At 34.9% G+C, this 54,485-nt stretch overlaps 3 protein-coding genes across 4 annotated transcripts; 1 reads left to right on the forward strand and 2 right to left on the reverse strand.

Moving 5' to 3' along the window:
* Positions 1-6,795: 6,795 nt before the first annotated feature.
* Positions 6,796-7,653, reverse strand: LOC145594287 (uncharacterized). The gene has a single exon (XM_081650621.1). It carries the CDS (start codon positions 7,651-7,653, stop codon positions 6,796-6,798), a length of 858 nt encoding a protein of 285 aa, XP_081506747.1.
* A 25,807-nt stretch (positions 7,654-33,460) lies between these two features.
* Positions 33,461-45,357, forward strand: LOC145593597 (DNA (cytosine-5)-methyltransferase DRM2-like). 2 transcript variants are annotated; one of them, XM_081649870.1, is made up of 10 exons: positions 33,461-33,589; positions 34,183-34,220; positions 34,340-34,471; positions 35,261-35,357; positions 35,444-35,490; positions 39,163-39,330; positions 42,583-42,682; positions 42,899-42,999; positions 43,786-44,499; positions 44,593-45,357. In XM_081649870.1, exons 2-10 carry the CDS (start codon positions 34,218-34,220, stop codon positions 45,025-45,027), a joined length of 1,797 nt encoding a protein of 598 aa, XP_081505996.1. In that variant the 5' UTR covers positions 33,461-33,589; positions 34,183-34,217; the 3' UTR covers positions 45,028-45,357. The 2 variants fall into 2 exon arrangements, with proteins under 2 accessions (XP_081505996.1, XP_081505997.1); XM_081649871.1 differs by having other exon boundaries at positions 33,512-33,589; positions 34,198-34,220.
* A 1,560-nt stretch (positions 45,358-46,917) lies between these two features.
* On the reverse strand, positions 46,918-52,555 carry LOC145593598 (ureide permease 2-like). Its single transcript, XM_081649873.1, has 8 exons — positions 52,106-52,555; positions 50,926-51,210; positions 49,665-49,803; positions 49,365-49,539; positions 49,218-49,261; positions 49,041-49,144; positions 48,201-48,575; positions 46,918-47,799 (listed from the first exon to the last, which is right to left on the reverse strand). Exons 2-8 carry the CDS (start codon positions 51,160-51,162, stop codon positions 47,557-47,559), a joined length of 1,317 nt encoding a protein of 438 aa, XP_081505999.1. The 5' UTR covers positions 51,163-51,210; positions 52,106-52,555; the 3' UTR covers positions 46,918-47,556.
* Positions 52,556-54,485: the final 1,930 nt, after the last annotated feature.

Genomic DNA, 54,485 nt, shown 5'->3' on the forward strand with positions numbered 1-54,485 from the left:
GTTGTAATCCCCCGTATTTTTAAATAATTTATAAATGAAATTTAATTTTATTTATAATATTTATTTGTATTTTTTCAGAATTTATTCTACAAGTTTCAAATTATATTTGGATTGATTTTAAAAAAGGGCCTTGTATGGTTCCAATTTGTAAACTTTGACTTATTCGTTTTCTAAACTATGTTATTTTAAAGACTTAAGTTTGATTTTCCGCTGTGATACTTTGATAAGGCCTTAACGTTTGAACACGTGGTGGTAGCATGTCAGTAATTCTCTTGGATTTTGTTCAGGGTACTCACAGGTTTGAAGAAAGAATTATTGGGGCGTTACACAAACATATTAGTTAGCATAATAATAATTTATATTAATAAGAATCAAGGAAATTAAGAAAAGTATAAGGATAATGCCTTGAGATAGATGTAGCTATTTTTTGGATAACCCTTTTTGCTTATCAATGATGATAACTCCTTAATTAAAGTGAAATAAGAGAGATTAAGTGAAATTTTTTTGACTTTTTGAGATATTAAAACAAATTAGTGCAAAAAAAAGCTAATGAACCTTTTTTTTGACTTTTGATTAAGGAAAATAAACTTGAAAAATAAAACTAAATCTTGAGAGGTAAATTTTTTTTTTTTGGCTTTATATAGACTAGGAATACTTAAGCAATTAAACTAAAATTTTTTAACAAGGATATTAAAGAAAAATAATACTTGAACTTGAAATTAATTTTTGTGGTTTTTTTATAGGAATTAAAGATAATTTTTTAGAGAGAATTTTTAGAGAGAGAATTAGTAGAAATTTTGGTGTGTTGAATGAGAAAATTAGGGGGTATTTCTAGGAATATAAAGGGGTTAATTTGTAAATAAAATATAATTCAAGGATTTAAATGGTAAATATCAAGATTTTGGTAATACTGAGAATATTGATATTAAATTCTTTTGTTTTATGTGTAACAAACTACTTTATCTATTTTGCAATACTTAAACTGATAAAATAAAGAAAACTGTAACTAAAGTAGGACTCTAATATTCATACAATAAAAAGGTTCTAAAATGCGATGGTATTACAAAAAGAAAATATTTAACTAAGTCATGTCAAAACTCAAAAATACTCACGTGATATACGTATAAAGACAAAGTACCTAAATCAACTAAGTGATCATTCATGAATCTCTCAATTCATTATACTCACCAAGATACTAAAACAATACTTATAAAATAATTATCTCCCCAAAATGTCAACTCTGAAAGTTACACAAAGACATTAGGTTACAATACCTGTAGGGTCAGACAAAATATTTTCAGACCTTATATATAAAAATAAAAATTAGTCTATGCCCTTATAGACAGTACATATAAATTTACCAAAGAACATCTAACCATACGACAAAATCTTATACGCGCGAGCATTACAAACAATGACCCTAACAAAAAAAAAAGTAAAGTTAAATAAATCATATAAAGTCATACAACATAAAAAATGACGTGGTCAAAGTAAAATTATACTATGTAAAATCATATAATAAAAAAGTTGACATGGTTAAAAGTAATAATTATTAAGTTATTAAGTCATACAACATAAAGTTAACGTGGTCAAGAGTAAAATATATTCTCATAACCGAACGACTTTTTAAAAGAAACGTGAACTCTAATCCTGTCTTACTCTATTAAAACATAAATTTATATTTATTACAGTCGTGTTATTTCACCATTTACACGCAATGACAAGAGATACAAAATTAGATCAAAACAAATTGAAGAAACGAAAAAAAAAAAATCCCACCAAGGGGACATGATCCATGAAAGGGGATTCACCATCATGAAGTGCTTGCAACTGTTTGTTATAAACTCAAATTACTACTGTAGCTCCATGCATTCATATCCCCACAATCTGAATGATCACCGTTGCTCCATGCGTTCATATCCCTTACAATCTGCATTATATTCTATTTTGGGGTTTTTGTACGTACCCGAGTGGAGGGCGCGTACATCCCGCGGGAGACAGATCTGCAATGCAACACACCCTCGACCGGCTTGGTCATCTGCAAAACAACGGACCCCGGGGGGGCCGGAGGTGCGCCTCTGACGATCAAGTTAGTGACCGAAATGTATTTTAGAGAGAGAAAGTAGAGAGAAGGGAGAGTAATTGTGGGGGGCATTGCCTTGGAGGATGAATTGGATCCCTTGAAACTGATGTAAAGATCAGTATTTATAGAGCATTGGGGCATGTGCCTTTTAGGTTATTTAACCTAAGTAGATTGACTTCCCACCATTTTACGTTTTCTAGGGTTGTGGGCTTAGAGCCCATTTTCACCCTTTTATCATTGAGTGACACGTGTCATGCTCTAATTGGCTCGTTGAGCGATGAGCTTACGGACACGTGTCGTGGTGGCATTGGTCCACATATAGAGGGTATTTTTACCCTAAACAAATTCTAAAAGCTAATGAAAATATAATGTGCTTCTTTATATATTTCGGCCATTATCAGCCTGTTTTACTCCTATCCACATACGCGCTTCTTATCAATAGATGATCATTGATTCAATCGATCCGAATTGATGTTTATCGGATCCAATAGCAGGATAAAAAAAGACAGTATTATTTTAGTTTACGGTAAAAATATTATATCAAAGGAGGTCCCTTGTGTAGTACTTTTTTGGTGTGGTAAACTTTATTGCAGGAAAGGGAATATATGTCATTTCCCTACCTTGGTTGGGCATGAGTCTTTGGAGTAGTGGACTTTATAGGTAAGCTGGCTAAATAATAAAATATTGCACAAATCGTAAAAATCACTATATAAAATAAAAAAGTACTCTAACACTCTAGATGAACATACATACCAATATACTCAATATACTTTAAAGGATTAAACAATAACATGTTCCCCTGGTGAGGCAAAAAAATATTGTACTTTTATACTATATGATAGTTATACGTATACAAAAAAATACGGTATCAAATACCCACTTTTTACTATAAAAAGAAAATTACCCTTATCCAAATCTCCACTCATCACTTATTTCTTATCTCCTTTTATCTCCCTCCTTACTGGCAAAAACCAAGCAAAGACCACCATTAATTTCGGCCACCATGTTTCAAGGCAACCAAGAAGATCAACCTGTCTTCACCTTTGAAGAAGACATGAAGATGATACGGGTGTACTTCATGTACATTGTGGGGTTAGTGGTCCTAATGGCTGCATTAATATACTTGCTAATTAGCAAGTGAAGCTCAAAGTTACTTCGGTGGAGCAGGGTAAAAGTACATGTGGTGTTAGCTGTACTTCAATATTTTTGTAATTTAGTAGTTTAGAAGTACAAATTGTAACATGCATTTTGGAAATTATGAATAAAAATCATTATTATTAGTCGTTTTCTTCATTTTAAATAGTTTAAAAAATGTCATTAAGTTCATAAAAAATTTTAGCAAAATAATAATAATTATTGCAAAAATAATAACTATAATGATAAAAATAATAAAATGGATAATTTCAATAGTGGGATCAAATTTTGGTGTCTACAAGTACCACTTAACGAAGTCCGTCCAAAAATCCGTTAGTTGAGGTCTATAGTGACACATGTCGCCATGCTATTGGTTTAAAAAAAGGAAATAAAATTTTTAAAAAATTTCCTAAAACTACCCCAACCCCACCATTATCACCTTTTTTCTCCACCCCAAACCAGCGCGACCGCCATACCTTGCCCACCGCCGACACACCCCCTCCCCTAACCTAACCTTACCCCCACCGGAGCCCACCATCTCCCTTTCTAGCAGCCCTAAACTTCCCCAAAAACCCCCAAACGTAAGCCCCCTCTCCAAAAAACAACCACGAATTCGGCCACCAATCGCCGAATTCGTGGCTAAGTTTTAGGGAATAAGGCTACTGTTTGGCGGTGGTGTAGCGATTTAGGGTTGCAGAAAGGGAGGGTATGGGTTCCAGTGGGGTGGGGTTAGACTGGGGGATGGGGTGTGCCGGCAATAGGGTAGGGGGCAACAACTGCTATCTGAGAGAGGAAAAGAGGGTGGCCGGTGGGGGGGGGGTCCGAGGTGGCTGGGTAGTTTAAGGTTTTTATACTATTCTTTTTTTTTTGCCACTAACAAAGAGACACGTGTCAATGTAGACTCCATTTTACGAATTTTTGGACGGAATCCGTTAAGTAGTGGTAATCCAATATTCTAAATTTTTTGTGGTGTTAAAATAAAATAAAAAAAAAAAAAATTGGCCGTTAAAAGCCATTTTCAGAATTTTTTTTTTTTTTTGTTAAAAATTAAAATTTCCTATGATAAAAAGTTACTCCCTCCGTCCCTTTATTACATGCCTGTATTCCTTTTGGGGGTGATCAAAACTAAGTGCCTATTGCTGGAATCTTTCCTTATTTGGTATGTGTTTTTTTACACAAATACCCTCATTGTCCTAATTTAATTCCCATAGTGTCCTCATGTTTATTCCACCTGTCAACTCTCTTTCTTATTTTTTGTGTTGACTCCTTTTGGCATTTACTCACACCGACATATTCTTTCTCTCTCCTTAATTTTCCACAAGCTTCTGGGTTCTTCGTTCCTCTGTTTCTCTCTCTAAACTCATCTTCAACCTCTTTTATTCTTCAATTAGTTGCACAAATTGATTAATTTCCAGAAAAAAGTCCTAATTTCGCATAAAATAGTCCCAATAATACCATCCCCTTTTAATTTAGACCCAAACAACGCTTGTATGGAGTAGATCTGGAGTTTTTGGTACTACTGTCCATTTTATCTTTTCTCAAAAATTAGATTTTGTTGCTATTGTGTGAGTTCTTAGTTTGATTTGTGCATTTCTTCATATTTTAAAGATAATTCCGTTAAATTTCGCACTTCTTGTTGAGAAATGTCCCAAAAAAATTCTTGTGGTGGTAATGGTTGTTGTGGTTACGGGGGTGGTGGTAACGGTTATTGTGGTAAGGGTGGGTGTGGTCACGGTGGAGGTGGTAACGGTGGGGGTTGTGGTGGTCACGCTGGAGGTCAAGGGGCTGGTGGTTGTGGTGGTCACGCTGGACAGGAGGGTGGAGGTTCTAGTGGTCACGGTGCTGGTGGTTCTGGTGGTTACGGTGGTGGTCACGGGGGAGGTGGTTCTGGTGGTTGTGGGCACGGTGGTGGTAACGGTGGTGGTTATTACCTTGGTAATGATGAGGAGAAGTTGAAGTTTGCAGATAACCATAAGTTTCCACCTTCCTCTGTTTATTACCTTGATCTTGATGAAGTTTTTGGTGGGTCTATGGAGGATGATATGAATGGTGATGATGAACCATATGAGTGTAGCGATCGTGATTGTCATCTTACTTCTTCTTGTCGTGGTGAACATTCTTATAGTTTGAATGTTTGGAGGGATCGTTTTGGTCGGTATCTTGATCCTAGGGAGAGTAGTAGTCGTTATGGAGGTGGTGGGTGTGGTGATGGAACCGTATATGGTGAGGAGGTTCAATCTTTGGCCAAGCAACCAACTGAGCCCCCTATTGACCCTATTGGTTATGCTCCTGATTCATATGATTCTGAAAATTGTCCCATTGATCGTTATGGACCCGGTACCGCCTTTGGATACGTTAGTGATTCTTGTGAATCAAGGTCCCCTCAAGTTGATAGTGTTGCCTCTGGATATGCAAGTGATTCTTGTGAATCACATAGCTAAGTTCCCTGATCTCTATTTACTTATTTATTTAATTAAGTCATCTTAATATTGTTTAGGCTATTTGGATTGTAAAACTTGGTTGGATGATTAGTGTTGTTAGTGTTAGTTGTTGGAGTTTTAGCATGAGTATGGCTAGCTATTATTGTTAATCTCAGTATGCTTTTGGTGTTTAATATGAGTATGATTATGGTTAATCTAGAATGATAATTTACTTGATGCATGGTTGCCTTGTTGATGATATTATGTATTTGATGATATGATGCATTATTTACTTGATGCTTATTTTGGTTTTGAAGTATGATTAGTATCTCAGATGCATGAATATGATTGTTATTTTGAACAATTGCTCTGTCCTATTTTTTTCCCTTTATTCTTATGAATGGTCTATGATGATAGTCACTCTAATGAGACCCTTTAATTTTCCAATAGCATTTTCCGTTGAATAACATCATTCAATACAGAGTATGTTTGTGTTGATGGATGAACATTCTTTAGGCAGAGCTATTGTGAATTTGTTGTTAATGGTCAATGATTGGTATGGGACATCTGAGACCTTTATTTTCATTTTCTTATAATCAATGATGACACTCCAGTATATGAGGTTATTATCCCATTTTATACTCAACGCACTTTGCCATTAGCTTCCAACCATATACACTTGGTTGTTGAGACTTTTAGGATTTTGTGTTGAATAAGTTATTGGGTGATGATCAGTGATAGATGGGGGATTCTGAGATGATTATATTGTTTTGCATGTTTATGTTGTCATAAGTGTGTGGACAATAAAGAAAATGAAATGCACAAGTACCTTCACCTAAGTTTTTCCATTATAAATTTGAAATAGATCATACAATTTCAAATCCGTACAAACAAAGTTTTTAACTTTGCTACCCCCCAAAAAAGATAACACAAAATAAGAGAAATAGATCTTATTCTTTCATTTACTTCTAGAAATTGTAGTGATGTGCCCAAAAAGTTGTTAACTCTACATTAGTTTGGATATGTACTTCTCTTCTTCTGTTTGGATGATGAAGCTTCATGGTCATTAGCACATGCTTTTGTCCCATACTTTGATATATAATGTGCTTCATCCCATAATGCTTCCTCATTTATTTGTGATGCCCAGTAGGCTAACTCTTAATTCATGACATCCGGGTATGCTTCAGTGTATTCCATGTTGTCTTTTTCTTCAATTATGATCCCTTCATTGACATGTGCCTGCATATTTTCAATATCATTTGGTGTAACATGTTGCTGCCTTTGTGTTGAATTCACACCTTCATCTTCTGTCAAATCGATTGGTGGTTCACCTATGTCCCCATAACATGCTTCCCATGCTTTTAGCACAGCCCAATTTGGTGCATGCATCCTTTCTTCTAATTTTCCTTCCCTGAGTAATTTCTCCTTGTTCATATGTGGGTTAGTGTAGTCATTGCCTCCTTTCACCTTCAACACCTCATTCATTATTGCTTGTAGTGTAACCCACACAAAACACAATGTTTGAGGCTTTAACTCATAATATGCTTGATTAACTGCTGCTAGTAACTCATTAACATTCTTTGGCATCTTTTTATGTTGAAGTGTCTGTATGGAATTGAAAAAACCTAAGCCCAAGATGTTTAAATCTGGACTATTAGGTGGCTGCTGCACTAATATGAAAGTGAATTCCCCTTGTTGATAAACTTGTTGCCACTCAGGATCATCTTGTAAAATATGTGTTCTGCAGTTATCTTGTTGTATGTAGATTGTCTTTGAAGTGCCATTATTTGGCCATTTGGCTTTGATTGCTGGAACAATTTTGTCAATTAGCATCCTTCTCATTGTTTCCTTTGTGATTGATTCCACAACTTTGGTGACCATAGTGCCTTTTTCTCTGTACTTTGAATTCCTTTTGGCTGGCTCTTGAAAAGTGAATGGGAATATCTCAAATCTCCCATCAAAGTAACAGCTTCCATCCTCTCTGAACCTTGGTCTAGCTGTTGCTGATAAAAACATAGCCTTTGGTATTTTTGTGCTTGATTGCCCTGTTCTGTGTGTACCTTTCTCTGATCTTACTAAATAATATCTCTGGCTTTTTTTGGTTAAATAAAACCATTCATCAATGTGGACAAAGTCATACATTGGATAATATCTGGTTTTTGTCCATGGTGTTGATCACATCAACAATCCAAGGATCCACTTTAGTCTTGTTATCTTGTTTGCTTCACTCATCTTTGGCTTTAGTGGATTAGTGTGCGGTTTTAGATCACCTCTCTAAATCATCCTAAGAATAATACTTCTTGAAATTTGTAGTGTTTCTACAAGATCTCTAATGCAAGTCCTCTGCCCAATGCTCAATTTACTGATTGCATCTTCTAGGATTTGCACCCTTTTCCCTCCCGCAAGATGATATTTTGTGCATGGATTGTACGTGTTGGTTTCAGCCTTTTGCTTTTTTGCATCATGCCACAATTTACTTACTGTCCTTCTACAAGAATTGAATTGTTGCATCTTGTTTAATTGCTCCATTGTTTAAATTGTCCCCATCAGAATTCTTCAAGAGGAATATGAGGAGATTGAACCTCTGTTCAGTGTTGAGCCTGTTCTTCCGCTTATGATGAGTTGGTGGCCTGCCATTGTTTGGTTGATGCTGACCTTGCTGACCATTTTGATGGTGATGAGTGTTGCTGTGATGTTGTTGATCAATCCTCTAAATCTTCATCCTCATCAGGATGCCTATTCAAATCAATGCCAAGTCCCCCATTGGTTTCCATTTCATCATCATCACTACTGTGTAGGAGTTTATAGGTACTACGCAGCGGAAATAATATATATGAATCATATTCAAAAGAGTACCTAATCCAAGGATCGCATGCATAACACACAAGACACATAATCATACCTTTGAAGCGTGAATTCCACGAAGCTATTCGACAGGCAAATCAGGGAGAGAATAGAGCCCCAAGTGTTGCTCCTCTACTTAGTCCACGAGATTCGAACGAGCCGTCCACCAATACTAGATTGGTCGAGTGATTGAGGAAAACCGCGATCACCACCTTTTCGGACAACCGACCACCGCACGAACCACCACCACCACGAGACACCACCGGCGCCTAGGAGGAGGAGATTGACGTGAGAGAGGGAGTATGAGAGGGGGTTGGTTTCGTGTTTGCTAATTAGGGTTTGATCTAAATGATCAGTTAATTCCTTACATGCAAACCTAGGCACCTAGTCTATTTATAATCTCATTATAATTAGACTAGGGCACGAAGCCCAATAGCCTCTTAAAGCCCCATATGGCCGGCCACCTAGAGTGATGAGGCCCATGATGGGCCTCGTCCTCTAATGCTCGATCTAGCCCCTTTGTGTGACTTTATAGGATCTGTCCAATTGGGCTTTGGCCTATTTTACTAGTCCAAAGATCGTAAGTACCTCTAGCTATGGCAAAACGACGACCCAAATGTCCGGACTTAATTATCTCCATAATTTGATCCAATTATATATCTAGTAATTGCACACGACGAAGACATAACTCCTTCAATCTCCCACTTGTCTGAGACAAGGGTGCAATATTCAAATTCCTTAAGTCAATATATATGTCGATTTGATAATATGATTGCATCACATGTCGAGATCATTGAATTACAAAACCAAATGATTACTGAGTAATGCATTTGAACGCGGCCACGTATTTTCTGAATTCTCCCTCATCAAGCGGCCATGACACATTTCCTAATTTAATAGGTAGACTCTATCCAATCTTGTAGCAATAAGCCTCCCACTCAACTTCTGAAATGACCGGGAAACACCCTTTATAATCTCCAGTTACGGGCAGACGTTTGAGTGTACCACAGCCATAACATCCATTGAATGAAATCAATGTTCCACTCATGTCAAAGGAATCCACTAATATATACGGAAGCTCTATACTTGAACTTCAAAGTAGGTCAATAGTTCGATCATGCATCATTCATGCATATCCAAGTGATTGACCGAGCATCACTATGCCCCTATAGCCCATGAAACTGCGCTATCCAGTCAATCTTACATGCTAGTCCATTTATTGAAATCATTTATGCCCACTTTAATGATTTCGAACTAGGAACTTAAATAATATATGAATTTTGTTCACCTGTGGGGTTTCATTCAAAAGGTCATCAACCTAGTGAGCCCATCAATTCATAATTATTTTGGACATTTTATTTAATTTCAAAACCATAATTAAATAAGAGAAATAATAATTTCTATTTTAAACATAATTCTGCAAATTGATGTATTTTCTTATGTAATATGTTTTCACAAACATACACAACTTAAATTTACATAATTTGCTTCAATCCAAGACTTTAATATGACTTTCATACCTTAGTCTAAGGAAGGGGTTTTAGTGATTTCTCACTCATAATAAAACTTTGCAGAACGTGACCTTCCGCTGGTCAATGATCTCATATCTGAGGCGATATCTCATATTCATTTGTTTGGATTTGTGATGTGACCCTAGCTCCTTTGTTCTTGGGCAAAGGTGACCCTTTAGTCATATGACATTTTAATCCGAACATCCTCTAAAACTATCCGACTATAGCTTAATATACATATTCTGACATTGAGCATGCAATAGTGCTCTGCTTTGAACTTTTCAAGCTCACTATACTTCTCCATACTGACAAAATTGTGCCTCTAGATCAAAATCTAGAGTCATCTTGCCTGTTTGGAAAAACTTGCATTCGTAAAACTTTTTGACAACTTGTTTACCTTTAACACCATAAACTAGAAAAATTCCTTTAGCGCTTCTCAAGTACTCAAGGATTTGTTCTTGGTAACTTTCCGTATGCTTATTCTGTATTTGCTTGAAACTTGCTACATATGCACAAGTCATATGTAACAACTTGCTTTGTACATTTCATGGCACATGTAATGGACCCTTTTGCAAAAGCATAAGGTACAGTACCTTTACAACTCAACTCTACTAACTTTTAAAGGCATAGAGTTTTACTGAGTGTAAAACCATGAGGCATGGAAAAAAAATCCTCTCTTAGAGTCTTGCATCTTGAACTTGTCAAGAATCTTATCAACATAAGTCTCTTGATTAGGTCCAGTCATCCTTCAAGATTCACTTTGTGGATTTTGATTCCCAATATGTACACAACATCTCCTAAGTCTCCCATATAGAAAAACAATCTTTCTAACCACTGCTTGACTCATTCAAGCATTGATATATCATTTCATATGAAATGTATGTTAACTACATACTAGACTAAGAAGACCAATTGCTCCCACTAAACTTCTTGTCTGTACAAGATTTCTTTTCATTCTTCCAAGGTAATCAAACTGTTTGATTTCCTAATGAATATTCCAACTCCCTAATGCTTACTTCAATCCATAAATGAATTTCTGAAGTTTGCAAAACTTTCTAGGAATTTCTGGAATTCAAAATCTTAGGTTGTATCATATACATCCCATCCATCAAGAACATTTCATGAAGGTGATTTTGATTTCCAAAACTAGAAATAATCCGAATAGGCTTACATAACTAATAGGTTTGACCCCATTTGCAAGACTATCATGGATTAGCACATCTTTACAGACATGGAGTCCATTCTGGATTTCTTGGCTTTAAGCCATTTCCTGAGTTGGCACTTGTCCAAAGCTTGCTTGTAGGTATGGATTCCAACCATTTCAATAGGAAAATTTTAGAATCCACCTTTTACTAGAATTCCAACAAACTGTTTGTTTTAATCCTAAGTAACCTACGATAGGTATGAGCGACAATAGAATTATTCTCTTCAACTCTTTGAAGCCTTTCATTCTAGTAGGACGATAGAAGTCTCGCTAGTTGAATTAGCTTGCTTCGACACATGTTTTATCAAATTAGCTGATTTCATGCGCCTTCGTCTCTGATGTAGTGTTATCCACATCCCTTTGTTGCTCGTCTCGAATCTCATCAAGATTTAACTTTACTCCCACTTGGCTTTGTAGGAAGACATTTCTTTCTATAAAGACACTATCGCGAGCAACAAACATTTTGTTTCTACGCGATTGTAGGAATAATACCTCTGATTTTAGAGTTTATTATGTTATCTTTGTAAACATTTTACATAGATTTCATACTCCCTCAATCCTGTTTAGAAAAGATTACTTTGGAACATTTCCATCCTTTCTACTACTTTGGTGAAGTTTCTGTTTAGTATATTTGCAATTGTTGTTGTTCTAATGCATATCCTCAAAACGATATTTGTAAATCATTAAATCTTGGATCGAACCATGGCAAGCAAAGTTTGATTCCTACTTTATACATACATTTTAATTGTAATGTTCTTGGATTGTGAACAAATTCAACAATTCCTTTAGATGATCATTTGTTTTGAGTTAAATATTTATCACAACAATCATATTGTGGTGCTAAATTGTTTATCTCAAACTTGAATTTACATTTCATTTTGGAATTTTGAACATTTCAATGATTCCAACTTTTATTTCATTAAGTAATTATCGACATATTTACTTAAATCGTTAATAAGAGTAATGAAATAGTTAAATCTTTTGCTAATTTGAATTTATGGTACACTCACATCACATGTTTGTGTTCCAAAAGGTCATTTTTAGCTCTTTCACCCTTTCAACTAAAAGGTAACTTGGTCATTTTACCTTATCAAGCATAACTTCTAATTCTCAAGTGATTCATAATCATATAAGAGTAAGAGTCCATCCATAACTTTGGATGTGCAAATGGTTTATGTGACCTAACCTTACTAAGTAAGTTTGCTTTGAATCATCTAAATTTACTTTTGTGATCTACTTATATCAATGTCATTAACTCATATCTAGCAAAATGAAAACAATTTATTACCTTGGTCATGGATCAACATTTGTCCAAGCCAAGTAAAACCAAATCAATATTCAAAACAAGAAAACCGAAATATTGTCTCATCAAAAACTGGAAATAGTTCTAAATGTCATGATAAACTAATCAGAAAATAAAACTATGAAGCTATTTCTGGCCACTCAAATACTTCTAGTGCACCTTCAAGCTCCATCTCCATGCTAGTTTCACTTGTTTGCAGTTCCTGCGCAACATCACAATGTTAAGCTTTGCAACTTGGTATCACATACCTTAGTGAAAGTTAAAATGTTTATAACATAATACCTGAGGTTGATGCTCCATTCTTTTTCTTGAGGAAATCAAGGTATTTCTGGCAATTGCGTTTCCAATGCCCCTTCTTCTTGCAGTAAAAGCATTCACTCTCACTTGCAGCTTTGGGTTTTGGGTTCGCCTTAGGCTTTTCAGGAGCCTTGGAAACTTGCTTGCCTTTGCTCTTGGCACTAGCCTTTTGCCCCTTCTTCTTGAACCCCTTTCCCTTTTGAATCATAAGAACTTCCTTCTTAGGTTCCTTAGGGATTTGTTTCTCAGCACTAACCAGCATTGCATGCAATTGATTCATAGTCTTTGCATTCGCAGTCATGTTAAAGTTCATGATAAACTGGTTGAAACTTTCTGGAAGTGAGTGGAGAATGATGTCCGTTGCCAAATCATCACTAATTGGTACCCCAGTTTCTCCATACTTTGAATTAGGCCGATCATTTTGAAAACATGATCATGAACTGTGGCACCCTTCTCCATCCTACAATCCAGAATCTCACGATGAAGCTCATACCTTTCAACTCTAGCTTGTTTCTTAAACAAAGCTTTGAGCTCTTCCATGATTGAGTAGGCATCCTGGTCCTTAAAACGCTTTTGAAGACTAGGTTCCATGGTAGCAATCATTAAGCAAGTGATAGGCATAGCTCTATCATGAGCTTCCTTGTGCTTCTTGATATCTGCCGCAGTTGGATTTTCTGGCAGAGGTCCTGGTAATGGGGTATCAATGACATCCTCCTTTCCTTCAGATTTCAGAACAAGCCTTAGCATTCTTTCCCAGTTGGAAAAGTTTTCCCCTGTCAACCTATCCTTCTCAAGGAATGGTCGCAAATTGTAAACGTTGTTGTCATTGTTATTACGGCTACCCATCTATGTCAAAATAAGGCAAAGTTTAAAATTATGTTTAATTAAAATTAAAGTACCATAAAAGGCATTTATTTGGTAACTTTAAAACACTTTATTCAATAATTAAATGATCCCAATTGAATTTTAAGTGATTCCAAGATCCTTTATTTGTGCAATAATTAACCAGAGTGAGGCCCTGCAATCAACCATTACATTTTCAAGGTGAGTAAACTCTTTACTGATTACAACTCTTGTAACTCTTGGTTGAATAATTAACCATCGCATGTTTAATTATTACTCTTAGCTTCAAAGTTCTAAACGGTTTAGGTAACCTTGTTGAATATAACCAATTAAAAGTGTAGATATGCGGTCCTACCCCCACTTCCCCAAGATATATTATGATGCTCTGCTGAGGGCTGACCAATCATAAACGATCAAGGTTTTCGTCGGGTTTTCAATTGGAAAAGCTGCATCAATATTACTGGGATCTAGATTCATTACGTTGTGATTATTTAGTGAACTCTAGCGCATCATCAAACAACATAAATAAACCTAAACATGCATAATCTACTAATGCAATAATAATACGATTATTTGATGTCCACGTTAATTTTATAATCAATTAAGAGGGAGAAATTAATTCAATTATGGTTCGATTATTATATTTAATGTGATTAAACTTTTGGAATAGATTAAATGCGGTTTAATTATGCTCAAATAGCCATGAAGAGGACCGAATTTATGCCCTAATATGTTCGAATTTTTCGAACCCCTAACCCGAATTTTCGAATTATTCGAAAATCCTAGCCCTAAAATATGATTTTGTGCTTGTTTTTGATTTAATTCGATTTATTTTATGTTTCATAATTTTAATTAAATTGATTCATGCATAAAAATGTTTTATGAATGATCATAGATTTAATTTTAAAAGTTAGAATTAAATTGGGATTAATTTTATGATGAACCCTATTTTTTAAAATTGAATGTGATTTAATTTTAATCTTATGGACTAATTTAATTTAATTAGGATAAATGTTATTTTAATTAAATTGAAAACACAAAAAAAAAAAAATTATTTAAGGTCGGCAACCACGGCTGGGTGGCGCAGCCACGGCGGCTACCGACCAGGCGGTGGTCCAAGAGGGAGGGGAAGGGAGGGCGGCGGTCTTGGTGGCTGGGGCAACAGCTGTGCAAGCGTTGCACGCTGCTGCCGTGGCTGCCTCTGCTGCTGGTTGCTGCTGCCTTGCGGCAGTGGCTGCTGTGAAGCGGCCAGCCACCGTGGCTAGCTCCGGCTAGCCAACCACGGTGGCCAGCAACCGTGCAGTCACGGTTTTTCAAAAAAAAAAAAAAATCTGTTTTGAAAATTATTTCAGGATAATTACGAATTATTTTGGGATAAAATTGGTTTTATTTTGGATAAGTTCAAATATTTTCAAAATATGATCTTTTAGTTTAAAAGATAAAGTTGATTTTATTTGGATAAAATCTTATATTTTAGGATAAAATCAAATATTCAAAAGTTGTTATATTTGATATTATCCATATTTAGTTTGTTATTTTGATAATTATCCTAAATTAAAGTGGTTAATTATGGATAAGATTGATGAGGATATTCTGAGCATATTCCAAAAGGATAATAATTGATTTAAATAATGTGATTATCCCATAATTAGATTAGGATGTAATTGATTTTAAAATTATTTGATTGGCTAGTAATTAGGATAGAATCTCCTAAATTAGTTAGGATAATCATGGAAGATTAAATATGATTTATCTTTCTAGATTAAAATATGATTTGATTCTATCTCATGACTAAATTAAATATATGATATTTTATCAACCGTCATGAATAATATATGATATTATCTAATTATGATTAAAATATAAGATATTTTAGGAAATGCGTTGACTTTATTATGAACATTCGATGTTGTAGTTTAGACAAGCATGTTGAGTGATTTATTATATGGCACCTTTCTAATATATGATATTATATTGCCATATATAGACTAGTATGGCCCATAGATTCTTAAATACGATCTGCGCATCGTTATGTATTTTTGTAATCTAAATACGGTCTGCGTACCGTTGAGTATTTTTATAACTTTTATTTAATGTAAATAGAATAGTTATTTAAATGGTGTTAGCCCAAAAGAAGCCCATGAAGTGAAGGCCCAAAAGGAGCAAGGTGGATGAAGATCCATGATGATTCAAGTGGGAGCATTTTTCATTTCTAGTTTTCTTAGGACTAAGGGGCCATACTATGTCATATTTTATTGCTGTAGGAGTTTATAGGTACTACGCGGCGGAAATAATATATATGAATCATATTCAAAAGAGTACCTAATCCAAGGATCGCATGCATAACACACAAGACACATAATCATACCTTTGAAGCGTGAATTCCACGAAGCTATTCGACAGGCAAATCAGGGAGAGAATAGAGCCCCAAGTGTTGCTCCTCTACTTAGTCCATGAGATTCGAACGAGCCGTCCACCAATACTAGATTGGTCGAGTGATAGAGGAAAACCGCGATCACCACCTTTTCGGACAACCGACCACCGCACGAACCACCACCACCACGAGACACCACCGGCGCCTAGGAGGAGGAGAGTGACGTGAGAGAGGGAGTATGAGAGGGGGTTGGTTTCGTGTTTGCTAATTAGGGTTTGATCTAAATGATCAGTTAATTCCTTACATGCAAACCTAGGCACCTAGTCTATTTATAATCTCACTATAATTAGACTAGGGCACGAAGCCCAATAGCCTCTTAAAGCCCCATATGGCCGGCCACCTAGAGTGATGAGGCCCATGATGGGCCTCGTCCTCTAATGCTCGATCTAGCCCCTTTGTGTGACCTTATAGGATCCGTCCAATTGGGCTTTGGCCTATTTTACTAGTCCAAAGATCGTAAGTACCTCTAGCTATGGCAAAACGACGACCCAAATGTCCGGACTTAATTATCTCCATAATTTGATCCAATTATATATCTAGTAATTGCACACGACGAAGAAAAAACTCCTTCATACTGTCCCTGTCGTCATCAACACTAATCTCTACAACATCATCTGGAGGCTAATTTAAATCCAAACCTAAAGCCATGGAAGAACAAGGCAATGATGCCAAATAATTTTTTTTTCTTTTTTGAATTTTTCAAAAGTGATAAAGAGATATGGAAATTGTATTCAAAAGTGGAGGATGTTTATATATTTCCCCTGTTGCATGTGGCGGGATTATGAAAATTTCACCAAATAAATTTTTGGGGTGAATCCATGTGCATGCAAAACTTTAATGTGATTGTTCAATTTTTGTCCTATGCATTGAATGTGATTGGATTATTTTGTTTGGTATGGATTGCTGACATGTACAGCTATATATTTAAAGGTTTTATCTGTAACTCATTTGATGTTGTCATTGTACTTTTGTCTTCCCACTGATTTTGTTTAAGGAATCTTTACATACCTTAGTTCCCGTGCCAAAGTAGCAAATAGGCATGTAATAAAGGGACGGAAGGAGTAATTGTTTAATATTCCATCATTATTGACATTTTTAAGGTAAATCAAAAATAAATTTATAATTCCTTTAAAAAAAACTGTAAACTTATAAGTATATACTAAAGATTAGGTATAATCTGGTGGGTATATTTTAATTAATTTGCTATTTTAGAGAGCTACAAGGGCGGAGTGAAAACCAAGGAGGGGAGCTCTAACCAACTGAGCTATCCCTCACTCTCTATATGTTTACTATACATGTGAATGAATTAGGAGTGGAAAATAGATAGCCAAATTTTGAGATATCCAAAACTATGGAATTTCCTATATCATATATATTTAAAAGCAAAATAATGGTTTAGACAATTAAATTTTTTTTACTAGTAATAGACTTCAAAATATTTACATCATGTAGGGAATTTTTAACTCCGCCCTACTGTGGGTCATGTTTTTAAGCATGGTGGTGTTCAAGGAAAAGAAGATAGAGAAAAAGAGTCGCCAACAAGTTTTAGGAACTTGTAACCCGTTCACGGGCGTGAAAATTACATTCAATTCACAATCACAAAGATCGCTAACTCCATAGTGGTCTAAAACCATGACTGGATGTTCGGGGATGATGGTACAAATCCAACCTAAAAGAGATTGAACCCGTCCTAGATATGCATGCCTTTACTTAATTCTTTAGATACTTATCCGTGATTTTCGATCAACGTACATACATCACATTAATCCTAAATTTGTTTAATCTACATTGGTTGATTATCAATGCACAATGAAATCTATTATTGTTGATCATAGAGCTGGCAAAAGCTGACACGACACGATAACACGACACGAACCGGACACGAAAAAAGCGGGTTAGTGTTGAGGGTTTTCGACCCGTTTAGTTAAACGGGTCGACACGACACGACACGAATACTTAAATGGGTCGGGTTAGTGTTGAAAGTTGTAACACGACCCAACCCGCTTAATAAACAGGTCATGTTCGTGTTTACCCGTTTACCCGTTTACCTGTTTATATATAAAAAAAACGGATATAATAACATGGCCCAAAAACATAAAATGGCCCAACAAATGAAATAAACCTAACTTCATTTCTCCTTACAATCGTCATATATAAATGAAATTAACCTAACTATTTTCACATTTCACTCTCTGGTCTCTCTCTCTTCTCAGCCGTCACACTCACACTCTCTCAACTTCTCAAGGTAAATTCCTCACTTCATCTCCTCATGAGTTCATCATCATTTCATCACCTTCAATTCATTTATTTTTATTTTTGTTCTTCATTTGAGACATTTCATTGTTTATATATTTAATACTATTGTATTATTTTTTTGCTTTTTCATCTAATTTATTTTAATATTTGTTTTGTAGATCATTCGGATAATCTGTCATACTTCATATTCTTAAGGTAATTTCTCATTTTCTAGTATGATTTTCAATTTATTTTGTGTTTATTTGTTTCATTATGCATGTAGATCTATATAATTTAACTTTTTAGTTTTATGTTCATGTATTAGTTTCTACATCTTTTCCTAATTAGCTTCCTTAATTCGTGTTTAGTAGATGGATTCTGCACCAAAATCCACTCAAATTGATGGGGAAGAAGGTGACCCAGAGCTTGAATTTGTTAAGGAAACACGGGGTAAATCGGTTAAACAACAAAAGGGAAAGAAAATCGGCCACACTTACAAGCCTGGTAAGAATTTTAAGTGATGTAGAAAGCTTACCTCTGGTGTGTGGGTGAATTTTACCATTTTAGAACCTGACCCTGATGGTAATTTGTGGTGTAAGTGTAAGAAATGTGGCCAAATTTATAGTGCTGATAGTAAGTATGGTACTGGTACTTTGCTTCGACATTCTACTAGTTGTAAGAAGAAACATAGTAGAGAAATTGGTCAAATGCTTTTGCGATCTAGTGTTGATGGTTTGAAAACTAGAAATCCTACCTTTAATACTGAAGTTTTTCGTGATTTGCTTGCTGTTGCTATTGTTAAGCATGGGTTGCCCTTTCAGTTTGCTGAATATGAAGGGATTAGGAATGTATTCTCTTACTTGCAACCTGATGTGAAATTGTTTTCTAGAAACACCACAAAAAATGATATAATTAAACTTTACAATATGGAGAAAGTAAGACTTGCTGCTGCCTTGCATGAAGTTTATGGGAGAATTTCTTTAACATCTGATTGTTGGTCATCTCTTACCACTGATGGATATATATCACTTACTGCACACTATATTGATGAGTCTTGGACTTTACATAAAAGGATTTTAAACTTCTCTTTAATGCCCCCACCCCATACTAGTGTTGCTATGTCTGAAAAAATTTACACATTGCTAAAAGAGTGGAGAATTGAGAAAAAAATAATGTCAATGACTTTGGATAATGCTTCTGCAAATGATGTGTTTGTTGATTGTTTGAAAGGAAATCTTGATTTGTTGTGTGATGGGACATATTTTCATATTCGTTGTTGCTGTTATATTCTAAATTTGGTAGTCCAAGAGGGACTTAAGGAGGTTGATAAGGCTGTTTGTAAGGTTAGAAAAACTGTGAAATATTGCAAGGGTTCACAGTCTAGGAAACAAAGATTTCTTGATTGTGTTGCTTATGTTTCATTGTGTTCATCTAAGGGGTTGAGGCAAGATGTGCCAGCTCGATGGAACTCTACTTATATGATGTTAGAGAGTGCTATATTTTACAGAAAGGCTTTTGTTCATCTTCAGAAAACTGATACTAACTATGTGCATTGTCCAACAAATGAGGAGTGGTCTAGGCTTGAGAAAATTTTCAAGTTTTTGAAAGTTTTTTATGATGTTACTTGTGCTTTTTCTGGTTCAAAATACCCTACTGCAAATCTCTACTTTCCTAATGTTATGAAGGTAAGATTGTTGTTGAAAGATGAAATGGAAAGGGTTGATTCTTTTGTTAGAAAGATGGCATTGAGAATGTGGGGTAAGTTTGAGAAATATTGGTCTGATTTCTCTCCCATTATGGCTATTGCTGCGGTTATGGATCCTCGATACAAATTTCAGTTGGTGAGTTTTGTGTATGCCAAAGTATATGATTCAAATGCCTCTTTTGAGGTGTCATGCTTAAAAGACAAGTTATTTGAGTTGTTTAATTCATATGTTACTTCTTCAACTCAATCAAATGGTGGATCATCCACACCTTCTAAAGCTAATCATGGTGGTGTGAACTTTGTTCCTGCTGATGGCTTCATGAAGGTATATTGTCTATTTACTTTTTTGTTTATTATTAATTATTATTACTATGATTATTATTTATTAGAATTATTTTTTACTTGTCCTAAATATGATTAATTAAGACTTTGATGATTTCTCTGGAGGGGAATTTGCTAGTACTCCAAAATCTGAACTTGAAGTATTCTTGGAGGAGCCTTTAATTCCTCGTGTCAATGACTTGGACATCCTTGATTTTTGGAAATCAAGTCAATTTCGCTTCCCCATTCTTTCTCTTATGGCTAGAGATATCCTTTGTATGCCTATTTCAAATGTTGCTTCAGAATCTGCGTTTAGTATTGGTGGGAGGGTTTTAGACCCTGTTAGGAGCTCTTTAAAGCCATCTGTTGTGGAAGCATTGATATGTCTAAGAGATTGGTTGATGGGCAGGAAGGTGATTTCTTTAACTTGTTATTTATTTGTAAATAAATTTATTACAGTATTAGTTATGATTTCAATAGCCTTATTCTTGTTTATTCTTCTATTTAGCTGATGAGATTGTTGGGGTGGAGGATATATGTGACAACATCATGAATTTAAAGCTTGATATTGATGACACTTCATGTCCAAGCACTACACCAAGTCCTGTTTCGGCTAGTGGAAGTGGGAGCACTCCTTGTTCAACTTCCAAACCTGTTGTTAATGTTCTTGATTAGGTGATAAATCTCATACCTTTTTTTTTGTTATTATTTATAAATCATGTTCATTACTTGCTGTTTTTTCATTCTTTATTTATTATTATTTAACTTGTAATTTTGTTTTGTTAGGTACCCTTGCAAGAGGAGGTGGCTTGAATTGGTGGCATATGAAATTTGGAATTCAAGTGGAAGTTGTCAATCTTGTCGTCACAAATCAGATTATGGAATGAACATTTTAGGTTTTTTTGAACAATTAAGTGACATGTAATATTTTGAACAATTAATATTTTGGGCACTTTAATTTTTGGTTTGTAATATTTTGGCCTTTTGGGCAAACATGGCTACTATGGTTGGTTTAGTAATTGTAGACACCTAAAAATGTCTCCCCAAAACCAAACCCGATGATGAACAACCTTTCACTGCCACTATTGGTCAGGTTCAGTATTTAATCCCGAGAGTGCTTAAAAAAATCATATTTAGTTAAATTCATTTTTTGAATAGTCCATGGATCAGTCTTGATGTTTGGTCAAAACATAGTTTTAATTTTAGCCCAAACCTCTTTTTTATTTTATTGTTTTATTGTTTATTTTTTGCCCAAACCTTTTATTTATTTCTTTTTACTTATTTTCTTATCTTAGCCCAAATAATATTAAATCAGGAAAAGGCCCGAAATTATCAATCAGCACTTAAAATGCTGAACGAAATTAGGGTTAAAAAATGAATTTAGACGGAAAAACGGACAAAAAATCTCCCGCGTCACGGCAACAGTTCACCGTGACACGGGAAAATCTCCCATTTGACGGTGATATTTCCTGTGTCACGGGATACCTGCTGTGACACGGGAGCATTACGTGTCCTTTCCGCGTAAACCCTAACGCGTTTTCTTCCCCGTTTGCTAAAAATATCCCGCGTCACTGAAAATCTGCACCGTGTCATGGGAATAGTTCCCGTCTGACGGTAAAATTTCCCGTGTCACGGTACAGTTTGCCGTGTCACGGGATATGTTTTTAGGGTTCCATGTGTTCCCTCAACACATTTTTTCTATAAATACCCCCTCATTTCTGATGTACGGGGCATGAATCAGCTCTCTCATTTTCTCTTCTATGCTCTAGCCTAAATACTAGCCTACCCTTCTCTCTCAAAATACCTTCTTTAAGCACTCCAAGGAGTCCGTACTTTACCCAAGGTTCTATCCTTAAACCACGCGTGAAAGGTAGAACTGTTTGAGGGTTTGGCCCCAAATCAATTATATTCTGTTTTAATTTAATTTAATTCCATTTTAGTTATTGTTTTATTAATTTTCCTTCAAGTTACTAACGCGTTTATTGTTTTTATAGTAGCAAGCAAACAAAATCAAAGTAAGAAATCATGTTCCTTTTATTTCTATTATTTTTCTAACGATTTTATATTGTTAGATTTATTGCTATATTGCTTCCAATATGAATGTTTATTCTATTATTATTTATGATCACCATATTGCATGTTTAAAGGGAATATGTAATTGAAAATCACGACTAATAAGATAATTTGGACAACCGGTTTAGGTTCCTTTAATCTTGTTATTTAATCAAGTGGTCACAAATATTTTAGAATTATATGTTGCATTAATATTCAACCAATTCAGCATAAATAATAGTTTGAGCGAATTGAATCTTTGTTTGCATGCCTTTGAGATCACAGGAATACTTTTCATAATAAGAATCGAGTAGAGGCCAATACAGGCGAATGTGACTCCATGACTCACTTCGTAGCATCATCCCCGATCCTCCTTTCGTGGTTCCGAACCATATGGAGTTAGTAATCTCATGGATTATGAATGGGGTGTAACCTTCACGGGTTAATCGTTGTTGCCTTCGTTGTCCCTTAATCGTGGTTGCCTTAAATGATCCGTGAACGGTTTACAAGTTCCTTAAAAACTTGTTGGCGGCTCCCTACTTTCCTTGTCCCTAATCGTATATGTCAATTCCCACTTCCTATGAGTGCCAAGCATATTCACACCATGCTTAACGTAGGCGCACTTCGAGCGACGCCTACAGTAATGTTGAAAATATTTGGGCCAAGTGAGCCTATTTTTGTGGGTTAATTGAGATAATCAGGTTTATTTTTTATAATCAGGTTATATTTACTTAACAAGTCATTTATTATACAGGTTAAAATTTTTAACACGAACACGACCCGTTTATCTAAACGGGTTACACGTGTTAAATTCGTGTTACCCGTTTAATAAACAGGTCGTGTTCGTGTCTAGCCTCCATGACCCGTTTAGTAAACAGGTCGTGTCAGAGTTTGGGGTTCTTCAACCCGTTTATGATGGACCCGAACACGAACACGACACGACACGACCCGTTTGCCAGGTCTAGGTGATCACTTGAATTAAAATCATATTAAGCCTAAATCAAGTTATCTATTATATTATTAAACTCCAAGGCAAGGAGTGGCATTTTGCTACGTGTCATTTTTTAGATTACATTGGTTGATTTGTTTGTCATTTTTTAGTTTTGTCATTTCGCCACATCACTTTTAAGTTTTTGTCACATCACTTTTGCAATTGTATTAAAATGTGCTTGATTTACGCCTTAGAATAATGATTAATTGTATAATGAATTAATTAATTTAATTTAGCTGTTTAAAAAAATTAAAATCAGCTTTTATTACCCAAATTAAGTTTTCAGCTGATAGTACGTGTTTGATGATGAGTGTCATTTATGGTACTCATTTGATCCTCTTTAGGGTAAATTTCATTCTATTTTATGGCTCTTTTCATTCATTTTTCCTTAGTTTTACTCTTTATTTTTTTAGTTTGCATTTTCTTAGTTTATTTTGCTATTTTCCCTTTTATTTGCTTGTTTTCGTTTATTTTCCAGGTTAGGATCGTTATCCAAGAATTTCCGAGTCTCCTTTCCAAGTCTTGCATTGATTAGGATGCCTAGTGCCTCCCATTTGAAGCTCAAGAATGTAGATATGCAAGTTCCAAGTTTATCTAGTTCGTGCATTCAAGTCGTGGGGGCACCATTCTTGGTGTTGAACCCACCATGGCGACTTCTTGGAGTCTGCCATGTTCCGTGTTTATCAAGCACACCAAGTGGAGCGCACGAGGAGCGTTACATGAGAGTGAAGGGGGGGCTGCCCTGTTCCCAGGCACGGGCGCGCGCGACTCCTGCATGGCCGCACAACCTGGTGGCGTGGGCGCGCCTAGCCATGGCGCGGGCGCGCGCCTCGGGGTCCCTGTTCCGTACCCTCCTTTGCGCGGCCGCACATTCCTGTGAAGATAACCACACTTGTACGGTCTTCTTTGGACGATTTAACTAACTTCTCTTTGTTAGTTTTATTATATATAGATATTTCTTCTATTTTTAGGGAGAGAAGTTTTAGAATTAGAATAAGGTTAGATTTTCTTAGAGAGAGAAACTATAGTTCTTAGTTTTGTAGGGAGAGAAACTTGAAGATTGATGGTTGATGATTGATGAATGTTGCAATTGGTTTGATTTCAAGCACCTTTCCTTTGATTTGATCGAGTTTGTAAGAATCTTCTTTACTAATTTATTTCAACCTCTAGCTTTTGATTTCATTAATTTTGTTGATTGTTCAAATTAATTGAATGTTTGATTGGATTGGTTTGATTAAATGATGATGATGAATTTGATGAATTGTGTAGCTTTGTTCTTGATTGCTTTAATGGATTGTGAGTAGTTTGCTTGTTAGGGATGTGGTGAAGCATGTATAGGTGATGGATTATAACTAATTGGGGGGTTTTGATTGATTTAGCATTGGTTGATTGAATTTGTGCATGTATATGGATTGTAAGGAGTGATCAACCTTGTTCTTCATGCTAGATTGCATTGTGTGCTCACATTGATACAGACAATTGATTTGTGACTCGCATTTGTCGATTGAGCTGTTTAGTGAAGTTCCTAGTTAGATTCTTTCATAGTTGGCGCTAGTTAAACCTCTAGGAGATAGCTATTTTAGCTCTTTTGATTGCATAATCATTCTTCCTTCGCATCGCTCGAATCAATCATCACCTATCTCGATTAGTGTGTGTTCATTACATTTGCATGTGGATCCTAAATCCCTAGTGCCTAGATATATTGATTTCACCTTGTTTGTTTGGTCGAATTGGTTACCCTACACTTCACTATAACCTTCGAAGTAGGCTAACTTTAGCAATAGCATTCATCTCCCATTCCTAGTAGTTCGACCCTTGACTTACCTCTATACTTGTATTTAGGTGTGTTGAGTGATATAAATTTTGTTTGATCGGACAGATTTTAATTTCAACGACCTAGAATTACCCTCCGTCATTTAAGCACAATTGAAGTTTTTTTTTGTTTTTTTTTTTTTGTTTTTTTTTTGTTTTTTTAACACAATTGAATTAATTGATTTCAACTTTAAAGATAGAGAGGTGTTACTTGCAAACCAATACACTAGCCATTAATAGTATTTATTTTGGTCACAATTGAAAAGTTGAATAATTACATGTTTTTAAAATTCTTTGACCCATTTAATTTGTAAAATTTTCATCGATATGTATACAATATATTTATCCCTATAAATTAACTACCCAAGGAAATGATACATACACTAAACGGTCTAAACCTCTTGGAGAAACATTTTACTGGTGAGTATTGTGTTAGGTGATGCAGTGGATAGATTTTGCATGCTTAACTCAACCTATACTATAGGTCAATAAGCTGTGTCTGGTTCTAGGTTCAAAAACACGAGAAAGTTTATGACATTTTTATTAATGCAGGCATATATTGTGCTGGTATGAAGTGAGATAATTACGTCTCCCAATCACCGGCCTTCTTCGACCGTCCTCGAAAGAAGTGTAGTGTTTGTAATTGTTTATTGTGTAATCATGTATGACAATGTCGTCGTAGTAATGAGTTTGTAGTCACTAGGGAAGGCCAGACAACCTTTCTAGCTTTGTTTGTTGTTTCTTATTGTAACCATTGTCTAAAAAAAAAAAACTCATATTTTTACACTTTTAATAAATCACCACAAATTAATTATGGCCTATATATGTTTTAAGCTACTAGCGCGGTTCTCCAAGTAATCAATGTATATTCTCAATTGATTTTATTATCGGTGTTGTTTCTCAAGATTTTTTGGACATTTAATCATCCACCAAGATTTGTGCTTCCCCAAGTTATCAATGTATTTTCTCGACTATTTTTTGTTATTTCGAGTGATTTTTTTTTTTTTAACTTTTTACCATCTATCAAGATTTGGGTTCACCTTGTTGGGGCTCACCAACTTACCATGAAGCCAAAAAATGTGTTCATGGGTTCAAGTTAATGGATGATTAACCAATGTAAGCTAATTTTCTCCCAAAAAGAAAAAGTATAACTTTCACGTTCAATGCAGATTTTTACTTTCTCTAAGTTATTAATGTTTATTCTCGACTGATTTTGTTATCGGTATTGCTTTCCTAAGTTTTTTACTGCACTGAACGTCTATAAACAGAAAGAGCTTTAACAAACTTGTAATACTATTAACAGTGAGTAAAAAAACATCATTCTATTTCTCTATCATTGAGTCAAGTTTCGAAAAATCTAGGTGAATTACAGAATTAAAGTTTTAAAATAATGAGTCATTTCTTTAACATAAGCAACAACAAACACATTGTATATACTACATTAATTAAATCAATATCACAGTTAAATAAACTGACACAATCAAGCTAAGTACTTATGTTGAACCCCTTCTACCGCATTGTTCCATTTACTCTTGCACTCTTCTTTGCCTAATGGCTCCCAACAATCTGCCAACAAACGCAAAGAAATAAAAATTGCACCATGATACGAAAAAATTAGAATAGCAACATGATACGAGGAAAGAATTCATAATCAAATACTTTTTATTTAAAATTTCAATCAATATATACTAACCTTCCACACCTCATCTATGGGATTTTGTTGTCGTATAAGACTACAACTAAAGTCTAATAAATATTAGTTTAGGATGCAGGCTTGGGCCACCACATCAGCATGATAACTTGAATGCTTCAGCACTACTATCCTTGCATAGATCCCAATCAAGAATGAAAGTGGAAATAAAACCCGAGACTGAACAAACTCTTCCCAGGATAATCAAACCAACACATCCAAGCACAACTTTCAAGAATAGACACACAATTACTTCTGCATGCAGCGAAAACTTGACAAGTGACCAAATAATTGTGTGCACCTTCCAAATATTTGTGTGCACCTTCCAAGGGACCATATATAATACTACTCAGTTTGGTTTGACAGCTCGAAGCCTCATTTGCAATTCACATTCAGATAATTGATTACCACTCATTCCTACTCACTCGTCTAAAAATATGTTAATTAGCGGTTGGTAAGAGACTACAGGAAAGAACAAATTGTACTCTTCAAATTGTACTACAATATGAGAATATAATAGATGATAAAAAGTTCTATCTAGCAATTTTAAAACCCAGCCGTGTTTGATAATTCGGCAATACAAAATTTTAAATAACATATATTTCAGGTTTGACTACCTTGTGCACAATCCAATGTCTAATTCATACTCAATACTTTTTCTTTTGAAAAAATTTATTTTCATATTTGTAATTACTCTGTAATGCAGAAAATCGAAGCCAAGGAGATAAAACATTTGAGGGGAGTCCTCACCAATTTTACAGCTTAGTCCTCTATTCTTGTAAAAACAACTTGTAATCTAAAGCTTAAAAATATTAATCACAAAACAACAGCTTTACTCCTACCATAAGACAACAGCTTTACTCTTGCACTTAGATACAACAGCACCCGAAACAAATCTGCACCATATAACCTAGTGTAGGAGTGACATAAAAATTTCTTCTGTAAGTTTGGATTGATTTTAACTTCTAAGAGCTTCATGAACTAACTGAGTTGCATGGCTTTTTGAAAGTATGGTTTTGATTTGTAGTATGCCACTATTGGATAAATATTTATATGACACAAAAAAAAACTAATGGGTAACTCTATAATATATATAGAAAATAGAACCATCATTTTTATTAAACTAAAGAAAATCAATACCAAAACTGGAAAACAAAAAAAAAAAAAAAAAAAAAAAACAGGGGAAACTTAGAAAGAGTACAATGTAACAGCATACCTCCCAAAACAACGCTTATTCCCACTTCTTTCTTATCGTTCAGCATTACAAATCAGCAATTCAAGATTTAATTCAATCCTTCGTAATTTCATTTGGCTAAATATATTCAAACTTTACTTTGAATGTTCCTTTTATTGATAATATATTAATTTTCTCTTTAGATGATTAATTGACATTGCTTAAATCAAGCATTATTCAATTTCATAGTCGTGAAAGGAAAAATACAATGCTGAGTTGAAACTTGAAATGAAGTAAACCAGAATTAACTCAAGAAGGAAAGGGGAAATGGAGTGTAAAAGATATTTATACAATTTTATACAAGTAGTGAGCACTGCAATTAGAAATCGACAACACAATCAAGAAAATTAAAATTGTACAAGTAATCCTCAATTCCTTCACTTCACAAAAATGATCATACCACAAAGATGCAAATCACTATCCACATTAATTCATTAAGAAAATAACATATTGTAGGAATTAGCAGTATTAGTCGAATTAGAGCTTTGAGCTTTCACACTCAGTTTCTTAGCTATGGGAAAATGTAGTATGAGTTGCAAACAATAAACTACTCTACAGTACCTGCACAGAACTATAAAAGTGAGCCTTATAGAGAAATTACCCAATATTTTTTTTATTTTCCAAAAAAAAAATAATACCATACAGCTTCTAGAATCATCTAATATATGACCAACATAATTGCAAACATTATTCTAAGGAATTATATTAAACAGAGAATTGGCCTCTTTCAGTGAACTTCATAGCAAGGAACTAATTAGTCATTTATCTTTTAGCTTAGGAACATCATAATTATCAAACCCAATATCTTCCCTTGAAGTGAAAAAAAATCTAATGTCCTGCATAACTCAAACATTCTCAAAATTACCTTTAACGGTAGGCCGAAGTACTTCGCAACAATTTTTTTTCAGCTACTTGTCAGCGTCCTCAGTGATGATCAAAGCCACTACAGCTAGCGATTTCACCACCCCTACACCGCCACAAAGCACTATGCACTTTTGATCAATCACTTTTAGCAACTTCTAAAGTAGAATCACTTCCAAAATACACACAACTTGCTTAAAAAAAAAAGGCTTGAAACATATAGACTAATTATTCGGCAACTGCTACAGTGCTAGGAATAAGGCACAATAAATATGGAACAAGAACAAATAACACAATAAGAACCTAAACTACTCTTATAAGTTATAACTTCATCAACAGCAGAAATAGGAAATACTTGATTAATAATTGAAGTAACCTATAATCCAAAAGTAGCACAATTCATTCCAAATCAATTCTATACAAAATTTGAAGGAAATATTTACCCTATTCATATCAAAACAGGAACGACCGGCCTTAAGCTTGACGAGCCTCAAAATCCAAGCTCAGCTCGGGCTCCTACAATCTCAAAAAAGCTTTGCTTAGTGACTCAATTAGGTTTGCAAATTGCTAACACATTAGCAACCAAATTTAACTCAATTATCAAATTAGGCACGAAAATTCACATAATTTCTACTCTCTGATGATCATCAACGCAAATTGCACAAATTAAAATTATAGGTAAGATGATTAATTTAATTCTGTAATTTTATTTTGTCGAGTGGTTATATCTATATCCTCTTTAAGTTTTCTTTCTTATGATAATTTGCCCAATTCACTAAAACCCTAGCTATAAAAGAATAACGAAAAATCAAATCGAATTGAAAGCATGTTGAGGTAAAAAAAAAAAATTGAAGTACAAAACCCTATATTGTGAAATTGATATTTGATGATTGATCAAAACAGACATATTACCTCAAAACTATCTGATGAGGGAGATGAAGCTCAGAAGTTGCTTTAATGAAGAAATGAGAGTATACTTGGATGGAGAGGTACATGAAGTGCTTAAATAACTTAGAGCAAGCCCAACTTTTTACAGAGTTGGAAATTCCTAAATTGGAGAAGGTCGGCTTAACATACATGTAAACATTGAATTGAAGAAGACGCAGTGAAGCTTAATTTTGGATACAATTCAATTTCAGATGGGAGAGAGTGAATCAAAAGGAGAGGAGATATTAGATGATTGAATCAAAACAACATGAATGAAAAAGGGAAAAGCAAAATAAGAGGATGAGAGGAAAACCGGGAAATGCAAAACACCAGAGAACTTAATTACAAGGCCAAAAATGGAAATTCTCTGTTACTAAGCTACAGTACCCCGAGTACTGTTCATAAGCAACAGTAATTTTGTTGCTCATATTTATAGAAAGGTTAAAGATAAGTAACATTTTGGCTCGATAAATGTGTAATATGTACGTAGATTTGCTATATTTTAATATGAGATTACATTGGTTGATTTGTTTGTCATGTAATCTATATGAAGAAGCTAGAGAAACAAACCCGGGGCATTGCTCGGGTCACTAACTAGTTAATTATTTTATTAGGCGTGATTTCAAGTACAAATTCCCTTTAAACCTGCAAAAATGGGCGTAATCAAGCAATAACAATAAATCATGAATTATCAAGCAACATATGATCAATATATCAATCATTATCAAAGCATCGTTAGTAGTAAGATCCTAGACATAGTATTAAACAGACTAATAACAAATCCTAGCATGTCACTAATTTAATAACAAAATCAAAGTGTTATCCTAAACATGATACTAGAAACCAAAATCAACATCCTAAACATGATGCTAATTAAATATGATTTCTACTCCAAAATCAAAAGAATAATTCAGTAATTAAATACTTACTTTGATATGCCTCGACCTTTAAAACAATACACATGTTAGTAAATTTCAAGAAAGCAAATCAATAAAGTAAATAATAAACTAAATTAATTAAGAATTGAAATATGGATTTGGGACCAAACCCTCATAACTATCAACCTTTCACGTCGAGGTCGAATGCAACGTCGAGTAAGGATTGGAGTATTTGAATCTCTCGAAGGAGGCATTGTGATTGATTTAGGGGAGTATAAAGGATGGGTTTAGGCTAGGAACATGGGTGTTTAAGAAAGAGAATTGATGATGGTTATTGATGGTAATTGTCCATGATCTAAAACAGGGGAAAACGACCTTTATTAATAAGGAATAAAGAGAGTCAAAATAATCAAGAAAGATCAGAAATTCAAATCGAAATAAAACTGATTTAACGCGACGCGACAGAATTGTCGCGCCGCGTTGGTTCCTGTCGCGCCACGACAGTTTGTTGTCGCACGATAGTTTAATTGATAATCTTATATTATTTGTATAGAATTTGATTTCTAATGGAATTATGTTTGCAGAAGATCTCTGAATGTCTTTGAATTTGAACGGGATAATTAAGGACTATCATATGAGAAATTTTATTCAATCTCAAACTCTTTGACCTTTATCTTTTCAAAAAAGATAGATTAGAACGTTCTAGAGGATTCTAAAAGTTCTTAACTGATTTAGGATTAGGAGTATGATCGTATAGGGCCTGAATAAAGTATTTCATTCCCATATAATCATTAGGTTGTAGCTAAAGTAGACCTAGGCTCGGTTTAGTATTTTGGCCATAACTTATTCATTTTAAGTCAAATTTGGGCTTATAAATTTATAATATATCGTTGGAAAGCTCTTTTCAAGCCCCATCCAACTAAACAATAATTGGATATATTGGGAATATGGACCAAGATAATCTGGTTTGGACGTTTTTATGGTTTAGACACGAATGAATGATTTTTAGGACACAAGATGAATGATTTTGGGTTTAAAGGCACGAAATGAATGATTTTGGATTCAAATGCTTTAGAGTTAGGTTAGAAATATGGTCAAGGTCTAAGGGAACTTTGGAGACTCTTCAACTCTTTACCGAACTCGTAAATCAGAACATGAAAGGTACTCATCACTGTGTTTGGTTCTGGGGGAGACACGATTTAATGTCTATACATCCTATCCTTATTAATTAAAGGTATATGATTATGTGAGTATGTATGTGTCACATGCATAGAGTACTAGTATAATCAAGCCTAAGCTACATCATCGAAATCCAATTAAAGAGACTGCTATTAAGATACGCAAATAATATCTTTTTTAATAATCTATATCTATATATACTATATATTAAAAAGCGTTTCCAAAGAAGGTTAGGTGCCATGTGGCACTTTCCTCAATCAATTGAGTTTTTCATTCACGTGCTTAAAAATATAGCTTGGTACAAGATTTGAACCTACAACCTTAAGTTTGAAACCATAGTGTTGGCCGCTAAACTATTGCCATATTATATGTCATTACATCACAATTAAATATAAATAAAGATTTCAATAATCATGGAATTAATGCAATAATTCTAGCCATCGCCCGAGCCTACAACTAGTTATTTATAATTTGTAGGATCTTTGGATATAAAATTTGTAGCATTATAATTGAGGTACAATTAAATACGGAGTAGTATATACACATCAAAATTAATGTTATACTTATCAAAATGGTATCATCTGAAATCATTATTTGGAAGTAAGGTTAAGAAGAGGAGAGCAAACTCCAAATGCTGTCCTCCCCGAGTGCCACATCAGCAACAACGTGATATCTCAATGGAGACAATTATGTTTATAACACTTTTGATAACATACCGATTAAGCATGAAAAAAGAGGAAATTATCTTCTATAAACATAAATCAAACAATAAGATATTTTCAGAAGATTTTAATATTCTTTCCTTTTACAAACTGATATGGCACGGGTGCATTCTAGTTGCAATTATTTAAGAACGAAGAAAGCATAGATTAAAGATGAAATCATGTAGGTTGTGTAAAAATCCAAATATTTTCTTTTGACAAGGTAGAAATCTAAATATTAAAGGATGAATACTTCGAGAATTATTCTAGTACAATCGTTTTGTCTCTAATTATTTGACACATATCTTTATTTTTGGGTAATGCTATATGTAGCCCTAAGAGCTAAAAATAAGCATTTAGTATATTTTATAATTGGTATTAGTTTAGGACGACATGACAAAATCATTTGCAAATCAGTGTAATTAATGTAATTATTATTATTATTTATGTTTCTTATAAGTAGCCCTAAGAGCTATGTATCCCCATTCTGAGGATAATCGGCCGGAAAGCCTCGCAGAAAGCCTTCCACTGGCAGGCGATCTTGTTTTTCACAGGATTTCTCGTATCGTTTTCTTTATCATTACTTTCATTTCATGAATTTTGATTGATAAATACATAGTACAAACTGAAAATAAATATAATTGCGAGGATATTACTACCGAAGATTCCCAATTTGGAGACCGTGAAAAGGCAACAATAGTGACCCGAACTCAATATAAAAGTAATCATAAAAGTTGAGCATTTTGAGGAAAACAAAACTTAAATGAAAATGAATTCCGATTATTAACATTATACGCGTGTCATTAATCTACCTCTTACCTTTTCATTTGTTTTCCTCTTTGGAGTTTCTCGCTCTTAAGCTGCATCTTTCTCTCTCCTCCATTGAAGCTGCTTCTGAGCTTTTTCTACTCCATTGAAGCTGCTTCTAAGGTAAGATAATTTTATTTTACCATATCATCGAATATCAATTTCACAATCTAGGTTTTACATTCACACAATCGTTTATTTGATTGTCAGTACATTCAATTTAGGGTTCTTCTAAGTTGAATTATTGAATTGTTAGCTATAATTACTGATGTTATGAAGATTATAACTAGCGATTGTGTTATTAGAGTTTTGCATGTGCTAATTACTTTGATGTTCTTAAATAAGAAGAATTTTATGTGAATTTTGGAGCTTTATTTGATAATTGAGTCAAATTGGTTGCCAATGTGCTGCATTTTTTGAGCCTAATTTGATAATTGAGTGAAAGTTTGATGTTGTATTGCATTTTTCGAGTGTCATTGAGCTCATGAGCCGAGCTGAAAAATTTTGAGGCTATTGGAGCCCTAGCCAAGCTTTGGTTTTCTGGCTCGTCGTGCTTCGAGCTTGATCTGAACCTGTTTTAATTCTATTTAGCTCAAATATTGGGCCCTAATTAACCCTTTTCAAATGTGTGTGCTTTTTATAAATGCCTATTGATTATTTTGTAAATAAGCATATATGACATTGTAATTTTTTTTTTCTGCAATGTGAATAATTAGGTGTTTGATGCGCAGAAAATCTCGTCGTGTGAAAGATGGTAATATATGATGCTCTCTTTTCATTTACCTGGTGTCTTGTTTATGTTCTTGAGTTCTTGTATTGATTGAATTTGCATTTTTTACGATGATTCGTTAATTGTACTGTTAAAATATGTAGACTGGGAACCTCACAGACAATGAAAGCGAAAACTTTAGCTGGAGTAGTGATGATGACGTAGAAAAAGAGAAAGAAGTTTTTGATACAGGCTCTTCTTTGACTACTCTCAGTGCGTTTAATGGCACTGCTGAGGTGAGTAATAAATTTTCTTCGTATTCTTTCCTTCCTAAACTAGCTTAATTTAACTTCTAGAATCTAGATTTCATTTGAATGTATACTACTCAAAGTTCTTTCCCCGTGTTTCACCAAATTTGTCAACTTCCGTGTGGTTTTTTGCTTTTTTCAGATAAACCTCTTTGTTTTCAAATTATGTTTTGTTGGGAAAGATAGCCTTTACAGATGCTTTTCTATATCTTTCCCATTGATTTTGAAACTTTGGAAATTGAATTTGGATTCAGGCATCCCGTTTTTAATGGTAAAAGATATGGCCTCTTAAAGAATATTATGCACAAGTAAATGACAATTAATGCTGTAAGCCTGTAAAACAAAGGTGACTAGTGTTGTCACATTACATATTCAGAGACACGGACTCATCTTTGATTTGGTCACATTACAATTGATACGGACTCAGTTTTAGGTGCAAAGGTTAAAAGATTTTGCTTTTTCCACTTTACTTATCATGTGTCTGGAACTTATCAATTAGATTTCCACTTTGCTTATCTTGTAGTGGTCAAACTTGTATATACATTCTCCATGTTTTCTTTGTGATGTTTCTATTAAGAACTGGTAATAGACAATAAGGCTTTACTTCTTTGTGGATTTGTGCCCCACTTTTCTGAGAGAATTGAAGGTTTCCCGATTACAATTGCATAGTTTGTATGTTTGTAGTTTGTACCTATGATAAGGGGCATTATATCATTAAAGTTTCTTGTTTGCAATATTGTCTGCTGTCAACTAAGCTCGGAATCTCTCTGTTTCAAGGGAAGCTCCTCTTCCGGGCCTTCCTCGACATTGTTTCGCCATTTTGTTGGAGCAGGTTTCTCAGAAAGTTTGGTTGCAAAAGCAATCGAAGAAAATGGTAATTTTGCCCCTTTGTTTGGCATATTCAATCATGTTTCCATGAGCCATTTAGCTTGCTGAATTATCTTTATTTGATTTGAGCAGGAGAAGGAAATATGGACTCCATTCTAAATGCTCTTCTTACATATTCGGTTAGTTACTGACTAGCTTCATCCTTACCTATTTTGTTTCTGACTTTCTGTTAGACTATTACCTCTTTATTATTAATTGTTGGTTTGCATTTTTGAGTTCAAACATTGACCATCAACATTATTATGGTAAATATCAATAAAGTTTATAGACCAATTTTCAAAAAATATTGGGTTTCTGACAGAAGGATAGGGTGTCTCTTCTAGACTTAGAAGAAAAAATAGATGTTGAATACTGTGTTTGCTTTTTCTAACAGGACAAAATATAGCCTGAACAATGTCTAATCATGTGATTTTATGGGAATAACATGTCTTTAAATATTCCATGTTCATGTTAATCATGTATGTCAAATGCTTGGATATTGATTATAAAATGTTAAATGTTAATCACTAATTATAATAGTAATTGGAAACGAGATAGTTGTGACATGTGTGCTACCTCCTCCTTTCCTAAAAGACCTACCAATACTGAAAAAGCAATTTTTAGGAACATTGGTATTATTATATAATATAAGTGGACCATTTGTGGTTAATATGATTATATGAGAGATTTTCTTGGGCACAATTGACATTTAAATAGTTATGGTTTATTGGCCAATTCTTAAAGTTAAGATGAACTACCAAAATGTAATCAAAGCTTTCAGAGATTGGCTGGTTGTGGTGAGGGACAAGCGTTTGAATAATGTCAGACTACACTAAAATGGTATTTTGCAATCATGGACTGCACTTTTTATCCTGCACCAAAGCAAATCATTTGTCATGAAGTGCTGGGCTGTTTGGTGTAGAACCTCCTCTGTATCATTAATGGAGTTTTGCTCTTAGGTTGAATCTAAACTTTAATTTCAATCATTCTTGAAGTGTGAGGAAGGTAATTGTGCTTCTTCTCCCATGGTAGTCAGGGTTGTGAATTAAATTGCTCTTGGTGGTGCTTATCATGCTTTGCTTGAACTCCTAGGAGTGTCATCAGCAAGTGTAGAACGGTAACAGTTATATTCTTAGAAGCATATTGGAATGGGAAGTTCGATATTTAAAATCATGTACTAATCATATTTATTAGGTTTTGATGTACGCCTTATATTAGTTTCTATGAAGCGAACTATTCTTCTATTAGTACTTTTCTTTTCTTCTGAAATTGTTTTTGTGAAGTAAAAAAATAAAAGTTGTTAAATAACTGTCTAAAAAATTTAAAAAATATTGAGGGGCATTAATGTTATACGCTACTTGGACAATAGGAAAACACTCTCATGTCCTGATATTACCCACAAACTAGTCTGTTAATCTTAGTTTGATTCTTAAAAACAACCAACCAAACAAAATACCTATAAAATTATTCATGATACTAAAAATATATGAATGGTACATTGATATTCTGATTTTTCTGAATAAAGGTTATTGGTTTTGCTGATCCTTAACTTCTGGTTATCATCGCTTTGTGTTGCTTATCAACTTCATATTGAGGCGTTGTGATGTCTTTCCTCAAAAGCCTGTACCTATTACCATTGTACACCTTGCCTGCATTTTGTCAAGGTTAGTGTATGGAGAACAATCATATAAGAAGGATTTATATATGGTTTTCAATGATATGGTAAAGGCCTTTGATTAAGTACCAAGGGAGATACTTTGGCGGGCTTGACATTTTGTGTATATATATATTCACATCATTAAGGACATGTATGATGGAGCTAGCACGAGTGCATGAACCAATTGTACCTATTACCATTGTACACCTTGCCTGCATTTTGTCAAGGTTAGTGTATGGCCACGTAATGGAGCAAACGAGACTCCGGTAAGGAGACTAGAAAACTCGGAGGATAGTGATTGAGAATGATGTGAACTTTTTGGGGATTATGGATAGGGTGGTCAAGGGAAAAAAAAATCTATGCCGAGGACATTGTCATGACTTTATATGTAAATTAATGTCAGCTTTATAGAATATCGATGCTGAGGACATGTCATCACTGATGATAAGTTTCGAGTCAGGATTGCATGTACGTGCTTAATTTCTACCCTGCATATAATTCTTCTGATTTACTATCTAGGAAGCTGGAGGTCTGAGTTTGACAATATTATTATATGCATCCCTCATATAAATTGCATCCAACTAATTCCCTTCCTTATTGGATTTGTGCATTTGCAAATTAAACATATAAGTTGTGTAGACACATTGCCAAGAATTATCTTTAGCAATTTATTTCCTGGATTTGTTTCTATTACATCTGAGGTCAGGACAGTGTGCTAAATGATGGGACACAGTTATTTTGTATGTATATTTGTGTTTATAATCATGTAGACGCTAACACATCTAGAAGTCTAGAACTATTCCTAGAAGTCTAGAACTATTCCTTACTAATTTACTGTCCTCTTTGGAGACGCTAACACATCTAGAAGTCAGAACTATTCCTAGAAGTCTAGAACTATTCCTTACTAATTTACTATCCTCTTTGGACCTCAGAATCCAGATCTCTCTATCTAGTATGTTGTTTCAACAGCAACAACAACAACAACAACAAAGCCTTAGTCCCAAAATGATTTGGGGTCGGCTAACATAAATCGTCATAGGGAATTGTACGACATAAAGAAAATGACATAAAAAATCATCATTTAAAGGAGTTTGAAAAAAGGTGAGTAAAGTGTGAGTAAACGATAGAGCATTTAAGTAAAATTAGGGGAGTTTTAAAAGAGAACAAATTCAAAAAGATTTTAAAGAGTGTTTAAAACGTTGAAGTAGAAAACATAAAGGTTTGAGAAAACTTTAGCACAGGAAAACAATACAGTTCATAAAACATTGGTGGGCTAAAAATAAAAATCTAGTAAGTTGTTTGCTGGATATAATTTTTAATATCTGATGTCAAGGCAGTGTATTAAATAACGTTTGGCACGTTTAAGTTGGAGTTGGAATAATGTTAAAGCTTAGGCAGTTGGCCTAGACCAAGCATAGTGTACATCTTGATTGAATCATGTAGTTAATTTTACAGATACTACGGGGTATATTATGTGAAAAATATAGTAACTTGTGGACCTTTATCATATAAAAAATAAGAATATATCATTAAAAATGTAGACTGTGTGTTATCTTTTTCCTTTTTTAATATATAAAACTCAAGAAGACAGAAGTCAAGAGGCATTCTTGTCATGGTAGCTCCTTGAGGTGCTCTAACAGTACACTACAATACTACATACAATTACCCTCTTTATTTCTAATCCTCATATTGTAATGCTCCCTGAATTATATACTGGTTAGATGTTAAAATGGTCATCACTTGCAAAGTTGTAAGGTTTTGTTTGTTGTGATCAAATTTATTTTATTCTTGAGATTTGAGAAACCTCTTTGATCTTGATGAAATAAACCCATTTGGTATAAATGTAGAGTCTCTTGCTAAAATTAAATATAGCTGATTTTTATTTATTATATCTTCTTGATTACTGCTATTTGATATTTTATGTAATGGTGTTGTAAATATGGTTTTTGTCTGTAAGTCTTATATTTGACTTGCAACTGATGCATTTGGTACAAAAATGTTTTTATGTGTTTCTGGAATAATCTGATGTGTCTTGATTCTTTGATTTGACTAGCGGCTTTGCAATAGCTGTCATCTGTGTATCAACGATTTGAATGGAAATAGCTTCTTGATTTTTGGCATACTTTTTAATAAATTGCATGTCATTGATTAATAGGCCTTGGAAAGCTCTCCCTCTGATGCGGTAGATATTGAAAAATCTTCAGCAACAGAGCAAAATGGAGGTGATCAGAAGATTGACACAGATTCTGACTTCTGGTCCTCAGATTATGACGAAACTATTCCTGATGATTTATCTGATTCAGATAGCTGTCTTGGAACGGAGGTGACTCTCGTATTTACTTCTTTATGTGATGAACTGGTATTTAGTGCTTACTCGTGCAAATAACTCTAAAATTAGAGAGAAAGATTGATTCTTTGAATAATGTAGATAATCTGATTTTTGTAAATTGCAAGAAATAAAAAGATGGAAGCTTTAAGATTGATTGATAATGGTGGAAGGGTTACAAAAGTAATTTAATAGCTTAAGGCTATCAATCTTCGATAGTGAGTTTAGCTCACAACTCTCCAATAATGGCTTTAGGCCATAACTTGCCAAAAGGTTCTCACCAAATTTCTGCCTACCTATTTCCTTCGCTTCCCTCTCTAGATATACTAAGGACTATTAACCTAGTGAGCTAATATTACTAGAATACCTATACTACCCCTCAGGTTGATTGATTACAATGCTGCCCCCCTAAACTTCCACCTTGTCATCAAGGTAGATAATAATCGGCATTCGATTTCCGGCCTTAGCAACGATGATCACTGTTCCAGCTCTTGAATAGGCCAAAAGTAAGAGTGGGCTGCATTGAAGATTGCTGTTCACTGTTGGACCGGAGCCTTAACATAAAAAATGTAGCAACTTGCCAATGAAAGTAATTGAGTTTTGGGTGAGATGAATGGGGTATGCATGGGAACAATCAGTGTGCAAGTTGGGGAAAAATAAAGTGTAGCTTGGTGTGTATGCTAGGATCAGGTCAACAATTGTTTGAATAGATGGAATTGGGAGTTGGAGGGTATAATGTGGGTTAAAATATATGGCAGGTGAATTTGGCTTAGCAATAAAAGAGTTAACCTCAAGCTCAAATCTTTTAGCCAGAACCGATTTTAGGAAGGGCTTCAAATATGGGAATGGTTTATAAAGGTGCTGGGTGATAGAAGATTGCAGGGTAGAGATGTTAAGCTTTAGAACATATATTAGGGAAGTGGGCCATGTTGTCATGGGCCTAAGGCCCTAAGTTAAGGGTCTGACTTCATAGAGTGAGCTACTGTTGGACTCATTAGAGTATTTAAAGAACAACATTGCCACATAATTTGAAATGGCTGAGTAGATATCACGTTCTCTCATTAGGCAAATACCAGTAGGCTCAGCAATTTCCTCACCCCTTGCCACGTCATCAGAACTGATACTTACAGTTCTACCCTTACTAGTTCCTTCCACTATTGGCTTCCTCTCCAAGCCAAAGACTTTAGTCAAGCTTCTGCCAAAAGCTGCTTTGTCTGCATTTAGGAAGCCACCAAGTAACCACTCCTTTTGAAACCTCTCATCTGCTCTACCTCCAACAAAAACACCCCCCGCCGGTAAACCCCCGGCAAAATCACCGCGCCCCTGCTGCGTGAATCCACCACGACCAACACCACCTTTGCCATGGACGTTCCTGCTCCTTCCACCACATTTTGCTCCGACGAGCCACCCGTGTCCACCACCACACGGACTGCCCCCAGAATTTTCTCCAACAACGAAGGGTGAACCATCACCGTTTCTTTTGCTTGAATCCTCTTTGGGCCCGCTGCCAGATCCGCTTGCTCCGGACCCGCCTTTCACAAAACCTTCTCTATTCAGGCCACTGCTAGCGCTGGTCTCACCACTACGCTCATCTTTTCCGGCCAAAACTCAGGGACCACCGCCTGATCCACTACCATTGGCGCCCTCCTTTTCGAAACACCCTCCTGTCCCACCACCATAAAAAACACCAGCATCTCTCCTTCGCACAATACAGAAAACACCGCTAAATTCACGAGCCCCACCACCAGATGCTTCACCTTTCGACTCGCTTGCCCCTCTACCAAAACCACTTGTATCATAAAACCCACTTTTACCTCTACCAGTAAACCCATCTCCAAAATCTCCAAGTGTTCCACTAGATTTGTCTCCTCCAAAACCCTTATCTACGCAATTCAACTCACCGCCAAGGTTTTCCAAACTACCAACAGTAACACCCTCTACAAAAATCCCCTTATCATCCTCTACTCTATGGTGTACCTGCTCCTCCACAGCATTATTTGCATTTTCAATTTCATCTTCCAATTTTGCTTGATAATCTCCTTCCTTCCTCTTCATTGGTGAAGAAGCTTTGTTAGCGATTTTGTCCAAATTTCTTTGAACATTTTTTATGATTCTCATCGTGCTTTCCTCTATCTCCTTTGAGAATATCGGAGGTGACACCTTCGTTTCCACTTCGATTGATTGTGGCAGAACTGGAGTTGGTTGCTCATGTCAAGGCGTTATAGATGACGAGCCGAAACGACTCGCCAACACTCTCTTTAGAACCCGCCACTCACGTATCGGTAGCCAGTAGCCACCTGTGTTCACATTCAAACCACTCCAACGCTTTGCCACTAAGCCCAATGAAGGCAGCCTCCAATTTTACCTCATTAAACTGGAAAAATTGGAAAGTATCCTCTAGTTGAAGTACCCAGGTATCCAGATTCCTTCCATTAAACTCAGAAAGTTGAAGCTCACATCGGACTCTTCGTTCGTCATTCAGATCTGAAATTCCACGCTCTCTCTTGCTGGAAATGTATGGAAATCCCTCTGGGATCCAATTTTGCATAAGCTGTGATGCCTCTCTTCCAGCAATAACAAACACCAATTTTTTTTTTTAAATTCGTAGTGGTGGTTTCGGGCACCAGACAGCCAGGAACACCGCTCTGATACCAAGTGTGATGAACTGGTATTTACTGCTTACTCGTGGAAATAACAGTAAAATTATAGAGAAAGATCGATTCGTTGAATAAAGTAGATAATCTGATTTTTGTACGTTGCAAGAAATAAAAAGATGGAAGCTTTAAGATTGATTGATAATGGTGGAAGGGTTACAAAAGATAATTTAATAGCTTAAGGCTATCAATCTCCGATAGTGAGTTTAGCTCACAACTCTCCAATAATGGCTTTAGGCCATAATTCTCCAAAAGGTTCTCAGTTCTCACCTACCTATTTCCTTCCCTTCCCTTCCCTCTCTATTTATACTAAGGACTATTAACCTAGTGAGCTAATATTACTAGAATACCTAAACTACCCCTCATTAGGTTGATTAATTACACTTTACCAGCATTCTTCGGTTCCCTAGGAATACATTTATTGAAATTTCCCCAATTTCCTCTACTCATCTATAATCACGATGACTAGTATATAATATCACGAATTCTAGGGCATATTTTGATGAATTATTTAGCTTACCTTCTCTTTCTTAAAATCCTGTATATTGTAAATAGTCACAGCTTTCCATTTTAACCGCATGTTTGTCAATTGCAGGAAACATCTGGCTCTTTGTCAGAGAAGGATCAGAAACTGTTGTTTTTGGCTGATATGGGTTATCCCGTGGAAGAAGTCAAAATAGCTATAGAAAGATGTGGTATGTAGAGCTCTCAAATGGTTGTCACACCATAGTTGGTTCTTCTCCGTACTTTTTAGTTCTTTTGTTTCTTTTTATTTCCCCCTTTCATCCATTTATAAGTCATAGTGAGATTATGTATTGTGATGCACCATAGTCCATAGCTTGTTTCTTTGATTCACCATAGCTTGTTTCTTTTGCACATGCTTTTGCTAATCATTTCCTCTTCATATACAGGCCCAGAATCCTCTCTTGAAGAGTTAGCTGACTTTTTATGCGCTGCTCAAATGGCAAGGGCATCAGATGCTACATACGTAGATCCACCAGCCAAACCAAAGGTGGTGTTTGTAACCCTTTAGAATGTTCACATCACATTGATTCATATTATAGTACCTAGGATAGAGGTGTCCAAACCACGAAAAATATCCAATTCAGATTTGGACTCCCATGGACACAATAATTTAGCATAAGTCAAATTTGAAAATTGACTCGACCCGACCTCACTAAACCCGAACCGATCATCCAAATTGACACCCCTAAAATTCTAGGGGTGAGCATAACGGGGTGCCCTTTTAGAATTCTCAGAATCGGAACTTGTTGCAACATGTTCCTCAAAATCAAACCGGAATTGAGCCTGTTGAGAAATGTGAATTGGAACCTGCAATTCTGGTTTATGATGGTACCCTGTCTATACTTCGTACATTTATGCAAAATTACTTTTAAAATATTAGGATGGTCCTAAATTTATAACTCGCTAATACAACAAACCAAAAGTAGTTGTTTAGCAAATTTTAAATCTGTTATTTTTACTTTTTTTTAAAACAATTGGGCTTGAATTGGTGAATGATTTAGGATTAAGTGATATTTTTACCGTAGAGGTTAAAACTGAGAACCTGAACCAGAACCTGTTGCAATGAGTTCTCAATTTTACTACCCGGAATTGGAACCTGTGGTTTATTACAGATTCCGCTTCCGATGTAGGGAATTTTTGCTCACCCTTGAAGTATCTATCTGATGCCAGTATTTCACAATTGTATCTACTGCTGTTAGTTATGCTATTTTCCATTTTATTTTAATTGTATTACGCTCACTTATCTATCATGCTTGCTTCTTGGTTCAAGCAGCTTTATAGTGATTATGCTAAACATAAAAAGAGGAAGTTGCTTGAGTATGAGATGAGGAAGAAAAAGCAAAAAGGACTTTTCGAGGATGATGAGCCAATTCGCCTCCCCAAACCAATGATAGGGTTTGGAGTTCCTACCGAGCCATGTCTTCCTTTTCGTAGAACACTACCAGAGGCAGCCATAGCTCCTCCATACTTTTATTATGAAAATGTGGCTCTTGCCCCTAAAGGAGTTTGGGACACTATCTCTCGCTTTTTGTATGATGTTCAACCTGAATTTGTTGATTCAAAGTACTTCTGTGCTGCTGCAAGGAAGAGAGGATATATTCACAATCTTCCAGTGGAAAATCGATTCCCTCTTCTTCCTCTTCCCCCTCGCACCATAAATGAAGCATTGCCCTTGACTAGGAAATGGTGGCCACATTGGGATCCAAGAACAAAGCTCAACTGTTTGCAAACTGCAATTGGTAGTGCAAAGCTGACGGAGAGAATCCGCAAGGCACTTGAAGATTATGAGGGTGACCCTCCAGACCATGTGAAGAAGTACGTTCTTGATGAATGTAGAAAATGGAATTTGGTTTGGGTTGGCAGAAATAAGGTTGCCCCTCTTGAACCTGATGAAGTAGAAATGTTGTTAGGATTTCCTAGAAACCACACTAGGGGAGGAGGAATAAGCAGGACCGATAGATTTAAGTCACTTGGCAACTCATTTCAGGTATGACAGAATTTGCTAGCTTTAATATTATTCTGTTGATGCTCTGATAGTGAAGAGTCTTATTTTTATTTTTATTTTTTTCCCCTACTTCAGGTTGATACAGTTGCCTACCACCTCTCGGTCCTAAAAGATTTGTTCCCAGGTGGCATCAAAGTGCTTTCTCTTTTTTCTGGAATTGGAGGTGCTGAAGTTGCTCTTCACCGTTTGGGAATACCATTAAAATTTGTAGTGTCAGTTGAACTTGCTGAAGTGAATAGAAATATTCAAAGGAGTTGGTGGGAACAGACTAACCAAAAAGGTATTTTGATTGATATTGTTGATGTGCAGCAGCTGACTAGTGATAGGTTGGAGCAGCTGATAAATAGATTTGGGGGCTTTGATTTGATTATTGGAGGAAGCCCATGCAATAATCTAGCTGGTAGTAATAGGGTAAGTAGGGATGGACTCGAGGGTAAGGAATCTTCACTTTTCTTCGAATATATCCGTATTTTAGACTCAGTCAAGTGTATCATGGGGAAGAAACGATGACCGATTGTAATCTCCATTTTTCCAGATGTAACTCCATAAGTGATAAGCCCCTGGCTATTAATTCTGAATAATCTGATAAAATAGTTGGTTAATGAACATTTCAAAGTGTTAGTTATGTCCTAGCACCATCTTAACCTTGGTGAAAAATCTAGGAATAATTTTTTTTTTTCCTTTTTCCCTAGTGGGCTTTTAACCAATTCATTGCCTTGGGTTATAATGTGTACTGAATTCCTGCATGGACAGAAGCAGATTCAGCATGTAAGACGGTGAAATTATTGCAATAATCTTATCTTATACATTGTCCCTTTGTAACTAAGTCGATTGTCTATATATTTTTCATTTTTCAAAGTTTGGAACTGCTTATGAAAAGTAATTACCCTAATATGCAATCCACAAATAAACATTTCCATGTTTTCTACAATTTTGCGATTGTGATATGAACTTGACTGATAGCAGTGTAAATACTTCAGACTGAGGATTTGTTGCTGTGTAATGAATCATGAGCTGAAAGCTAGATTAACTATTAAACATCTTTTCCTTTCTGCCATTCCATCATATGATTTATATTTTTGTGAACTGATGTTCTTGGCTTTTTTGGATGTCGGCGAGTACCCCAAGATTGATCATTCCAAATTTGTTACAGACTTCACTCTTCCGAGCTGTTTTTTGTTCTAGTCATTCTCAACGCCATTTCAGAATTGATGTGCCCCAAACTTGAAAAGAGTGTTGCTTGAATCATTTTGATGTTGTCAAAGTGCATTTAAAAGACTAGTAGCTTATAAAAGGAGCACCTTCCATTTAAAAGCAGCACAAACATCAACAATGACAATAAGACAAGTATTTGGCTATAGAAAACAATTCTTGCCTCTTTAACTATAAGTCAGACATAAGCTAAGGGGTCAAGATAAGGATGTTGATCTTACTTGATTTACTTTACGGTGGTATAGGATAATTACCTATGTTGCACAGATTGCTCGGATTAGTGTGTTGTGTCGTGTTGAAGTATCGGAGGATCCGACACGGACACTCGACTCGACTTATAGCAAGGTGTCGAAGAAACATAGATAATTACTTTACGGTTTTTTTTTTTTTTTTTTTTTTTTTTTTTTTTTTTTTTTTGACAGAAAGAACTAGAAAGGAAAAACAAACCACTTAAAAAGACCAAAAAAGAAACTCCCGAACACGAGCCTTCCCAGCCAACCAATGCGCTGGAGATACCCATTGCCTAGGAACTTTCTGAATCTTGCAGGCCTCAACAGTAGCCAAAAGAGCCTGAATATCCTGAATAACCAGCACAGAGAAATGTCGTCACGTTGTTTCTGGGCCAATGTCATACAAAGAGGTTCGCAATCAGAGAAAATAAGGATTCTACGAAAACCCCTTGCGTGGACATGTCGTAACCCCCAGTAACAAGCCTGTAACTCAGAATGGAGAGCTGAGGAGGAGAAAGAAGCACGGGCATTACGGGGCTTTTGGTATAGAATAAGGTTAGGAATTCATTACAGGGATTTATAAGCTAAGTGGACAAGGACAATAGTCTAAGCACACTTCGGGGTGTTTGGTACGAGATGGAGATAAGGGAAAAAAAAAGGAGATTATCATGGATAACTCATTAATTTGTAAAGACAAGGTCATTATTGCAACCTAGTTACTATCATTGTAAGTTTGTAACAACACTTTACCTGCATTATTATGTTTACTAGGCAAAGATTAGTTTCTTTTATGATTGAACAAGCCAATACAAATGTGACATGTAGCATCATTTACCATTTCAATAATTTGACTCTTTCAAAGACCATTGACAGTAAAAAAATGCTAGCATCAATTGTCCCAGTAGAAATGTGTTCTAAAATCTTAAATGTGGCCTTTTCAACTGTAATGATCATAGTTGACATTTTATAATATGCATACTGTTCTTTATAGGCCTTGTTACAATAAGTTCTTATGATGCCCTAATGCTCGGACAACACCACAAGCTATGGCACAGTGGGATTCAGCAACTATCCCAGCAACTATAGCATTCTTCCAAAAGCCAGAACCAGAAGGCTAGCTGATCTGACTCAACATATACCATTTAACGAAACAATTATAACGTGCACCCACCATTTAAGCTTTTTTTAAGGTAAGACGGGGGTTGGGGTGGGGGTGTGGCGGGTTGGCAATTGGGCATTGCCAACCTTTTAAACCATAGTCCATAATTCTTACCAATGAATGATGCACTCAACTTCCAGATTTTAGAATCAGGCTTTCAAACCTAAAGCCTCTGCCACCAAATTACAGATTCAAGCATCGAGATTGTCTAGCTCGCTCTTTATTTTTAATCAGACAATCGATCAATTGACCATTTACTTACAAACCCCATTGCCTCCATCATACCTAGACATGCACAATGTGCTCTTGAATAAATAATTACAAGTAGAATCTGACCTACACTTGACACACTCAGAGTGAAACCTCCTTATTTGCGAACGCTTACCCAACTACCAAGCAGCAATAGGAACCAAGAGAAACAGCTAGACCGACAGCCATCTAGAAGTCAAAAGTGCCATGGTTGTATCTATCCACCGGTGGTCTATTTTGGTGTTGTATACGATTGATCTTCGTACCTTCTCCAGCTGATACTTTTCGTTGACCTGCTGATGCAAGAAGCAATCCCACAGCCACACTGAACATGACGAGCATGCTCACAAGTAGCAAATAAGTCCTTTTGGATGACCTCCTGTACTCGCCGAAGAAGAGTATGCCCCAAAAGGTGCTCACTAGCGGAAGTGCCTGAAATTAAAATAAAAAGTCAGGCAAAAGGTAGAGATCCATAATTACCGGAGTACTTGGGTGGTTTTGATTCTTGCTAGTCCATGACATTATTGATCATTAATTCACATTTTTGCCTTAAATGTAGATTTTTGTTTCAAAATTCTTATCATTCTGAAATACACGATGCAATGGAATCCACAGATATAATATACAGGGTAATACAGCTATCAACAAAGTCTACAGTGCACAATTTTCTTTAAAAAAAGAGAGTAAAGCCTCTGCAAATGTAGGATATATTCAACATATTGTTTTGAAAGTATTATTGATTTTAAAGGATCAAGTTAACATAATTAAGGAAATGACCCGTAAGATTCACTGTAATTCGTCTTCTTCAAGGGAAGATATTTGTAATTACTAACCTGAACTGCATCGGCAGCTGCATAGCCAGCAGCCTGACCCCCAATGAACTGAAGACCATTTCCAAAGCCACACAACAAACCAGCTGCAACAGCCCATCCTCTTCCATTTCCATCTCTAAGGTATTCCTTAATAGATGATTTAGGCAAATTTAAGAGAGGATAGTACAAGAAGAGGACGTTTAAAAAGACCGCCATCACAACAAAGGCCAATGAGAAGTAAAAGAATGCAGTATAGATGACCAAATGAGGAACACCCTCCTTCAAAAAGTGCCATTGATCATTTGTTGCGAGGTTGAATGCTGGTGAGAAGAGAGCAAAACATATGCCAGCAAAAAGAGTTATGCTCATGCCGACCAATTTGCTTTCGCCAACCACCTATCGATTGAGAAGTTTAGACTTTAGATATATCATTAGTGCAATTTTTGATAAACTACCTCCATCTTGTTTTCACTTATGATTGTCGTAGTTCTTATTTATGTCTGCCCCCGAAAGATTGTCATGTCTAGTTACTTTAACGCGGTTGCACATAGGGACACCCATATTCTTCACTAATCGATAGCTGCAGCTAACCGGCAATTTGGTCAGTAGCATTCTTAAAATATAAACTTCACTCTGACGATAAATCTTTTTATAATTGCACATTAAGTACAGTTTTATGTTCCTCCAAAAATACGAGTCTTTTAAACTACGACAATCATAAAGGGGTGGGGGGAAGGACATGAAGAAAGTTAATTTTAAAGCCACAGATTTTATTATGATCCAAAATTCAAGTTAATAAGTTCGCTTTGCCATTCAGTATTGGTTTGCCAAGTAAATCAAAATTAATGGCAAAGCTGCTACCTTAATAGCTCTTTGGTTTTCAACAGCGATAATAAAATCAGCTGTTCCAGCCTTTTTAGCTTGCTCTGCACAGACATTTTCAACATCCACGTTCTCCATGATATCTATACATTTTGTACCACAAATTAGGATTGATCACAAAGACTAATGCAATTGCAGGATCTTTGATTTACTCACCTTTTGCAGAAGGTGCTGCTTCATCTGTTAGACTCTCAGGCACTCTGCAAAGGGTTGATTGAACCAAAATTGAGGACAAAAATATATGATGGAAGGATATAAAGAAAAGCTTCCGCTCACAGCATTTCAGAAACTTAAGTAGCATACTTTTCCGAATCTTTAAGGTTGTCATGGAAGCTGCGAAGCTTAGCCACATTATCAGCAGCATTAGAGGAGTGTACAGAAGACCCAAGCAACACGGCTGTGAGAAAGCATGCTACCCCAGGGAACAGAAGGCTTGCTTTGTTTATTTTGTCGTCCAAAAAGTAATTCAATGTTGTGCCTGGTGTAATAGAAATTCTTAGTTTCTAGCTATGAAAAAACCATTTGGTAAAACTCTTACCATTGCAAGCCTAATGTTTATATACACAAAAATTAGGGGCCGATGTTGGAAAGTGAATTATTTACCAATTACAACAGCAATGCTAGATGTGACCACTTGTGCGACTGACAGCCCAACAAACGCCCAGGCATATTGTATCGAAACATTACCAAAGCTTAAGAACAATCCACCAAGCATAGCCATCAGAACACACGGCCATGTATCCTACATTAAGAAAAGAATTTAAATAAAAGGATTAGATATTGTGTCGTCTTTAAGTTGATTTGCCCAGCAAGTTCAGGTCTTTCAAGACTTAAGGTCATCTAGAAAATGTTCACACCTAAACACTAATACTCCATGACAAGTATCATGCTATGGGCAGCAATATAATTAGTTGAATTTCAACCATATTCCTTCTACATAAAGACGTCATTCGAAACATTTTTTGCTAAAAAAAAAGGGCAATAACTCAATAAGAGAAGTGTCCACTGTCCACACGTTGTGACAAATATACAGGAAACTAATTTTAGGTGTCATGTATGGGGTTGTGTCACAATGAAGGGGATTTGGTAGAAAAATCACAACATATTGACAAGTTCAGAAGTAGAAGCCTGTTACTAAGTGAAAAAGGACAGACATTAATCAAAAACTCCAATTCCAACATTTTTGTCCTGCCTCTTCATTTTTGGTGGTATTTAGCCAATTTAATATTCTCAATAGCCAAAGTAACACATTACTACAATACTGCTAATGCTACTACTCCCTCCATTTCATTTTAAGTGTCTTTAGTTTGACTTTTGCATTATTCACATACACCTCTTTGACTAATGTTTGCCCTTAAGATTATACAAGCCATGTAGGTACTTGTTAGATCATCTCAATTTATAGTTTTCAATATGATGTTTTGTAATTTATACTTGTAGAAAATTAAAGATATCATTGATCAAAGTTCCACACTTGACATATTTCATATATGCCGGTCAAACTGAGATACATTTTAAAAAAATGAAATACAGGTTATTTTACTAAAAACTGCCAAGGTTCCAGAGCCAAACAGACTGAGGTTTTGGCAAACAAAATACAGCTTGTGTTCCATTTTATACTTAATTTGATAGTCATGATTCATGTATGAAGAGAAAAGTAATGACTTTAACCTCACACAAAATGTCCTATGCAAAACTTCATTCTAATACATCTTTACTACCCAGTACTAATAATCCTTGATCACAAAATTACCACTTTTGCCAGAATTCCACAAACAAGCAATTCACACAACACATTAAAATTCTCCATAAATCCGAAACCCAAGCACGTAACGACGTAATCTTATAAAGAAAAGGGCAATACCTGAGTAAGCTGGGTAAGGAAATTGGGCATACTTGGTGTACTACCACCAATCTGGCCAAATGTGAGAGCAATAAGAACAGCTGCCAGAAAGTTTGTGATGGAGTAATCAAGATAAGTATGCTGAGGAAGCCTTCCCCTCCTTTCTAAAAGTGTTAAAATTGCTGGCCATGTTCCCAAAAATAGAAGGGACACCAGCATACACACTATTGCAGCTGCTTTGCTCTCTACCAAAAACATTATTTTTTTTTGTAAAAAATTTCAACTAAATTCTCCTGATTAATCTTCCTGTGAAATCATTACAGATAAACAATATAGTTAGCAAATTTGAATTAAATCATGATTGATGATTAATCTGATAATCTGATCAAAGAAATGAAATCAACATTAACAAATAAAATTATATGTATGACTAACATCAGATCATATCATACATGAATTTACCCCCACTTTAAAAATAAAAAAAAAATAAAAAAAAATAAAAAAAAAAAAAAGTAAGATTTAAATTAATCTTAATTAATGAGAATTTTATCTGAAATGAAGGAAAATGTTAAACATAGCTCTAAGGGAATAAATGATCAATACGATGCTCATGAAATTCATAGTGACAAACGAATCCTACTCTAAAAGAAAAAAAAAAAAAAAAAAAAAGGGATTTAAATCTTACTAAAGCAATTAGAATTGTATCAAATCGATTTAAGTGAAACGTTAAACATAGTCCTAAAGGATCAATATGATGCCGAATGTAATTGATGACACACGAATGAATAATTATGTCATAAATTCACAAGTTGTTGAACGATTTGTAACCCCTTTCTTTAACTAATTAACAAATAAAATAAATCACTGACAAAAAAATTCATAAAATAACAAAAGGGATTAGTTTTCCCTTATTTAGTGTAGTTTTAAACCCATTAAAAATTCAATAACGTAGATTTTAATAAACCCATTAAAAAAATTCAAACAAACCCATTAAAACCCAATTATATCAGGTGTCTCTGAATAATATCATCATACCCAAAAATAATTCAATAACGTAGATTTTAATAAACCCATTAAAAAATCAAACAAACTCAATGATTTCAGACATTAATATCATCATATCATACCCAATAAAAATTAAATTACAAAATACATAACAAATCAATAAAAAAACAATTACAAAAAAACATAAAAATTTTACCTGAATATACTCTTAAGAAATTATGGCTTCAAGATTCATGAATAACAAGAACACGGCAGAAAAAGAGCAAGCACATCCCTTGAAAAATCTGAACCAAAAAACACAATGGAAGAGAAATAGAATTTGTACAAACAAAGAAAAAACGGTAAGATTTGGCTGAATATGTAGTAACACCCATAAAAATCACATCACATAAATACTAATGATACACTTATTATAAGTTATAACACTATAGTTTAAGGAATGTATATAAAGAAGATTATAGAATCAAGTAGTGGATGGTATAACATAATATCGACCGTTGAATATGTTTCGCCGAAACTTTTGGACCGTTTAAAGTTTAACAGTCAAGTGAGATGTAACACATAATAATATTTGTTGCAATCATGATTGATTATTATTTTCTTTATTTGATTGATTACATGTGCGTGTAGAATTGGTTGGTGTGACACATGTAAGCTAAACATAGCTTCCGTTTCTTTCTTTACTTGTATGAATGAATAAATGAATTGATGAATGATTTACTTTTAGTATATGGGGTTGTACTAGAATAATGGAGCCCATTGCTATAATTTTTGCTTTTTTTTTTTCTTTGTTTTATTTTAATGGGAGTTTGAATAATTGTGTAGATAGATAGATGTGGTGTAAGATTCAATTTGGACCATAGATTGTGAGTTGAAGAATGTGATGGAATTATCTTTTGTGTCCAATAAAGGTGGGGAATTGTAATATTCACCTCATTGTTTTGTTGATTGTGATTTTTAGGATGAGTTAGTTGGCCTCTTCGCGTGTTGCGCATGGACTTTTTTGTGTTTTATTAGAGGAATTTATGTGATTAGGAGAAAAATAGAGAATTTGGTTGTCGAATAATATAATGTCGTAATTGCTTCATTTTGTAAAGAAACTAGATTAGTACCCGTGCGTTGCACGGTGTTTAATTATTAATTTTTCTATATTTTATTTATCTTTTATTGTTGATAACTTTCTAATATGATTTGGCCCGTTTTTTTTTTTTGAAAAAAAAATTTGTTATATAAATATTAAATAAAACATGTACAAAAATTGGTTATTATTTAATGTTGCACCATAATGTATTATATGCTATGTTATTAAATATATGGTTAGATTTAATATATTTGTGTTGTATAATTCATTAAGCTTATACGTTTAGAGTGGAAGCTTAAAAAATGTGTATTTACTATTCAAAAATTTTTTTTAAAAAAAGTGGAATAATTTGTTCAAAAAATTCGTATAATTAGCTACCAATATCTATGTCTATTTAATATTGTTGTATTATGAATATACAAAAGTAGTGTGAAATATTTACAGTAATATTGCTGTCAAATTCAAGTTTTACACCTATTGGTCCTAGAATCTAGCTAGAAAAGGCAAAAAAAAAATAAATAAATAAATAAAAACTAAAAAAACAATTAAAAAAAAAAAATTGATGACATCATATATAAAATTTGGAGGGAAAATTTTTAATGAGAGTTTGACACGTAAGCACTTTAATAAATTGATGACATCATCAACTTTTTGTTTTAGTAATACTTCGTAGTTAATAGATAGTTGTACAAATTTTTGTATGCGGCTGGCCACATGGTGCGTCAGGGGTTACTTGTATGGTGTTATTGTAGGTGTTACTTGTATTCTGGTGTTACTTGTATAGGTGTTACTGGTTTTGTCAGGGGTTACTTGTAGGTGTTACTTGTATTCTAGGGTTCATTGTATGGGTGTTACCGGTTTTTGTCAGGGGTTACTTGTATTCTGGGGTTACTTGTATGGGTGTTACCGGTTTTGGTCAGGAGTTACTTGTACGGTGTTATTGGTTTGGTACGAGGTTTTGGTCTGGGGTTACTTGTAGGTGTTATTCAACCCATTCAAGTAATTCATACAGATAACCCCAGAATATAAGTAACACATACAAGTAACCCCAGAATACAAGTAACATTCTACAAGTAACACATACAAGTAACTCCAGAAACAAGTAACCTAGAATACAAGTAATTCTTGCCACACCATGTGTCCTGCCGCACTGAAAAAGCTCTGTAAGTTGTGATTAACAAAAAAAAGGTATATTCTGATGGTGATATTTGTAATAACTTGAGTTTGATAAAGGATTTTGATAAATTACGAAAAAAACAATTAGGCATTTTTTAGTGTACCTTTTGTTGAAGTAATGTATGTTATGGTTTGCAATATAATACTACCTAGAAATTTTTGCGTAAAATCTTAAAAGTTGAGACTATAAATCTTGAATCAATGTAGAATTGATAATCTTATGATAAGGAAATGGTCATTTGAGTCCAATGGTGGATCATTTAAGGATGCATACGTCATATCAATGTTTTAATTTTGTATATATAATTTATTTATTTAA

The sequence above is a fragment of the Chenopodium album genome, chromosome 19 (assembly GCF_948465745.1).
Source record: "Chenopodium album chromosome 19, dcCheAlbu1.1, whole genome shotgun sequence".
Classification (NCBI taxonomy): Eukaryota; Viridiplantae; Streptophyta; class Magnoliopsida; order Caryophyllales; family Amaranthaceae; genus Chenopodium; species Chenopodium album.

What these genes read in the sequence shown, in the direction of transcription:
- LOC145594287 (XM_081650621.1), bottom strand. Translation starts at nt 7,653, where the DNA reads ATGTTTTTATCAGCAACAGCTAGACCAAGGTTCAGAGAGGATGGAAGC.
- LOC145593597 (XM_081649870.1), top strand. An exon ending in ATCCACCAGCCAAACCAAAG is followed by an intron (nt 43,000 to 43,785) that starts GTGGTGTTTGTA and finishes TGGTTCAAGCAG; the next exon opens with CTTTATAGTGATTATGCTAA. An exon ending in CACTTGGCAACTCATTTCAG is followed by an intron (nt 44,500 to 44,592) that starts GTATGACAGAAT and finishes CCCCTACTTCAG; the next exon opens with GTTGATACAGTTGCCTACCA.
- LOC145593598 (XM_081649873.1), bottom strand. Translation starts at nt 51,162, where the DNA reads ATGTTTTTGGTAGAGAGCAAAGCAGCTGCAATAGTGTGTATGCTGGTG. An exon ending in TAGCATTGCTGTTGTAATTG is followed by an intron (nt 49,540 to 49,664) that starts GTAAATAATTCA and finishes CTATTACACCAG; the next exon opens with GCACAACATTGAATTACTTT. An exon ending in AACCTTAAAGATTCGGAAAA is followed by an intron (nt 49,262 to 49,364) that starts GTATGCTACTTA and finishes AACCCTTTGCAG; the next exon opens with AGTGCCTGAGAGTCTAACAG.